This window comes from Tenebrio molitor, chromosome 8 (assembly GCF_963966145.1).
Source record: "Tenebrio molitor chromosome 8, icTenMoli1.1, whole genome shotgun sequence".
In the NCBI taxonomy this organism is placed as follows: domain Eukaryota; kingdom Metazoa; phylum Arthropoda; class Insecta; order Coleoptera; family Tenebrionidae; genus Tenebrio; species Tenebrio molitor.
In genome coordinates this window covers 17,080,924-17,153,012 of record NC_091053.1, presented here as the reverse complement: position 1 = coordinate 17,153,012, position 72,089 = coordinate 17,080,924, and the positions used below count along the sequence as shown (strand labels likewise).

The window sequence follows — 72,089 nt, the reverse complement described above, 5'->3', positions numbered from 1 at the left end:
CAAATCATATTCAACATTCAATTATAAAAGAAAATTTAGAAAAACAATTTTATTTAAGAATTAAATCTATTTTAAAATCAAAATTAAACGGTAATAATTTAATTAAAGCAGTTAATACATATGCTGTTCCATTATTGACCTATTCTTTCGGTGTTATAAAATGGTCCAAAACTAATTTACAGAACATAAACATTAAAACTAGAGTTCTTTTTACCAAATTTAGTAAACACCATCCTAAATCAGCTATTGAAAGATTTAATTTACCACCCGAAAACGGTGGTAGAGGTTTTTCAAATCTAGAAATACTGCTACATAATCAAATTACTTCACTAAAAAATTATTTCCTCAATAGAGCTCGTGATAACACCTTTTTTAATGCTTTGGTTTCAGCCGATAAAGGCTACACACCTTTAAATTTAAGTGATAACATAATTTTAGATATTGTTAAGCCAAATATACCTGACACTATAGCAAATATAAAACAGAAGTCTTTACATGGGAGATACTTTAAAGAACTGGAACAACCAGAAGTTAATATTCAGGCCTCTCATGCATGGCTTAAAAAATCAAATATTCACCCTGAGACGGAAGGTTTTATATTTGCAATACAAGATCGTGTTATAAATACAAGAAATTATAAAAACACATATGCGGTTTACAATCGATAATTGATAAATGTAGGATTTGCGGAACTGAAGGGGAAACAATTGAACACATAATTTCTTCTTGCACCGTTTTGGCTCAAAGCGAATATAAAAAACGTCACGATATATTCGCTAAAATTATACACATGAATTTAGCTGTTAAATTCAATTTATTAAAAAATACACAACCACATTATAGTTATACACCAGAAAGTTGTTTGGAAAATGATAGTTACAAGTTATATTTTGATAGAACAGTTTTAACTGACATTCATATTGTAACGGTCCGAATAGGTTCGATAAATTAAGAATTTTAATGTTAAAATAATTTCAACGAAATATTTTAAATACCGTTCATTTGCGACATAAATGCTGGCCAGTTGTAAATTTTATTGAAGCCGTGTCGGCACCACATTCCTCAAGTGAAATCTGCCAACCTTTCTTTGAAAATGCAGGTACACGTCCTGTCCGAACACAACACAAAGATAACAGTTTTTATGGGAAAAGAAACATTGCAAAATTTACTCGTTCGACAATTTGGGGAGTCCAGTTAAAATCAGGGGATAATTGAATTAATGAATTTGATGTTAGCAGGTTTCAAATTGAGAGAACAACAAAATTAATGTTCATTAGGTTAATTTACTTTTTTTAGCATTCTCAAATTTATGGCATAGTTATAATTAAAGGGCGAGAATTGCAAATTAAAAACAGAGCGCTTTATCGTAGAAAATAACTAGAATCGTTTGCACTTTTAGTTAGAAAAGTAACAAAGCAAAGTAGAAAGGGAGTCGGTAGAAAACACAGAGGACCGGGTAACGGTAAAGCCAGGTAGTCGTAGAAATCAGACGTGTGAGTGAGAGAGAGAGAGAATGAAATTTACGAAGTAATTATTAATTAGAACGGTTTTGGTGAATCAAACCAATATAGAACAATTTTTAGAAGTAACAGATCAACGGAATTTAGTTGCATGACATGACAATTACGTAACAACGTTTTAAGCCCAATTTAGGTTTCAAAATAAGGTTAATTTGTTTCATTTTAATTATGTTTGATTCATTTTAATTATGTTTGATTCATTTTAATTCTGTTTGTCTCATTTTAATTATGTTTATTTCATTTTAATTATGTTTGATTCTTGATGTTGATTTTTGATATTGTATAGAGTCGGTAATTCAGTGTTCCTGTTAATTCTGTCGTTCCATTTTTTAGATTGTGTTTGTTTCTTGATGTTGATGTTTATTATTGTATAGAGTCAGTAATTTAGTGTTCTTTTTCAGAGTTCTAATTCACCAACAAATTATGTACATTCGGTCTGGTCCTAACAAAAGTTTTAATTTAAACATTTAAAATAATGGTGGAAAAACGGTAACTGTAATTTCAAAAGTTCTAGAGATTTCGAAAAGGCGTCGCGATCGGCGTAAAGTAGAACCGAGCTGATTGGTCACTTTGGTCAAGTAGGGGTTGCGAAAGTGGGGTGCGCCAGAAATGATAAAACCGATTGCGGGACGGGAAACAAGGCTTTTTTGACTCACTCGGGGTTTGATCTCCAAAGTAGCCGGGGGTACGTTCAGTACTTCCAGCAGCCATTTTGTGACCACGTTCTTTACATTCACAAGGTAAATTATTTCTATAATTCTGGTACATTATTGGTAGTCGTGATTTAATTAGTCAACCAGCATTTAGTTCTTTATCGTTCTAAAGTAAAGATTATATTATTTTCGTGAGTATCTGATGACCACGTAACTCTTTAGAATCTTGTATTAAGTAATTTCTTTATCGCGAAGTATGTGATCTTCTTGCATTTACCGATTGGGGAACCGTGCTTTCATCAAGGGGAACTAGTATAAATTCATTATAAAACATTTTAATTTATTATGTATGTTTTGGAGTCTCGAGATCGGGAAGCTACCGCCAGTGTCCATCGCACTCAATTAGCTGTGGTCCGGCGTAAGAGCACAAAATTCAGCCGCGTCACCCCCAAGGGGGCCAGCGACCAAACTAGGCCAGCTGACACGTGAAGAGAGGTACCCTTTGGCCCTGTTAGAACCTTTTTTCCCTTTTATTTTCGACCACCGGAGTAGACCGGGGTGATCTATGAGATTCCAGGGCATCGCGTCGGGTTCAATTTAATTGGGGTAAATTGAAATCTAAATCGGATCACATAGTTCGCATCTCAAACTTCCATAATGTTGTTCGCGCCAGAAACTTCTGTATTTGCCCAGCGTAGTCATTTATTCATGAGTCAGGTCTCAATTCGAGGGCCGCGAATCAAATCTCATTAGGTCAAATTTCCACCAACTTCTGTTATCAAATTCATTTATTTATTTCTATAATTTGTTGGGACCAAACGCCACCACACTCGATTATTTGTTAAATAAAATTTAAGTGAAGTGTGCTCAATCGTTTTAATTCTATTTTTTGGAAAACCTCCGAAGGTACGGCCTCTCGTTAGAACCTAATTAAACAAAATAAAAATAAAACAGAACGTAGGATCCATAAATATATCTTTTCTCATTATTTTTGTTTCGTATTTTTCCGCAAAATTTCATCCGAGGGAATGCGGCAACCAACAATACACCAAATGAGGGAGAAAAAAAATTATGGAGGAAAAGTCAAGGAAGTCGAAAAATTACAATATTAAGCATAACAGACCAGACATTATAATTTTAAATAAACAACAAAAGCAAGCATATATTTTAGATATAGCTGTTCCAAATTCACATAATATAATACAGACATATAACACAAAAATTAATAAATATTTAGAGCTCTCCGTTGCTATGAGAAATCTTTGGTGTTTAGAAAAAATTTCGATTTTACCACTTGTAATTTCAGCAACGGGAATAGTACCGCAATCTCTTTTTAAAAATTTAAAAATTCTGGATTTAGATAACACATTGGTAGTTGAAATTCAAAAAGGTATATTATTATACTCTTGTCACATCGTGAGGAAGTTCCTTAACATTGACACAGAACATAATAAAACACAACAAAGTCAAAATGTGGAGGCGAGACGCCGGTAATTATGTTGATAAGCACTGCACTATTACTTGATAGTAATATCCGTAATAGTGTATGTACTCCGGCAAAATTGCCGTGCCGCCGGGTGGAGGTTGGGATACGAAAAAGTATATGAAAAATGTCCAAATTGTATTTTCCAGTAGAAAAAATCATGTGTGCAATTCGTAGAAAAAGTGTTTTTTCCGTACTTATTGCACAAATAGCTATTTTATTCAGTATTAACTGTAGGTACTCGTATATTAACTAATTTTTATTTTAAAGTATCTTCAATGCAAATTGAATGAATTCCACGTTGACAAACTCCAGCAAGTTTATTTCCAGCAGGATGGTGCAACTTTCTATTGCATTTATCGAACATTGATAATGCTACAAGAATACATATCTAGATTTGGGTCTCCTGAAAAATACAAAAGAATTTGAAAATTCATAAGAATGTCGTTTAATGCTATGCTGGACTGTTTTAAATTCGTCCTGACGATTTGAAAAGTACCTAGCATACCTTTGCGACACGCTGGAGCAAATTCCAGTCTTTTAACTTATATCCTAGAAGTTTCGTTTGCTTTTTGGATACATTTAAATGAAGCACCAAGTTTTTTTGTGTCGTCAATAAATGACGCTCACGCCAAGAAGTGTTTGCTTCAAACTTACAACGATTGTGAATGTTTTCGTCTTCTTCTCATCGCAGAAGATAAGTCAAGGTATGTCACGGTATGCTCAGATTTAGATCTGATACTTGTCGTGTTTGTCAGACAGAAATGACAGTCTATTGAGTGATCTTGTGGTTCTTGCCAAACCATTAAAAACGCAAAAGGCAGATGACGAGAACCATTTCCCATCCCACAAGAAACTTAACGCAGGTTACGAGTATGAGGGATTCAACTCTTTTCATAACCAAAATAAAAATAATAGCACTGTTTAATTAATGGAACTTTAAAATAGACTTCGCCACACACGTAAAGGAAAGTGTCAAAGAGAAAATTGAAAATATGTCGTTTAAAAATGATGGAGGCGCTAAAAATCAAAAAGAAAAATTTGCTATCCGTTCTATTTTTGGAATTCGGAAGTGGGTCGACTGTTTGTTATAGATTTTGAGAAGAGGAATAGTATTTTACAGTAGAAGTCCGTTAGGATAGCCTTTACTGCCGAGCCAGAGATTTTGTGAGACGAGCTCGCAGAGCGAGTCGAATAATACTGGCGAGGCTGTAAAGGCCCTAACAGACGTGTATTGTACAATAGTTTTTGTAATATCTCTACGATTCGTTCAAAATTATCTTTTTGAAATACATTTTTTTCAACGCCATCGAAAAAACCGAATGATTAATAAGTGTGCGGAGGACGTCGTCATGTCAACCGTTGTTTGTGAAAAAAAATTGTTTCAATGTTGTTTGTCAGATTTGTTCAACGCTTAACTTTCCGTTGAAAATAAATGAATGAAATCAATAAAAAATCGCAATCAAGATATTCCCGATGTCCGGAAGTGAGGTCATCGTTATTGCCTGCAAAATCGCGCTTGTGTTAGTGAAGCATCATCTTCGATCTTGTCTCCATTTGCTGCTGTTTGTCAGATTTGTTCAACACTTAAATTTCCGTTGAAAATAAACGACTAGAATGAATAAAAAATCGCGATCAAGATATTCCCGATGGCCGGATGGCCGCAGAGCAAGTGAAGTCATCGTTATTCCTTGCAAAATCGCGGTTGTGTTGGTGTTAAAATTCTGAAGCATCATCTTCGATCTCGTCTACATCTGCTAGTGGCAAACGGATTTCAATTAATTCAAGGTGTATCCCATAACATTAAACATTAATTATTGTACCAATTGTAAAAAAGTTGAAAAATAAAGTTTAGATCTACGTTGCTATAGTTATTTAATCATTCATAACGGCCGCTCCCGCTCATAACGGACGCCTATAACGGACTCCGGCCGTTATGAGGCTGTTTACATGGTGACAAACAGTCCGGAAAGCCACCTTTAACAACTAGATATTACAAAAACGAATTAAAGATGTGCAGTTAATGTATAACATATTAGATAAATTTAGTAGGTATAATAGTAAGAGATTAATGCCCAGTTGCATCACACTATTTAATATTACTTAAAAGGTTATTAATTTTTAACATTTTTAAAATTTCATTTTACGTTGCACCACACCTTAAAAACAATTTAATTATTATTAAATTTAAATAGCCAAATTTGGTTATTTAAATTAGTATTAAAATATAAGTTGACGTATATGACAGTATAATAAATTACGTAAATCTAATTTATCCACAATGAATTTATTATTTGATGACGTTGATATATTTGAAGATGATTTCGATAAATTAGAAATTATCGATATCGGATTTCCTCGTTTGTGCTGAGTTAGATCTGCTCATTTTCACGATATGGATGAATTTAATACATTCTATAGAAGATTTCGATTAACGAAAAAAACATGTTTAAATTTATTTAGTTCCTCCTCCTGCTTTATAATGTTCTCGTCTTTCGACAGCCGCAATTTTTCTTGTAGTTTGGACCACGTTAAGGAAAAGTCTTCGAAGAGTTTCTTGAGTCTTGAGAAGAATTCAATTTTGAATCCCCTAATGGTAAAATACCATTAGGGGATTCAAAATTGAATTCTTCTGTAATTCTCTTCCAACATTTTTCCTTTTCTTCAACCGCATCTGCATCGGTTTTATTGTTGGAAACAATATTTTTATATTTATGCACCAAGTTTAAAAGAGTGCTTTTTTCAAAAGGGGAAAAATTTGCCCCACGTTTTCGTTTTTTTGATGCTTCCATTGTTGAAATTTGAAATATACCACCCAAATTGTAAATATATGACGCAAAAAAATGTCACTAGGCACCTTTTCGAATTGAAAAATCATTTACTAAAATATTAGTTAATACTCGTTCATTTTGTGACGGTGCAATAATATAGTTATTTAGGATATATTAATATAATATAATATTAATATAATATAATATTAATATAGTTATTTAGGTATTTATTAAATTTAATACTACATTAGTTAATATTTATTAAACTGATATGTGGTGCAAACGGGCATCAGTTGATGTGAAAATCATGGCCTTCCAAACAATAATAAATCAAATTACGTTGACACTAGTCAATTGTACAAATACAGCAAATAAAACTGTGAGAATGTTACAGTTCTAGAGCTTTTTCAGGATTTAAGAAATCAATTCTCACTTTTTAAAGGATAATAGAATTAATGCGGTGTCTAGGGATTGTCTTAAAAAGTAAGAAAATCATGTTCACAGTACGGGCAATAAAAATGCTGCTTTTCTGGTAGAAAATTACACTAGAACACATTTGCTTTAAAAGTTTGTTTGAATCATTCTGAAATATTTAATACACTACATCAATCTCATACACCCTGTGGGATGTCCGGTGTAACAAATATGTCAACACAATCTGAATCGCAAAATAAAGCAATCTGCCTTCGTCCGGGGAAATCAGATGTAATAGCCTAACAAAATGACAGAAAATAATAAAATAATGGTATAGTTGTGCTAGTAATATACTCGTACAGTGGCAAACAAAAAAGTGAAACATCAAATTCAAAGTGAGGTTAGGACCATGTATTGGTTAGTTCACGCCAAACGTCACGGTAATGACTTTGATGTTTCACTTTTTTTGCTCGCAATAGTACCGAGCGATCATTTAAAAAATGAATCGAGTTTGCTTTGGAGCCTATGCTATAGTATGGGTTGCCATAGGTAACACGCCGACTCGATTTATTTTTTAATTGATCGCATCGTACATTACATAATATGTCAAATTAAAAAAAAATAGTTTATTTACCATAAGTTCTATGGTGCGATGCAAAAAACCTCAAACTAGGTTGTAAACAAAAAAATCGTATGGTTTATAGTATAGTACTGGCTGACCCGACAAACGTTGTTTTGTCCCCTACCGCCACCTACCGAGTCACGAATTACGACCCTTTGTGCTATAAAAAAACCTTCAAGGCTTAAATTCGCAATAAATAATATTGAGGGTCATTTATCGGGATAAAAACTATCCTATCTCTCAAGTTGGAGCAAACAATACACATTTACAAAATATCATTAAAATCGGTTGAGCGGTTTCGGAGATTAGCGTGAACGAACATCGATCTAAAATTTGGAATAAATTAACCAGCAAAGAGTATACCTGCCTATGGGTAAGGGCGAAAATTTTCTGTTGTGATAGAAACTGAGCCTTGTCAAAAAAGTCGCATTGTTATAGAAAAAATTAAATAATTAAAATTAAAATTCTCATGATTACAAAAAAATAGAGACTAGTTAATCACACAAAATGACTCATTTGGTAAAACGGGGGGAAAAAATGTTGAATCAATTTTGCGAATTTTGCAAAATATTTAGAGAAAATTGGTGAGTTCTTTCACTGGTTAAAATGAACACACGTATTTATGATACACCCTGTACCTATATAACTCATTTCTTAATTTGCCCAATGATACTAAGCCTTCGAATATATGTGGATGAAGTTGCTTCCATAATTTCCTTCACATTATCCATTACCTCGGTAGCTATAATATAATATACATGCTTTGTTTGGTTTTCCGCCACCGGTTTTTCTTTCAATACTTCCGTTTTGTCTGAATAATTTAAAATTTTTGTTTACAAATTGGTAAATATCACCATAATAATAGTTCGGTGCTCAGGCGGGAAGATGTTCCCGAGGTTATGCTTAACAGACAACAAATTATACAGGTTATTCACCGTAAAGTTCGCGCGAAAATTTAATGTTATGCAAGTGCCCTTCGACAAAAATTTTGTTTTTGAAAAAGAAAGAAGAGGTAGCGGAATGTATGATCAGTGAATTTTTGTTAATAATAATAATTTATTAAATATAAACCAGAGATGATGTCCATTTTATTTGCTAATTTATGAAGGTCGGAATTTTTAATTTCTATCGTCGTATCGTCCGTATACAGAGTGATCAACAACAAAACAAATCAAGAGTGGCACCTTATCTTTTGTTTTATAGAAACTGTCTGTTTTTTATTGACTCAGAGCCGTAATTATACTTGCTGCGCGTTTTATTGGTTGCCTACCTCTCGAAAAACTAAAAATTAATTATATATTTGCTGATAATAATTACCCACTGCTTTATCTTCAATCTTCAAAACTCATTTTACCACTCATTTTGGGATAATTGTTGCTTACAATTACAGGAAAAGTTCGTAAACTTTGCCGAAATCGAAAACTTTTTTTCAAGGTTAACATCAACACTGTTGCTTTAAAACTGACGTTTCTTTGACATTATCAGATAATAATAATAAAATGCACAATATATTTATTTCCAACCTCTAAAATTCGTGGGGTATGATTTATTATAAAGTAGAATATCAGTCATCATATTTCTCATTTGAGACCACAACGCCCATGCATTGAAGGCTTATTTGTATAAAATTCCGCTACGGCGTGACCGATAATTTGCAACGCTTGCTCTGATTTGTTTTCTTTTTGATCACTTTGTATAACGCATTGTTGCATGACTTTTACGACATTTTGATTTTGTAGGAATTTTTAATCTGAACTGCTTGCCTTTAGGATTTTAATTCCAAAATCAATTGTGATTTTATTTGATTTAATTTGGTAATTTATTTGATATTATAATTGTAAACAAGAAAAATTGTAATGAAAAATCAATATGTACTATAGTCTCTTGGGGAGTTAATTAAAAAAATTTCCATTATATTTTTCGATGTTTACTAATTTCGTGGTTAAATTTAAGAAGATTGTGATACACAAATAAACAACTTTTTCCAAATAAATGTTCTTTACTTCCGTCTGATTGTAGGAACATATAAGACTGAGGTGGGTGTTACAAAAAAAATAATTCGTTCTCACTTTGCTGTGTGGGCTACGCCTATAACAAACGGCGGATTCAAATATTTAAAATTAATCGGTTTAACAAAAGTACTTAAGTACTTATATAAATAAAATAAAAAACTGGAAAACGGCCAAGTTGTCTAAGCTAAACTCAAACTAAAACTAAAAATATGTATATCTATACATAATACATACATACAGAAGTGAAAATAAAACAGGAGTTTGTCTTTTGTTTCAATATTTTAACAAGTTTCTCAACTTTTTCAGTTACTTAGGCATTACAGAAAACAGTTTAACGGTTTTTAACATTTTTGTCTGTCTGTTTGCTTCCACTTGATTAAAAAACAAACAAATCACTTTCCTTCAAACAAAGTTTGCTATAAAGGAAAAATTCCTGATTGTGCTCTGCAATTTATTTCATCACGATGTGACGTCAGGAAGCTGCGTTGTAACAACAAATCCGTGTCTAAGCGACAAGATGTGACCTTACGTTTAACCGTAAGAAAGACACTTCTTTCTTTATTATTCGTAATATGTATTTATATCTTTAAATAAAACATTTTTTAACAACAAAATTTCCACTTGTGACTACCGTTGCCACAAAAGGAATTTTTTCTTTCCATCACATTTGACAACAGTTTGTGCATTAAACGTGTGTTGCGTGCTTTGTAGGAGAAAAATAATAATTGGTAATAAATACAAAGAAAATCATAATTTATATTATTTGTTGGGCTGAAAATCCAGTAACAACAGAATTCGTCTATTGGAAAGTACCGGATCAATATGTCGAAAATCATTGTGATCGTTTTTCACAAGAGTATCCACCAGATCCTTTTGTTGACGAATTTGGTATCCCTGATGTGGGTTTATTGTTAACAGCAGTGCGTGTGCGTCATTACCGCCTGTAATAAAAATACCAGTCACATTTAGATTTTTGACTGACTAAAAAAGAGAAATTATTTGATATAATTCTACATATCGGCATAGTTTATTACACAGATAAATGAGTAAACCTAAAGCATTGACACTAATCGCGCTTATCACTATCTAAAATTGGTCATACTCGTATGTTTACATGTTGCGGACAAATTCGAGAACTACTTGACCTATTTTCAAAATTATTTCAGTATTAAATAACCTCATTCTTCAGGAGTAATGTTGGCTAGAACATACAAAATATGTTCCTCTGAAGAAATCAAGCATTTGTTAGTTTGTAGGGTAGTGCTTACATGCTCAGCTTGGAAGCTCAACTAAAAATCACTTGACGGTTTTCAGATAGTACCTAAAGCTTGTTTTCTTTTAAAATTGCCTGAAGTAGAAAATCTACTAACTAACCACCGCTATATGAATATTCAAACAATTAACTAATTAATATGCTTGACAGCACATTCAATTACATATATAAATTATAATAACAATAAGAAGTACTGGCAATAAATGGTGCTAAAGTAAAAAACAATTAAAAAATATATTGTGCGAGATTCAGTTTTCATTTTCTGCCGAATTAATTGATTTATTGGTTTTTAAGCGAAAATGGCTTTAAAACAAACCAAAGTTCCCTCGGCATTGCGTATAGAACTTGAACAAGCTTTAAAAGTAAATTATGAATGGAATTAATTAAATTTAAATGAAACAGTAAACCACAAATATGTTGTTTCGTATTAGTATTGTAAACATAATTTTCAATATTATACATATACAGGCACCCCGTATTTATTATTGCACTGGTCGAAAGCTTTTTTGACAAGCTTTTGAACAATATAAGGTTTGTATAGTCGAATCTGAAAATCTAGGGTGCTATCCTAAAATCCCTAAATTTGGTGCAATTTTTCCGTTAAAAAGATAATACAAAAATGTAGTAGGCCTAACAAAAGATAATCACACAATATGGTCACTCCATAAAGATGAATCAACCAACAAAACAGTGTTTAACAATTAAACATTTCATTATTTTAGTGATTTTAAGATAGCACCCTAGATAGTGCAGGGGTCTTTTCGAAAATTCGTACCATCCAAATCGTTGCACATAAATTAAAATAATTGACACTGTTTGATTTCTGAATGTTTGCCGCATCTGTTAAGTGTTTACTCAATAACGTGCTTAGTCGCATATGCCTACTGCAATTTTTTAAATATAACAAACTAAAAATGTCAAAAACTCATTTTTTTCAAATAGCGGCCTGCATTTATTATTGCACTGGTCGAAAGCTGTTTTGACAAGCTTTCCAACTGTATAGGGTTTGTATAGCCGAATGTGAAAATCTAGGGTGCTATCTTAAAAACACTAATAATCACTAAAATAATGAAATGTTTAATTGTTAAACACTGTTTTGTTGGTTGATTCATCTTTATGGAGTGACCATAGTGTTTTGTTAGGCCTACTAGATTTTTGTATTGTCTTTTTAACGGAAAAATTGCACCAAATTTAGCGATTTTAGGATAGCACCCTAGATTTTCAGATTCGACTATACAAACCTTATATTGTTCAAAAGCTTGTCAAAAAAGCTTTCGACCAGTGCAATAATAAATACGAGGTGCCATTTGAAAAAAATTAGTTTTTAACATTTTTAATTCGTTATGTTTAAAAAATCGCAGTAGGCATATGCGACTAAGCAGGTTGTTGAGTAAACACTTAGCAGATGCGGCAAACATTCAGAAATCAAACAGCGTCAATTCTTTTAATTTATGTGCAACGATTTGGAAGGTACGAATTTTCGAAAAGACCCCTACAATTCGAAATTCTGGTAAAAAAAGCGCCACTGATTAAAAACGACAGCAGATAAGTAAAAACGACTTGTATAAATTTGATTCATAATTTAGCATAGAGTTCAAAAATAAAATCAAACTGGGTAGTTTCCATTTAAAAAAACATAACTTTAGTGTTTTTATAATATTGGGACACTCTGTATATATATCGCAATATTTTCCGAATATGCAATAGAAGCGTAGCTATCATCTAGAATAAAGAAAAAGTTGATATCTTTAATAACAAACAAGTTATGGAGCTTTTTCGCAACTCTGAGACACCTGTATAATCCTGCACAATAGTGAATTTAGAAACTTTGGAAATCCAAAAAATTATTTTAAATCCTCTACGGTAACATTGCAAGGTAATGATGTATGAATATATCTTTGTTTACATTGTATTATCATTAATAATAATAATAAAAATAATTGATTTTTTTGTCGGAAACATTTTTTCCATATTTTTTTCACGTGCATTTAAGCATCCTCAATAAGGTAGTAAGTAGTTTGTACGCCACTTTTGGGACACCCTGTATGTATGAATATACAGGTGTATAAAAAATGGCCCATACTATTTATCTCACGGGAGGTTACTTTTAATACCAAACAAGAAATTGTAATTTCAATTTGGTAACCATAATAATAATGGTAACAACAATAATGATACCAATTCACAAATGAAATTAATGACAATCCTTGTTACTTTCTGACTTCACTAAAGTTCGAAAATTCACTCCAGCTCAGTTGCGATGTTGCAATAGCTTCAAAATTTATGAACAGCAAAGTTTTTGCATTTTTAAAAATGAAACCAATAATCAAAATGGTAAAATTATTGCTGGAAAATTTATTTTATTTGTTGAATTATGTATTTCTTCATTACAAAATTTCTAAGTTTGACTGTTAATACCGCCATGGGCTGAAGGTTTACAGTAAATTGGTACTAGAGTTTTTTGCTTGTAGTTCAACATAGAAACATGTGATGTAAATATTACGCGCCATTTTTATACACCGTGTATATATATACAGGTGTATCCGAATTCGACCGACAAACTTTCAGGATTCCTACGATTAAAAATAAGCATAAGACTTTTAATGCATATCGGGTCAAAAACGTTTAGTTTGCGAGATAATCAACAAAAACGTAAAAACAATTACGATCTGAATTCCTTGGATTTTATAGGGTTATCTGTGCATTGAACAGGGGGGCGAAATTTTGGCAACTTTTGTAAATTATTGTACATAGCTCCTTTTTATTTTTGTACGTTTCATCAAAAAATTTCACCCGATTCCTTTCGTTGCTAGTAGAACTTTTTAGTCGATTATCTCGCAAACTAAGCATTTTTGACCCCATATGTATTAAGAGTTTTATGCTTATTTTTGATCATAGAATCTACGCTGAAAGTTTGTCGGTCGAATTCGGATACACCCTGTATACAGGCTAATTCACGTAGCCCGTTCATTAGAAACTTTTTGATTTCCCAAAATCATATTAATATGAAAATTGGTAGTTGACTATAACCGACTACTCCAAGTTCAAATGAAATATTTTCAAAAGGGCGGCACTTCCGGAAATACCGGAAATCGATGCCATCTTTGTTTTTTTAAATAGAAAGGCCCCATTTTGACTTCACATTTCGATTCTACGTTAACTTTTGAGTTTAGTACGTCTTTTTGTCAATACTTATCTGTCATCGTTTTTGACCTGTCATATTTTTTCCAGAAAAGTGAGGTTGCAGGGCTTCATTAAAAAATGTATAATTCCTGAACCATCAGAAATAAATAATTTATTTTTACTTCACTGACTTGCCAAAGATTTGGCCGCTTTTTTGCGCTATCAAGGACATTTTTTTAATGTTTCATACGCCTACTGCAATTTTTTAAAATTGATAATCAAAAAATGTCGAAAACTTTATTTTTTTAAATGGCAACTACCATTTCTGATACTAGATGTAAATGTAAAATTAAATTTTAAGGCCACTTTTATTAACATTATGTATGCCTATTTGCAGCCGTTTAGGCGTAATTTCGATTTTTTGAATAAAAGATTATTTTTTATAATCAATTGTTTTATTTGAATTTTTATTCAAAAATAGCATTGCAATAAATATTAGATAACAACAAAACAATAAAAAATAAGCAAATTAACAAAAAAATATTTTAATGTAAATGAATTCATTGAAAATATTTTTTGTTAATTTGCTTATTTTTTATTTCGCTGTTATTTACTGTTCATTGCATGTGATTTTTGAATAAAAATTCAAATAAAACAATTGTTTGATAAAAAAAAACAATATTTTACTCAAAAAATCGAAATTACGCCAAAACGGCTGGGAATAGGTATACACAATGTTAATAAAAGTAGGCTTAGAATTAAATTTTACGTTTATATCTAGTGTCACAAATGGTGGTTGCCATTTAAAAAAATGAAGTTTTTGACATTTTTTGATTAGCAATTTTGAAAAATTTCAGTAGGCGTATGAAACATTAAAAAAATTTCACTATTGGCGGAAAAGATCGGGGAGGTCTTTAGGAATTCAACTAAAAAAAATCTATAATTTATTTCAGATGGTTCAAGAGTTATAAATTTGTTAATGAAGCCCTGCAACCTCGCTTTTTGCAAAAAAGATGACATAGGTCAAAAACGATGACAGATAAGTGTTGACAAAAAGACGTTCTAAACTCAAATTTAACGTAGAATCGAAATGTGAAGTCAAAATGAGGCCTTTCCATTAAAAAAATAAAGATGGCGTCGATTTCCGGTATTTCCGGAAGTGCCACCATTTTGAAAATATTTCATTTGAACTTGGAGTAATCGATTATAGTCAACTACCAATTTTCATATTAATATGATTTGGGGAAATAAGAAAGTTTCTATTTCTAATGAACGGGCTACGTGAATCAGCCTGTATATACTTTGCACTCCAAAATTTGCGGAACAATTCAATGGGGCAATGTCAATTCGTGTTAGAAAATAATGAGAAAAATAATAAATAAATTATGTATTTTTAGATTTGAAAAACTTAAAACGCGATACTTATCTTCTAGTTTCACATTCTGAGGAGATAATTTAGATTTAGTATATTTGATAATAAAATTATGCTTTTAATTGACTTAAATATCTGACCTCACTTGCCGTCGTATTACTACGCCACAACACCAAATTCCAAATCAATAATAAAGTTATAAATAAAACTGTAAAGATTTTATTTACTGGCGCTTTCGGTGCAAGTTGTATGGTGGTACTTTAAGGATTACATATGTCGTAGGTTTAACATGTTCCTACGCAAACGGCAATTTACTTAATTCAAAATTTATAAAAAACGCAATAACGAAAGATAAATAAAGAACTTGTAGGAGTAAGTAATATACCAAGGGCGAAGCTCCAAACTAACGTTTATTTCAATTAATTTGAAACAGTTTGTTGTTCTGAATTAGTTGATTGATTCACTTGTTCCATTCATAATTTTCAAAGATATGTAATCAACATGTACATTCCTAAAAGAATTTTTTTTCAAGATGAATACATTGTAGAAGATTTGTAACTAAGAGATATTTAATTGATTTAACTTCCACTCTCTTATAGCTATTAAGACAACAAGAGTTTTATACAGGGTGTTTGAAAATTGCTAGTACAAAAAAAAACCGTGGCATCTGGAAGCCCTAAGAAATCCAAGAAACCAATTTTTAATTTTTTAAAACAAAAGGGATAAAGTAACCCTATTCCTGCATAGTCTACGCCTCAGGCGGGGCAATATTTTTTAAACCTTGGTAACCAAGCGTGATAATGAAGGACTATACAACAATATGAAAAATTTATATTTTTTTGCAAGATCTTGGCAACCACAGATTGACAGTTTAAGAACATCAAATTTTTTATTTCGTTATTGCTAAACAACAAGTGTCCTTTTAAAATACCTTAACTCAGTGGCGCACTAACAATTTTAACCCAATTTTTAATAATTTTTATCTCGAAAACTAGAGGATTTTTATTAGAATTTTTTTTTGCCGATGACTTCAACTCACCATCACCAATTACCAGTTTTTTTTTGTACTAGCAATTTTCAAACAGCCTGTAGACGATTTAAAAATCGAGATCGTAGTTTAAATCAGAGCGACCGCAGGAAGCGAGGATTTAATAGATCGAGATTTTTAAACTATAAAACACGCGTTGTCTTCAAGATTTTTTCTAACACTAACATCTTATCAGAAATTTTAATAAATTCAGAAATTATTCGAGGCGCGTCACAATACACAAAATGCGGAGGTTGCCGGGGAACTATGGTAATAATATCAACAAATTTGGAAAAAAACAATTTTCATCGTTGAAATGTGCCAAAACGTTCCAGAAGAAATAAGAAAAAAGGGGCAATTTGTTACCAATGAAGTCTAAAAGTCCATACGAAAAGGTGTATGTTTCGTTTCAAGGCCGCAACAATAAAATCACGCATCACGGAGGTAACGGAAGATGTCACTTTGGCTTTTCTTGATATGGGGTAAGTGTGTAGAACTTCATTAAAAGTTAATTCACACTACGGCAAGAATCATTTGAAGAAAATGTAAAGATTGCCAGTTTTCGATGGCCGGGCACTTGCATTGGATGAAACAGCAGAAGTTAAAGAAGAAGATGTTAGGAACAAGAGCACGAAGCAAATGTGGCAGTTCCAATTCAATAATTGTACTTTTCACTTTTGTGATAATTACTGTAAAAATGATGAATAAAATGTTACTTGAATAATATGTGTGAGCGTATTTTATGACTATAAGATACGTTGCTATTGACGACGTGTCTTATAGAGAAAAGCGTATTTTATGGGAAACATAAGGTGTGAGCTCAAATGCACTATGGAAACAGTATAAGATATTAGTGTTAGAAAAAAGAGCATTAGATTAGTACTTCAATTAACAAAGCTTTTAAAATAGAAATCATCTTCCTTTGCATTGCGGATTATAAGTGGATATAAGCTAAAGTTATAAACTGAAGATCTTAATTAACATCAAATATAAATTTAACATCATTAGGTGTTTACTGAGACCTTGTTTACTACATCATAGTTTACTTTTTTTAATGATACAGTAATTGTTTATTTTGCATTTCTCAAATTGTTGTGACTCTTCTACTCTTCATATAATTAATACAAATTAAATTTACCTACGGTTGAATTAGAGTTCTGTTCTGCAATTCGTTCTCCATGAAACATTATTATCATTATAATGAAGCAATGGATAAAATGAGAACCGCTGTGCTCTCTTCTTATCTGTAAAGCTCTCGAGAGAATTAATCACGATTTGCCACAACAAAGTTGTTGCGGTTGTGACTCCTTCCTGACAAATCATAAATAATAAATTCCTTTGTAAATACGGACCAGATACGTCTAAGTTATAAATAATACTCAAAATACTGTGAGTATTTCGTTAAATCGGTCACACATAGTGGAACAAATAATATACACAAGGAATAATAAAAAAACACAATCCATGGAGGTTTGAAATAAGAAGAAAAAGAGAAGTTAATTAAATAAAATATAAAGCTGAACTTTCCCAAGTGGAAGCTCGAAACAAACAAACCAGATAACAGGAAATAATGTGTTTAATAAAGAACAGATTCAGATTTAATAAGTGGATTTATACGAAAGAAACAGCAATAAAATTTATCAAGGATGTTTGTTTTTTTTTTATTTGGCGTTGAAGAGTCGATTGTGAATGAACCACTCGTCTTAAAAACACTGATTTTTCAAATTGAAGATTAAAAACACAAACAACGGCAAAAGTGAGGTTAGATTTTAACAGCTAATGAACCTTTGGTATTATTTCCCACTGTGCGGGGCTTGGGATGCGATGAATTCACCAATTTGACAATGAGAGATATCGAAGATTTGGGCTCTGCTATCGTAGTACAAGTTCAGGATACCTACTAAAAATTACAAATCGCAATCATTCACTATTTTGGGAAAGTTTTACGCGAAAATTTGCAGAAAGTACATCGGATAGATTGGATAGCATTGTAGACTTTACTAATATTATCGAAACTTTAAGTACCAATAACAAGGGAAGTAGAAATTATTAGTGCCTTAAAATTGGAAGATTGTAACTACAGGAAAAGAAAAATAGGTAAATGAGTTCATTTTTTGTGATCCGCTTGAAGATAAAATAGTATACATATATCATTCAAAGTAGAAGCTCTTTTTGTGCTTAGCCCAGTTGTCGACCTCAACTGCGTTTCGGTCTTCAATCTCTGCGCTCAGCACAAAAAGAGACACTTCTACTCTTAATGATATAACATACTATTTTTTGTGTCCGCTCCTCAAATTCGCCTGTAATTTGCAATCAATAATGTCTTGTTGGACTAGTTGAAAAGTTTGAAAATTTACACCCAACACATTTCAAAAAACATGGATTTAATCGAATTTGCAATTTAATTTGTGAAAAAATAATAATTTTGGACAAAATACGTGGTTTGTTGGTTCCCCACAAAAGACCACGAATGTTCTTTGAGTTTCCTTCCTTTTCGTTTTTAGTTTGAACTCTTGGAACATTGCCGCGCATGAGCTAACATGCCTTTGCTCGCTCACGAATCTAGCCACGCCATCTGAGCACAAGTAAATAATGTGGTCATGCTCTTGTTCGCTTTAGCTCGACGAGTTGGTCTGGACGCACCTTTACATTCTCTGAAAATACTACGAGTATTTTATACTGTTAAGTCATAAACTGTAGGTTACTTTTCAACATTTACAATCCCTCCGCCACCCGGCGGCACGGCAATTTTGCCGGAGTACATACACTATTACGGATATTACTATCAAGTAATAGTGCAGTGCTTAATCAACATAATTACCGGCGTCTCGCCTCCACATTTTGGCTTTGTTGTGTATTATGTTATGTGTCATTTCCTCACGATATGACATGAGTATAATAATATACATTTTTTAATTTCAACTACCAATGTGTTCCCTAAATCCAGAATTTTTAAATTTTTAAAAGAGATTGCGGTACTATTCCCGTTGCTGAAATTATAAGTGGTAAAATAGAAATTTTTTCTAAACTCCAAAGATTTCACATAGCAACGGAGAGCTCTAAATATTTATTAATTTTTGTGTTATATGTCTGTGTTATATTATGTGAATTTGGAACAGCTATATCTAAAAGATATGCTTGCTTTTGTTGTTTATTTAAAATAATAATGTCTGGTCTGTTATGCTTAATATGAATGTCAGTTGAAACTGTTCGATCAAAATATAATTTGTAATTGTCATTTTCCAAACAACTTTCTGGTGTATAACTATAATGTGGTTGTGTATTCTTTAATAAATTGAATTTAACAGCTAAATTCATGTGTATAATTTTAGCGAATATGTCATGACGTTTCTTATATTCGCTTTGAGCCAAAACGGTGCAAGAAGAAATTATTATTTATTATGAAGTCTATTAGTTCCTAATCAAAAACAAATAGAATTTTTCTCAATTTTGGATCTCTGGCAGACACTAAATATTTTCATTTCTCATTGATCTCATTTTTGAGCCTCATAATCATAATCGACTGCGTTAAAAAGTTGTATTATTGTTTCCTGCTGTAACGATCGTTGAACTGCCAGTTTGTCTGCAACCTCAAAAGCTCGTTTATATTCTTTTCACAGATATAGAAACTTTTTACTTTTGCGAATCCTTATTCTCATATACTCGTAATGTTAACCAATAGTTATTTACATTAGAGTACGGGATGTGAATTTTCCGGCACGACAACTGGTTTCGGGCACGATGGCGCAGCCGAGTGCCTGATTAGTTGGAGGGCCGGAAAATACGTCCCGTACGACATTTGTATTAGACTTTTCGGCTGACCAAAATATTAAATCTTTTAAAAATCAAGACTAATTTTATTGTAGAATTTGACATCGTCAATAAAGAATCGAATGCTGTGGAATCAATTCCTTGACGACCGTGACCGCTCATTTGTTTTTTTCCTAACAAATTATTTGCCGGCTAAATTTTCACGGTCGTGCTTCAAAATTTGATTTTGGTGTATTAATCGAGTGAAAAAAATGTCTAGTATATAATATAGAGTGAGTTAAATGTGACACCAGAGGCAGTACAACTAGTGCTTTAATCTACTTGAATTTTTAGCAGTTGCTTCCAATGTAACCATCCAACATTGAGAATTCTATCATCAGTACCGTAAGAGAAGCACCAGTACAACATATTGACATTCAACCCAGAAGTAATAAAGCTGGCAGTTACCAAATTGTTTCTGCATTGTTCTCTAAAGTGGAGAATTGTAACAATAATGTTTACAACTGTAATTTTACTAAATAAATTATGTTAATAATGTTGCAAATTATTAAAATGTCTTGTACTTAACCACTACTTCCTGGTGAAAACGAATCATCTTTCTTCAGGTGAATACAAGATTTTGGGGTTAGAATCTTTTGTATATTTTTATTTTCCAGTTACACTTTAGCACTAACAGCTAGTACTGGATAAAGTAGGTACACAAAATCATATATCAACTTCTGTGGTTTAGTTTTATTGCGCAATTTTGGAGATATTTATGAAATACCTGACAATTGTCAAACTTTTTGACATATACAGCTGCCAACCCAATAGGTTGTATTTTCCGTGTTACGATTATTTTCTTTTTCGATCGATATAAATTAAACAAACACATTTATCGGAAAAATTATACAGGGAAATGTGTTTTTTTACACTAAATTAAAGTAACGTATGGACACTTTAATTTTAAAGTAACTGTGAAAAGAATAAATCAACGGTGTCCGCACATTTTTCTCGTACTCCACTAGATTTTTCCCACATTCCACTAGAAATTTTTGACATTGTACGGGAAATCGCACCTCCCTTGACCTAAAGTGTAAGGTAACGCTATATTTCCCAGATTGGGAGGCCGAAAATGTATTTTATCTCACGATTTCGTTTCTTTCCAAACGGAACAACGAACACATAAACTGTGACGACTTAATAATATAATAAATTTTTCAGGAATGTATAAAATCGTTCATTTACAGATATTTTATTCAGTATAGCAAAATTTAATTATATTTTTGGAAATATTACTTTGTGTGATGAGAATATAAAGGAGCAGTTAATTACATTGATCTAATTTGTGGCCGCATTAGCTGTGTTGTGTATCAGGTGTCCATTTAAATTTCCGGTCAAAATTGGCGTTGAAGAATCGATTGTGAACGCACCACTCGTGTAAAAACACAAACAACGGTAAGATTTAAACAGCTGATCCGTGATCCGTAATCCGTAGAGTGTTCACAATCGACTCTTCAACGGCAACTTTGACCGGAAATTTAAATGAACACCTGATACATATCAAATAAAAAGAAATTTTAGTTTAATTTATTTCTAATATAAATACTTAATCCTTTTCGAAGAGCTTACAAATATGTAATGCAGGATTTGTATGTTAATTATCGCGTACTTAACACTGTTTAAAATCTACAATAATTGGTGCAATCATTAATTGTTTCCGTTTGATATCTTTGATATTTTATAACAAAACGTTATGAATTCTTCAAAACGCAATTTATAATAAGGGTAATTATTACTGTTCTCAGAAGTAATATTACTAATCCTGGTTTGGCGGCGATAGCGAGCAGACGTGGAAAAAGTTCAGCGATAACAAACGTAAACAACGACGAGTGAGTGAGAGGTGATAAGCAGAAGACAGCGGGGAAGAAAGAGAAGGCATGCCGAAATCGCCAAAAGCAAGAAAAGAAAGCAGCAAGAGAGAAAGAGAAGAGGGTAAGATGTCGGAAGAAGGCCTGAACCCATTCAGAAAGAGTTCCAGAACCGAAAGATCCCCAAGTAGAGGCGAAGAAAGAAATCAAAACAAAGAAATAGAGAAGAAAATAGAAACCGTGCTTAGAGAGATAAAAGAGGATATGGCGGGAATAGTAGAGGAGAGCAAAGTACGAAGAAAGGAATTAGAGCCAGTGAGAGCAAGAAAGAGAGGACATGCCGAAATCGTCAGAAGTAAGGAAAGAAAGCAGCAAGAGAGACATAGAAGAGGGTAGGACGTCGAAAGAAGGCAAGAACCCACTCAGAAATAGTTCCAGAACGAGAAGATCACCAAATAGAAGCCACCAAGTAGAAAATCAAAGCAAGGAAATGAAAATAACCATGATTAGAGAGATAATAGAGGAGATCAAAACACTAAGAAAGGAATTAGCAGCAGTGAGAGAGGATAATGGGGAGCTAAGGAAAGAATTAGCGATAGTGAGAGAGAAGATTGGGTGAAAAGGATGAAAATGATAGAGGAAAAGATGGAACAAAGAGAAAAGCAGAAGAGGAAGAATAATGTTATAATATAACTGGAATAGGGGCAATAAGTGGAAATATAGAGAGGGGGGTGAAAGAATGGTTAGAAAGGGAGATAGGAGTGAAAGTAAATGTAAAGGAAGCATTTAAAATAAATAAAGATAAGATCATGCTGGCAAAAATAGAAAGTTGGGAGCAGAAGAAAAACATAATGCTAAATAAGAGTAAGTTAAAGGCAAAAAAAAAATGTGAGGATGTATATAGATGATGATTTGACAAAAGTAGTAAGGGAAACACAAAAGAAGTTAAGAGAGTTGGCCAGAGAAGAGAGAGACAGGAGGAAAAAGGGTGAAAATAGGATACAGGAAATGCAGATAAACGGGGAGTGGTTTAGATGGGATGAGAGAGAGGAGAAACTGAAGAAAATTTTCTAGAAGAAGACGACCCGGCGAGAAAATGTACAAGGAGAAGGTGAATAAAAAGGTAGAGGGACAAAGACACAGATAAGTAAGAGAGAAGAGAGAGAATAAGAGAATCGAAGTACAATAGGGAGGGGAGAGAGTGTGTGTGAGAGAGAAAAATGATGGCGATATGCAGAGGTGGGGACGAGGAGAGAGAGAACAGGAATGGGACGGAAGGAGAAGAGAAAGAGAAGGTGCAGGAAGTGACGCAGAAGATCGAATACTTGCGGCGAAATGAGAGAGAGGGAGAGAAGGGAACGGGGAGAAATATGGAGCGAAGACGGCAGGAAGATGGATGAAAGAGAAATGGAAGAGGAGAGAAAGAATAGAGAACAAGAGGCGTAGGGGAGAATAATAAATTGTTATTTTTATGTTTATGTTTGTAATCAGGAATACAAAAGCCCGGAGGGCAAAATAAAGGATTTTGTTGTTTGTACTAATCACTGTAAAACAAATATTACTAGATAACTTGAAAAATTAAAAAATAAAAATTGTAGAAATGTTACTATTGCAATTTCGGACAGTTGTTAGAATTGTTTCCAATATCGTAGTATGCTGTGGAAATGTGTCATCTACACTGTATATGGTGTACCTAAACCATTTAAAAACTTAATGTGATTAATTATTATGAGTTGCCTAAAAACAGGAAAGCAGATTCCGTCGGTTGAATAAATGATCACAAAGTGGTTAAATTGAAATAAATCAAATCAGCCTTGTAAAGTTAAATTGGTACCAATCTTCTTTTATCTTTTCTTTGACTTTAAACAGGAAAGTGTGATGAAAAGCTCCACAGAACAGGCACAGAACTTCTGAAGCAACAGTATCGCGTTTTTAATCTTCCCAGAAATCGTTTCAGGTGAAACGCACATGAGAACTTTCGCATTTGTTGGTTTCATTTGAATTTTAATTTATAACGTTGGTGACATTTCTCGAGATGTTAAAAATCCTGTGGCTTATTTTGTCGTTATTGTCATTACAACAGTTTGTTCAGTACTTCTAAAATTTTCGAAAAAAAACCCCAAAATATTATGCTGTTATAGAAGAATTTAAGTGTTTATGACTATGAGTCACTGTTTTACGAACAAGTTTAACGTATCGTAGTAGAAGCAGTAGAAGCAGCATTCCCGACCTTTCAATTTTAAATATTTTTTATACCTAACTGAATTGAGATGATGTTAATTCATTATGTTCTAGTGCTTATCGAAAACAATAAATAACTGGGCCAAAAAAATAACCATTTTAGAATAAGTTGTAATCAAAAGTTGAGTAGGCTATATTATTGCAGCCCATTTCCAAAGTTAACGGGGCAATTTTAAATTTCGTATTATTTGAAAATGAAAGTATGGATCCATGATGGCTTTGCTTCCAATAATTTGTCAGTGACGTTTACGAAAAAGTTAAAATACGGCAATTAAAATGTATTCGAACAATGAGAAAACAGACATGAATGTAATAAAAATGCTTCTGCCGTTGCACGTTTATGCAGACAAGACATTTTCGCAAAAACTCTTCGTTTTTTCACAATTTCATTTAACAAAGCCACAACAAAGCGAATGACGTTTATGTCAAAATTTACGAAACTGCACGGCTAACCATGTTTTATGTTTTTTAAATCAAAAAACACATAAATTGACCAATAAGAATCATAGCCAGATTCAATTTTTATAATTTCTCATCACATTTGGCACGTAAAAAAGTTAAGGTTAGAATTTGGTTGTCAAGTCCACAATTATTGTTGTAGGTTCTAAAAAATACAATGTCATTAAGACAATTCAAATGTCAGAAATTTTTACTGTGTAAATTAGATCGTCTTTACAACCTATTTGATTGGTAACTAAAAAGATGCAATGATAATGTAATTTAAAAGTAAAACATTTTAACAATGAAATAAAAAATTGTTGAAAAATTATAATATATACTCGTACATCCCTGGAATAAAGTATAATTTCCTCCCTTGGGTGATTTCGCCGGAAAATTGAAACTGTGAAAGGAAATATTGATATTTATGCATTAAGGGAGATATGAACATGATTTTTCCCTGAGGTTGACGTGGTTATAAACCGAGGGCTTTTGGCCCGAGGTTTATAAGTCAACCGAGGGGAAAAACATGAATAGGTATCTCCCGTGGTGCATAAAATAGGCTTTGATTCTTCATACAGTGTGATTGAAAAAGAATGAGGACAATTTGAATTTGGCGCCTAGTGAATAATTTGTCATGTTGGTAACAAGTATTGACAGCAAAAATAAAGCTTGATATGATCATGGGCGTATCTACTGGCGAATTGCAAGTTGGTGACAATTGACAAACGAAATTAAAACAATGTGTTTGACCCTGGTTTGACGGAAACCTATGGATAAATCTTGACAGCGATGCTCTTCTGAAGCAAAACTGCCACACACAAAACATGAAACGCACTATAATTTATGGCGCCAAATTCAACTTGTCCTCATCCTTTTCCAATCACACTGGATGACGAAAAGACACAATATCGTGTTACTAAAAAATAATAGCTATTTATGTAACCAGTTAGGAAATGCGTTATTTTGTGTAACGAGTGGAATATTTGCGGGACGAGCGCAGCGAGATCCCGCAAAATCACACGAGTTACACAAAATTGCATTTCCTAATGTGTTACATACAAGATTTTTTCTAATTTTGACAAAAAAAAGTTTCTTCAAACGTTAAACGAAGTAATGAATTTCATTAATAATAAATTATTATTGTGTTAAAATATCAAGTAGGTAAGTAGGCACGGTTATTTTGCTTAAAAACAAAAAATATGACAGTGTCAAATTGATGATACAATAAATTTTTCCTAACCAGTTAGGAAAGATTTTACTTTTCGTAACCAGTTACGAAAAGTGTGACGTTTCCCAACGTCAGTTAATTTTGAAAAGTGTCACTTTATATGTCAAAATTAGAAAAATACATTTTCCTTCTTCTCATACAAATAATATTTTCTTTATTGAAATTGAGTAAGTATAAAAAATTAAATTCACAAATTAGAATTAGTATATTAAAGAACGAGTTTTATAAGGCTTGATTTGGCGCACGAGTCCCAAGTGTAGAAGGAGAGTTTTCTATAGGACGAGTGCGCCAATGCCCTTATAAAACGAGTTTTTTTATGTTATTTTTGCACCCTTGTTTTAATTTTTAAATAAAAAAATTAAATTTTCAAATTCTATTATTCTATTAATTGGTAATTCAAGGTAACGGATGCAACTACATCTGCAACAGATGTTAAATATTAAATATTGATAAAAATTTCATTAAAGTACAGTGTACTTTTATAAAGCCATAAACGACTCCTACTGACTGACGTTTATAGACGTATTATAAACGCAAATTCTAAAAAGACATTTTTTGTCTCGTTCTCTTTACTCCAATACAGAAGTTTCTGAAATTTGATGCTTTTTAAATCGACTGACTCAACGCAAACATGAAAATAACTGAAAAATCCGGTTATTTTATTTTGGTACCTTCTTTCTACGTAACAAAAAAGAGTTTGACTCTTAATAGAACTGAAATGATTTTTTGAAAGTTAGAAACTTAGCTCAAATAAAATTTGCTGTTGTATAGTTAAACAATACATACGGCTTTTATTTTGTTTTTATAAAATCTTATAGGTAATTTATTTTACTTCCATTGAAAATGTAGTCAAATAAAAAAATTGCGCTCTAACTCTAACACGCCAAATAATGAAACTTACAGTCGGAATAATTCCAAAATTAGTTAATTTCCATGAAAAATGATATGAGATTTACCCAAACAAATGGTAACATTTTTAATTAAATGCACCGCATTATAAATAACTTGTGAGAGTAGCTTTAATCAGATTAGCTGTCGTTAATAGTTTGTCACACTTGAGTTACCGAATGCCTCATGTATTTTGTTATCGCTTGCTATTACTACGGTTATGTATTAATTAAATACTAATTGAACAGGAAGCAACGTAGGAAGTACGAGAAAAAAGTTAATTGAACGTCCACAAGCAATAAGATAGACTTTCCGGAATTTGGCGAAGTCTGGTAAATAAACAATAATTTATTTCGACAAAAAAATACAATATACTCGTACATCATTAGTTGGCAATTATGGAAGACAGTATTTTTTATTAGCATAATAGGTATGTAATAGGTAACAAGTCAACGTTGAGTCCCAAAGAGGTGTGGCCTACAGGTGCACTGTAAAGCGGATAAACGTGTTACTCTGAATAAGGGAGCTTCGTGGCCGCGTGAGATGCGCGTCCGGTTTAAATTCCGGAGGTTCGGCGTTCAAATCCCTGGTCGGACTGTAATTAGAAGAGGTTTTTTTCAGAGGTTTTTCTCTCTAGTCATGTGGACTCGTACACAAAAAAAAACAAATGTTTGTGCTACAGTGACCACATCTTCTGAAAGCACTCGACTTTGACAGTGTCCCACCCGCAGGAGACTTCGCTTAACGAGGGTCTCTACCGAGGGTCGGACCGAGGTTATATGGGCGACAATAACGGTCTTTACTCCAAAAAGCCCTTAAGTCATAACTCATAACACAGTCCAGTGGTTTTTTTATAATTTTGAATAATTATAATATGTATGATTAAATACATTTCGGTGCAAGGGGAGTGGGGTGAAAAAAAAATCTGCTAACTAATTACTTAACTTGAACTATAAATGATAAATGAAGCATAAAACTTTTCTCAATAGCGTTGGTAAACAAATCATCTCTGTAGTTTGAATTCCATAAAAAAATTAAAAAATTGATTAAAAAAATAATAAACATATACAAATAAAAATAATGGTTTAATTAATTACACTGAACCTCTCATTGTTGACATTTTTTTCTTATGTCTTCGATTTGCTACGTAAGAGATTCACGCAAATAAAAACTTTCCAATGCGGAACTAAATCCTAGTGCTTCTTTAATACGGACTCCGGGGAGGTGTAAATACTCCCTCCGGAGTTCAGGAACCGGAGCTGCCACAAACATTCTACATTACGAGATTGAAAGAAAATATGTCTTGTGTTACATCTATTAGTCACGTCCATATAATAATTTTAAAATGTTTAAGAGACTATTTATACGATTTCATGAAAACTACTAGTTCATTAGATTGCCATCACTTAATTGGTAAAATTCAAAACGGCGGATAAATTATTAACAGTTTTGAATAAATTTTTTACTTGTTAGAGTGTGACTCCTCGTAAGAAAGAAGTAAAAGGTAAATTTTGGAATGATTCTGAAATAAACGAGGAAAAGGTATAAGGAAAGCTGCAGACATTTTCAGCATCTCCAAGACTTGTTCTTGAAGTTGAAAAACATATTTTTAAATATTTTTACCAGAAATGTCAAGGATATCCCTGTCCCGAGGCTAACAATCCAAGGAAAAGAAAATTGCGAGAGAATTAAAAGTGGAATAATCTCAGGCTTCATACGGTTGCCTGGAAGAAAACCCGAACACATTACAACATTTCTTGTAAAGCAATTTCTGTCGAATGAACGTACGTCGACTGTTCAAAGTTTCAACTGTGCAAATTCCAGACATGCTAAAGAATTAAGCAAAATTTTTTATTTTTTGGCCTTCCTGCCAGATGCAATAAAAGGTAACACAATTGAGAAAAAAATTATAATAATCTTAATAAATTATAACAATAGCAATAAATTATTGGAATAATTCTGAAACAAATTACAGAATGTAAACATTAAAACAAGAGTTCTTTTTACCAAATTAAGTAAACATCAACCCAAACCTGCGACTGAAAGATTTAATTTACCACGCGAAAACGGTGGTAGGGGTTTTTCAAATCTAGAAATACTGCAACACGATCAAATTGCTTCACGAAAAAATTATTCCCTGAATAGACCTTTTTTAATGCTTTGGTTTCAGCCGATAAAGGTTACACACCTTTAAATTTAAGTGATAATATAATTTCAGATATTGTTGAGCCAAATATACCTGACACTATAACAAATATAAAACAGAAGTCTTTACGTGGGAGATATTTTAAAGAACTGGAACAACCAGAAATTAATATTCAGGCTTCTCATGCATGGCTTAAGAAATCAAATATTCACCCTTAGACGGAGGGTTTTATATTTGCAATACAAGATCGTGTTATAAATACAAGAAATTATAAAAAACACATGCGATTTACAATCGATAATTGATAAATATAGGATTTGCGGATCTGAAGGGAAAACAATTGAACAAATCATTTCTTCTTGCACCGTTTTGGCTCAAAGCGAATATAAGAAACGTCACGATATATTCGCTAAAATTATACACATGAATTTAGCTATTAAATTCAATTTATTAAAGGATACACAACCACATTACATTTATAAACCAGAAAGTTGTTTAGAAAATGACAATTACAAATTATATTTTGATCGCACAGTTTTAACTGACATTCACATTCAGCATAACAGACCAGACATTATTATTTTAAATAAACAACAAAAGCAAGCATATCTTTTAGATATAGCTGTTCCAAATTCCCATAATATAACACAGACATATAACACAAAAATTAATAAATATTTAGAGCTCTCAGTTGCTATGAGAAATCTTTGGAGTTTAGAAAAAAAAATCGATTTTACCACTTATAATTTCAGCAACGGGAATAGTACCGCAATCTCTTTTTAAAAATTTAAAAATTTCAGGTTTAGGTAACACATTGGTAGTTGAAATTCAAAAAGGTATATTATTATACTCAATCAAAATGTGGAGGGGTGACGCCGGTAATTATGTTGATTAGCACTGCACTATTACTTGATAGTAATATCCGTAATAGTGTATGTACTCCGGCAAAATTGCCGTGCCGCCGGGTGGTGGAGGGTTAGTGTATTGTGATGATAATGAAAAATAACACGGTGATTCCACTATTATGAAAACTCTGTCGTCATTCGGTCAGTGTAGTTAAGCAGTCTCACACGCGATAAGTGTTTGAATGGGTGACTGTCGGGGGAAACCCAGCATTCCGTTGTAACTTCAATACTTCACAGCTTTATTACTTGATTTCAGTATTGCCTGTAATCTGTAATGTCGAATGAAGAAACTTTGACGTGCAGGTTGCGTAAGAAGGCGACGCATAGCAAAAATAAATTGTAATGTAAAAAAAAGCTTTCGAGGAAACATGAAGCTCTATAAAACACTTCGAATCAGAACCGAATTTTGTAGTTACATAGAACAGGCAAAAAATTGTCTACAAAAGCATTCCAGAGTACTGAACAGCTCCACCTTGTTTTTACAAATAAACTTTTCATTAAAGCTCAAAGCACACCTTGAATATTTCATGACATTTAATGAACAGGGGAACAAATTCCGTTGAATTTGGACAACTTTTTACAAAACTTTCAGGGCACATGCGCTACAAATTCGTTAAAATTGTGGAGTAAGTTCTGTTTATTAGTATCCGAAACGCTTTCGAAGCGAAAACAGTGCTCGTGAAAAGTCTGCCACCTGTTGCTCGCAAAAACTTTTTCGAGGTAAATCATTACAAATATTTTTCTCAAACTAAATTACATAAAGAGAGAGTTGTCGCACAGTAGATCTTCGTTCCGCCCCAAATTAGTTCTAAAAGTTTTGAAGCACGAACCAGAAATTAAGTTGAGTGAATTAGATGTTCGGAGTGAAATTGCCGTTTCGATTTTCTTAATTTGATTAGTGTCATTTTCTTCTTGCAAATTTACTGATTAAACCGGTTTTATTTGTTTTTAACATTTCGTGAACTTTGTAGGTCGTGATGAACGCAAAGTTTATCCCCAGGGAACGAAGTATGTTTGGAAATGGCTGAGTTAGAGTGTACTCTCGGAGTAAAATCATGTCATGAAACTCCAGTTTAAGCCAAAGTGACACTAACTTTGTTTTGATATTACATTACATAATAAAAAAGTCGCTTTACTGTGATTTACTTATGGAACAGAATTCGCTTAATGTTTTACGTCTTAAAAAACCTAGGTACAACAAATTGATTGTGAAATTTACCAACTAGTACATCTATATACAAGTGTCCCCAAAAAAAAAGACGAGTCCATAACTCCGTTATTTATCGGAAGATTTTAATTATCTGTACACCAAATTAAATGGTTGTTAATAGGCTACAAAATGGCCTAATAAATTCAAGTATAGCCCCATGCGCTTCAAGGGTAAACTGTCAAAATATTTTTTTTCAAATGAGATTACATATTTTTTTTAGTAATTCTGATAAAGATTTTTATTCTGAAAACAACAATGTATCACAAGTATACACTTAAATACCAAAAATTCACACAAAAAAATGTAAAAAACGCCACTATCGTCTATGTTCCATTTTGCGCTAAACATTGGCGGCATATCTGCGCAATCCCACATGTTATTATTTGTCATTTGTTTTTCCAGCTACCTTAATTTGGTTATTACTTATTATTATTACATTGTAACGCAATGCATTTTGATAGCTTTTCGCTTGGTGCTCGTCATTTGTTTCAAAAGTTAGTGTTATTTTTTTTATGTGAAGTTACACTTGTGATACATTGTTGTTTTCAGAATTAAAATCTCTATCAGAATTACTAAAAAAAAGTATGTAATCCCATTTGAAAAAAAAACATTTTAACAGTTTAGTCTTGAAGTCCTTGGAGCTATACGTGAATTTATTAAGCCGTTTTGTAGTCTATTAACAACCATTTAATTTGGTGTATAGATAATTAAAATCGTCCGATAAATAAGGGAGCTATGGACTCGTCTTTTTTTTTTGGGGACAAGTGAAGGAAAAGCTTTGTACCCCTTTTTAAGCAAACTGTGCGCACGGAGGAGTGTGAAATTTGGCATGGTTAAAGGTTATATGGAGGAGAAGTGCAGAAAGATAAAAATTTATGTATAATATACAGGGTGTCGCCAAAACAAAGACGTGTCCATAGCTGCCTTATTTATAAGAGGATTTTAATTATCTGTATACCAAATTAAATGGTTGTGAATAAGCTACAAAATGGCGTACTAAATTCACGTAAAACCCAAAGTGCTTCAAGGTTAAACTGTCAAAATATTTTTTTCAAATACGGACACATACTTTTTTTTAGTAATTCTGATAGAGATTTTTATTCTGAAAACAATAATGTATGACATGTGTTACCTCATATAAGAAAAAAATTTAAAAAAAATAACACCACCTTTTGAAACAAATGACGAGCACCAAGCGAGAGGCTATCAAAATTCATTACGTTACAAAGTAATAAATTACCTAAATTAAGTTAATTGGAAAAACAAATGACAAATATGTAATAACATTTTTTGAGATTGCACGTACAGTGCGTAGTTTAAACAGCAACGATAGTAGCGTTTTTTAACTTTTTTTTGTATTTTGGGTAGGTAAGTGTACACTTGTGATACACTGTTCTTTTTAGAATAAAAATCTCTATCAGAAGTGTCAAAAAAATGATGTGTTCGCATTTGAAAAAAAATATTTTGACAGTTTAGCCCTGAAGCCCTTGGACCTATATGTGAATTTATTAGGGCCTTTAGTAGCCTATTTAGAGCCATTTAATTTGGTGTATAAATAATTAAAATCCTCAGATAAATAAAGGAGTTATGGACTCATCTTCTTTTTCGGGGACACCTGTGTGTTACAAATATCAAAACATTCATTGTTTACGTTCATCCAGTGTAAAAAATTAGCGGAGTGAATTTGGAGCGAATGCGGAGTGGATGATTTGTAATTAATTTAATCCCCCCGCAGTGAAATCCACTCCAAGAGGGAGTTTATTTACATTCTTCATAAAAACACTCTTTGGAGTGAAATATAAAATTCTTTGACTATCAGTGGTTTGCCACCACATAAGTTAGTATTGAAAGTTAATTGCACGTTTTACTGATCAGAAACTTAAATGCAAAGGAAGCATTATTAGTCTATGGAACAAGAAAACGCATCAAGTTTATGCATCGCAATATGCTATTGATTCCGAAGATTTAACTGGAACCGAACGCAATAAGAGAATTTTGATTCCACGTATAAAAAAAATAAAACAAACATTCGAAACAATTGCAATTTTATTGAGGCAGCCAGTTTTCAATTGTACGTCGCAGCAAGTAGAGTTCGCTCATTCAATGATTTGAGATTTTATACTTCCGAATAAAACTGCCAAGGGCGTTTAGCAAATGATGAAATTTTATTTTAAGTTCAATGGACAACATTTTATTTTTTAACCGCCCGGTTTTTTTATTTCAATAAAAAATATAGGTATAAAAAATACGAAACACGTGTTTCATTTTCCATTTTTTGTATTAACTTTTTTTTTCAATTTTATATAATTTGAAAAAGATAGGCAAATCAAGTGTGTAGCCTTGGCGAAACCTGGCCAGTATAGCAATAAAAACCTGAGGAAATGTCAAAAAACGCGTTTTTGTTTTTTAAATATGGCATAGCCAAACTACGAGTATATCTCATTTTTCCTATCGCTCGTATTTTTCAAATAACTCGAAACGTTCAAATTTAAAAATTTAATGAAAACGGTCGAATTTCGACCGCGCTGGGCGACCTCTAGTTGAAGATAAATCGTTTGCAAATAATCAATATTTCACAAAATTTAGAGACAGATCAAAGACGAAACATTAATTGAAATCAACCAATCGACACCATTTTAGCGGAAATAATATTTTAAATTAAAATCTGAAAATTTTCTACCAATTAGCGTTTCGACGAGAATTAAACTGCCAAAGCGAAAGCAACCAAGCACATTGTGAAGGAACTCGAACGGGTAAACACAATAACAATGTAGAAAGATTGTTGCTCCTTCCTGTGACATTCTAACTGATAAATCTTCACATAAGCGTTAACTGAATGGGTTCTTTTTCCAAAATGAGGAGATGAAGAGAAAGAAAGCAAAATATGTTTTTAAAGAATTTGTTTGACAAAACTTCAACACCACAAAACATGTTCCTGTTCATTGGCTGGCACAAAGAATATAAGTCAGAAATATAAAAAATAGACAGAGTGTTATTGAACTCCGCGATGAAAATTTAACCACTAATAAAGCTTGTCAAAATAAGCAAAAATTTTATTTATCATTTGTTCCGGAAAATTTGGCGTCGAAGTTGGCGTTGAAGAGTCGATTGTGAATGAACCACTTGTCTTAAAAACACTAATTTTTCAAATTCTAAATTAAAAACAAGAATAACGCAAAAAGTTAGGTTAAACAACTGATCAGAGTTGTAATCCGGTGGTGCGTTCACATTCGACTCTTCAACGTCAACTTCGACGCCAAATGTAAAAAAACAGCCGTTATACACGGTGTCTCAAAACTGGCGAATCAGATTTAAAGGACATATTCCTTAGTCGTAATGGAGGTGAAAAACGTTAAGAAAAATATCCAGGGTGCAATAACTTCTTAGTTATGAATTTTTCAAATTGAGAAAAAGTGTTCGAGCAGTTTTCACCAGAAAACTGAGTTCTTTCCTTCAGTTACTAAGTAACGTGTAAGACGCATGTATAATAAAAATTATGTTGCTAAGCAATTTAAAGTGTTCGTTGAATTTACCTGAAATTGAACAGCGATCTTCTGATTGGTCAACTTTAATTGATCTAAGTTTGATCCGCGAGTTCTGGGACACCTATACCGGGTGATTCAGATTGATATTCGCGCCCCTACATCTTTTTTGTTTTAACAAAAAAGTATAGCAAACCATATATATTTGTAAATCGCTTGTGAAACTAGAATAAATGATGTTGTCAATTCTTCTCTACGATGACATATGTCAAAGTTAAGATAGTCAACTTTTTTTTTAAATAGTACACTATACATTTCTCAGCCTACTCTTGTAAAGCTTTTTTGTCTACATTTGAATGTGTAAAAAAAGTTGACACATACATCAGAAAAAAATCGAGAAAAATAATAAAATATGATTTTATTTATTCGAAAGCGTTATTTTCTAAAAAGAGCTAGTTAGCCAAACATTTGTAAATTCGCATTATCTTGGTTCCCTGCATGTCACTATTTACAAGACAACCACGTAGCCAAAAAATAAAATTATTTGACCTTGTTTGTTTCAAGCCTCGGGTGCGCCTCGGCCAGAAAACTGAGACTCCGACGAAATACCAAATCCATACTGAATTTACTATGCTAAATTCGCGTTATGTTGGTTCCCTGCATCTCACTATTTTAAGAATTACATAGCCAAAAGATAAAATTATTTGATCCTATTGCAAGTAGTAACTTTTTTTACACGTTCAAATGTAAAAAAAAAGCCTTACAAGAATAGACTAAGAAATGTATAATGTGCTATTAAGACAACAAGAGTTTTATAGACGATTTAAAAATCGAAATCGTAGTTTAAATCAGAGCGACCGCAGGGAGCGAGGATTTAATATAGTATAATTCAGAATAAGTGGCATCGCAGTAGGCGTTGATTCTCTAAAGTGAGCTTTATGTTATGTCAAAAAATTTAGTAAACATGTGAAACCGTCATTACTTTATTCTGAGGTTATGCGTTACATAATTTTGACATGGTTTTCACCCACAACAGGGATAACCCCCAGACAAATAATACACTTTTCATAAATGAAACAAGGAAATTCCAAATACTATAACAAGAAAATAAACACAAAACGATTCCAATGATAATATCAAGGCCAAATTAAAAGAGAAGGTTTACCAACAGCATCGAAACTAGGGTATTATTATTAGCAAGGGTCTTGCTGCCAACGTAAATTTGAATTTCCAACGCCTACCGCGATGCCACTTATTCTGAATTATAATATAGATCGAGATTTTTAAACTATAAAACACGCGTTGTCTTCAAGATTTTTTCTAACACTAGCATCTTATCAGAAATTTTAATAAATTCAGAAATTATTCGAAGCGCGTCACAATACACAAAATGCGGAGGTTGCCGTGGGTACTATGGTAATAATATCAACAAATTTGGAAAAAATCAATTTTCATCGTTGAAATGTGCCAAAACGTTCCAGAAGAAATAAGAAAAAAGGGGCAATTTGTTACCAATGAAGTCTAAAAGTGCATACGAAAAGGTGTATGTTTCGTTTCAAGGCCGGAACAATAAAAAAAAGCATCACGGAGGTAACGGAAGATGTCATTTTGGCTTTTCTTGATATGGGGTAAGTGTGTAGAACTTCATTAAAAGTTAATTCACACTACGGCAAGAATCATTTGAAGAAAATGTAAAGATTGCCAGTTTTCGATGGCCGGGCACGTGCATTGGATGAAACAGCAGAAGTTAAAGAAGAAGATGTTAGGAACAAGAGCACGAAGCTAATGTGGCAGTTCAATTCAATAATTGTACTTTTCACTTTTGTGATAATTACTGTAAAAATGATGAATAAAATGTTACTTGAATAATATGTGTGAGCGTATTTTATGACTCTATAAGATACGTTGCTATTGACGACGTGTCTTATAGAGAAAAGCGTATTTTATGGGAAACATAAGGTGTGAGCTCAAATGCACCATGGAAACAGTATAAGATATTAGTGTTAGAAAAAGCCTTTTTTTGAGTGATTGACAACCAGATTAAGATCCGCGATTTGTGGAATCATCCTCCATATCATGAAACTTAAATAACAAATGAAATTTTGTTGTTTCAGTCAACTAAGATCAACTGTTATGATTTCCTGCAAGTGATGTCCAGAAGTGAACACATTCCTAGAATTGAAGAAGACAATATGGACGCAGCAGTATTCAATAATATAAAAGAATCCCAACTAGTCGAGTTTATAAGAGAATCTAACAACACGTATAACCTCACCGAAAACGATTTACAAGTTCTTCAAAATCTCCTCTCTATCCTAAAACATAAACGTAACACCAGCAATATTGTAGAGTTAGACGAAAGAGACGAAGACTGTGGCGGCAGACTGAGAAACTTTGCTGAAACCTATGCCAGTCATTATCATTCGTATTTCGCTATATTTGTATGTGTGTTTGGAACGATCGCCAATGTCTTGAACATTATCGTCTTAACGAGGAAAGACATGGCGTGTGCTCCGATTAATCGTATTTTAACAGCACTAGCTGTAGCTGATATATTGCTCATGGTGGAATACATTCCTTACGTTTATTACCATTATATGGCCTTGCCGAAAAGTTTGGACTTTCCCTATCAAGGGGCCATTTATATGCTGTTCCATGTTCACATCACCCAGATTCTTCACACCACCTCTATATGTCTTAATCTCACGCTGGCTGTGTGGAGGTACTTGGCTTTAAGGTTAGTTCTTACTTTAACATGTTTAGTAATACTTAATAATGTGTAAATAATGTATTAATAAATGAAAATGTATGAATAAGACAGTGCTTTCGAGGAATTATCGTTACTTGATTGAAAAATCTGTAGTGATAGATAAATCTGGCCTCTAAGTCGTCCTTCAAATAAAATACATAATTGAAATTAAATTAAAAGTCAACTAAATCATTCCCTGTCAGAATAATTGGAATAAATAGCTATTTTCAATACAAGTGAGCAAAGTAGTGCATTTAATAACGAGGAAGGAAATTGGGCGTCCGAGCCGTAGGCACTATTTTTTAATGAAAATAAATCAAAATGACAAAAACATGACAAGAGTAAAAAATGACGTTATATTAACGTAAACTGTATTATACCTATCATTATCTAGCTGCATCATTATTTTTCATAATTGTTAAAATCACTGAAACAATAAGAGGCAACTCACGAAAACAGTTTTTCACAACAAAAGACGTTATGTTGTTAGGCGTTGCGTGCTTGTGATTGGTTTAGTGATTTTAGTTTAATCAGGGATACCAACACACAATGCATTTAGCATGAATTTTCCCAGAAGTTTACCCCAAGCAATTTCACGTTTTTTGTCAATTGAAATCTAAATAACAGATTACAAATTTAAATAAATCAAAAATAAGACAAGCTTTAGTTACTAATATTCAGAAAGTATTTTAAAAACATATTTGGCGCCCTCTATCGACAAACTTGCAAAACATTACACTTTGCTCATTAGTGAGAAAATATCATTTCCTCACTAGTGATTCAATTGCCATCTTTGCTAACTATTTTCAGTGAGCAAAAACCACTAAAATCCAATGATCATGGAAAAAAGAATATGTTCCGTAGTCGCAGAGAAAGAGATTAATGTATTTTAGTGACTCCAAAACTCCAATGTGGATTGTTACTTTCAATCATTAGAAAGAATGTTATCCCAAAGATGTTGCCAACGGATTTAGAATTTTTTTATTGTAAAGTTATGTAAGGAAAATACAATAACATTGATTTTCATCCAACGAATTCCATTTCAATTCTTATAAATCAGACAATGGACCTGTACATTTAAAAATCGATAACTTACATTCGTTTTAATTATTTTTGAGGTAGAGAAACGTGTGTTGAAAATTCATTGTCAGACGACATTGTGAGACAACAAAGATTTTCCAAATTAAAAACACAGCCAAAGGCGTAATCATATCCTTTTGTCTTCCTTTTCTTATTCGCGTTGAGGGTGTTGTATTTTGTTTGCTTATTTGATTAACTTTTTAGTTGTAAGCACTACATGACGTCAATATTCATATCGTAGCGAACACGAACCAAGTAAATGTAGTCCAGTAAAATTAATATTTTGCTTGCATTCATTCAAACAAAATTGTATTAAGCTAGCGCGAACCGACAAATCTATAAGTCACGCGAAATTTAAATATTTCGCGGTGCGCTATTGAACGCCTCTTACATCTAAACTGTAACAGCTTCACTACAAATTTTTTGTAGGAACTTGTGTGCTCTACAAAAATGATCCAGCTGAACCTGGTGCAGTTTTCTAATTAAAATCCAAAAAAGTAATTTTCAAATCTTCCACAATTTTATAGATTGTTTAAACAGTTGCCTGAGAGTATTTTTGTACTTCAGAATTAATGCAACAGTTTAGAGCTGTTGGATTCTCTCATGGGCTGTGACCTTGGAAACATCTGCGCGAAGACGGAGCGATAAACTACTTGGGTACTGTCGTGTATAAAGTATTTTTTATGCTTAGAATTGGAATGCACGAGCGTAGCTACTTCCCACTTGTAAGAAAAAGTAGTGCTTTACATACACGTTGCATAAATAACTACTGTTGTCAATAATAATGTTGATCGGTTATTCAAAATCTATTTTTGAAACTTTACAATCGGAAAGCAAACCGCTCCTCCTCATGCAACGTTAAATTTTAGCTTAAGTTAACCTACATCAACGACCTATAAATGACCTTTTACTGTATTGTATTTATTAATCATTAGAAATGGCGGAACGTTGCATGTCAATGATTCGTAAATTTCAGTTTAATCAATTGTTCTGACAGAATTGTTACCTGTTACCTTTATTTCCAACAATATTGGTGTATCAGGTAGCTTCTTCCGCTTCCTTGTTGTGGCATTCATTTTCTCTCACTAATTCACGCTCGATTGTTCATCAAGTGTTTCCAACGAATGCTTTTATGATGGAACTAACTTTTGCCAGTGACTTGGTTCACATAATTTTCAACATTGTAGTTATTAGCGAACTCTTAATTAATACTATTTAACTTGCTTTCAAAGGTCATATTATCCAAGTCGCATCTCGTCACAACTTTAAGAATTTCACTAAAAACATCTAACCAGACTGACTTTACTACCACGCCCGCCTAACATCTTCTAATAGACAAAAAATCTAAATTAAATTTTATTTAAACTGCAAAGTCTAATATCTCAAAAACTTTCCAGGGTAATCAATTTTTTTTTCTGCAGAAAGATACTAAAAAAGATGTATTCTTTCATAATCCGCCATTAAAGACATAGGGTGTTATTTAAAATTTTTAATTGGAGGTGGCTGCGGACGGATAGAGGCAGAATCCTGACATAAGTACTACGCCCAGTTAGTATACAGGCTGTTTGATGAAAAACGCCTCAACCCATAACTTGGTTATTTATTACCCAATTTCAATGAACAAAAAAATCAAAGATATGGTTTTACAAGCGCTACAAAACAGCCATAAAATGGTTCTTTTTTGGCGTTATCTTTAATAGCCAACGATAGTCAACTTTTTTTTTAAATAGACACATGTAGTTTTTTAGGCTTGGTCTGGTAAGGTTTTTTTTTCTGGATCTAATGATGTATTGAAAGTTATCATTTGGTTCATAGCTAACTGAAAAAAAAACAACATTTTTTTGTGGTTCAGCTTAATATAAAATTTTTAAGAGTGCCGTGAAAAACAATCGGAATACAAAGTACGATAAATGTCATCTAAACGTCAGCTTAGAAGTTTTCATCTGCTTTTTTAAACTTTTTTTATTTAAGTATAAAATAACATTGTCATTCATGCAGGATAGCAGTCATTTGACTATTATTTTATGTTCGAGTATAATAAAAATCGTAATTAGTCAAAAACAAAAAGTTAATAGAAAAAATTATTATTATTATTATTTATGTTTTCCAAGAAAATAATAATAAAACTCTTCAAGATTGCACCTGAAAATTTTCAAACTCACACTTGACATTTGTTGCTATTTGTATTCCAATTGTTTTTCACGGCACACTTGAAAATTTCATAATAAACTGAACCACAATTAAAAATTGTTTTATTTTTTTTTTCAGTCGGCTATGGACCAAACGATAACTTTTAATACATCGTTAGATTCAGAACAAAAAACTTTATCAGACTGAGCCTAGAAAACTACATGTGTCCATTAAAAAAAAAAGTTGACTATCGTAAGCTACTGAAAATAACGCCAAAAATAATTATTTTATGGCTGCTTCGTAGCGCATGAAAAACTATATCTTCGGTTTTTTTGTTCATTGAAATCGGATAATAAATAAAAAAGTTATGGGTTGAGGCGTTTTTTATCAAACAGCCTGTATACAGGCTGTCCCAGAACTGCCTCCCCATGAAAACAGGCATGCGCTGACAGCAAAAGAGACAAGATGAAACCCCTGTAACGCACAATTGCGGACATCCTACCTTGATGGTGCTCAACTTTGATTAGTCAAGTTTAGGGTGTCTTTTCTCGATTATCGCTTGAGATAGAGGACTTTTTTCCTTTTAAATTTAGATTATCACATTTACCCAAATACTCCCTCTTTCTCTGGGGAGGCAGTTCTGTATATATACAGGTGTCTCAGCTAAGACTTTCGAGAATAATATCTAAGTTAAAAAATGGAATTTTAACACCATGTTTCCTTTATTGAAAATTATATTGAACGAAAAGATTAGATTTTGTTGTTAAAAATTTAATCTAAATTTTGAAGGTATTTGAGCAGCTTTGAAACAATTGATGAAAAGTTGCCAAGCAACATTTTGTACACCCCTTAAAATCTATCAAAAGTGGGCTCGCTTTATTAGAAAAGTCAAATTGTGTAAATTTATTGAAAATACTCTAAAAATAGACTACAATGGCAGACATTTCAATATTGTTGAAAAAGGAAACAATGTTTGTTGAGAGAGTCGTAAGAAATTCAATGACAGAGTTCGTTTTCTAGTAGGCTTTACAAAATGTAAGGTTAAGAGAGTCGTCAATTTATTTGAAGACACAGGAAGCGTACTGAACTAAATTACCTTGCTAAAATATCCAGATCGTGTTTTAATCCTTTATGGAAGAATTAAAGCATCCAGTATAATAAATTACGTCCAAATGTTGTGTTTAACCTCTTGTAAGTGTTTGTTAGAAAGATGAACATCAAATATCTCACCTGCGTTTGTGTGACGCGTAGCGAAGTGGGGTAACCAAAATTCGGTGATAGTGCGCGTTTGTTTCATACAGGGTTATTTTAAATGATTGTAGTCGAAGTAGGCCATGCCCATGTTATTATGTTTTTGCCGCTTTCATGTGAACTGTCAATTGTGTCGCTGTCACTGTCATTTTTTAGGTGAAAAGTGCGGTGATGAGGATTTTATTTATTTTTGTTAAATTAACGATTGAATCCAGAAATATTGAGTTGTTCTACAATCAATTTTAAAAATATTGAGTTGTTTTGCACCCAATTTAACATATCATTTTGATGATTTTTTTATGTGGAGCGGCAACCATAAATTTTACATTCAGTTTTCACGCCTACTTCGACTACAATCATTTAGAATAACCCTGTATAATCTGTTTCAAAATCAAAAATCCACCACCTGTTGAATTATGTTAGCAGAAAAAAAGAAATCCCTAGAAAAAGTTTAATTTTTTTGGGTTGGAACAACCTCCCGCCAAAATTTGAATTTGAACTGTTGAGTTTATTTACGAAACACAAAATAATTATTATGTACAAAAAGGTTTTAGCTACCATATCATACTTTTTGAGTGAAATAATAAAATGAGAATAAAAACACGATGAACAACTACCGAAACGACTGTCCAACAGTTTTCTCTCATAACCCCACTTTCTTCTGACACTTGCAGACACTAAAAACAAAAGTCGGCGACGTTGTCGGTTGCATTTTCGAGGTAGAATGCACTGTTGGTGGATTTTTTATTTTGAAACAGATTATACGTGTCTACGTTTTTGCATCTGAGGCCACGTTTAACACAGTTTTTTTCTTTTTTCTTGCAAACCAGACGTCTTTCTGCATTTTTTATTGACGATAAATTGTTTCATATAAATCTTAAGTAATTCAACATTTTAAATGCCATGCCAATGTCAACATCATCTGATAATTCTCTTGACGAAAATGATAGTTTTTTTGAATTTAAATATCCTCAAGACTCAAGATTTCGTTTACGAACTATCCACTGGAAAATTAGTGACAAAGATTTAACCGACGCAGGTCCTTCGAACGTTAATATAAATTTTGACCAAAAATTCGAAAATGTCAAGAAATGTCACAATACAATTTCTGAAGATAAATTTGTTTTTCAATGTGAAGACTGCAACAGGAACTTTAAAAATGAAAAGCGTCTTAAAATTCATAGAACAAGAATCCACCGACTAATGGGCCAATTTTTTGTGTGAATCATTTTCCTCAAAAATTGATAAAACGAGAAGGAAAAATAAAACAATCAATCAAACTCCATCTACTTCCATGGATTATGAGAAACAATCCGGATCAGAAGATAGTCAACCTGATGGATCTCAACGATTACGTTGTACTCTATGTCCTGGAAAATCATTTAAAGATAACAAACGATTGAAAATTCACGTAGATGATATAATTGAAATTTTTTAATAAACAATTGTCAAAACGTTGTCATGTTGGTATGAGCCAAACAGTGATTTTCATTAGCATACGATTAGTCACACTGAGTGTCAACATTTTTTAAATATAGCTGAGGCTGCGCTCTGACGAGCGAGAGTTTATTTCAAATTCGAAAAAGATTTCTGCTGATTTCTCATTAAATTTGTTTTGAAAATGAATTCGCGGAAGAAAGGTCCGGGAGGTGAAGTGAACATAATCTTATAATCTGTTTCAAAATCAAAAATCCACCAACAGTGCATTCTACCTCGAAAATACAACCGACAACGTAGCCGAATTTTGTTTTTAGTGTGTCTGCAAGTGTCAGAAAAAAGTGGGGTTATGAGAGAAATCTGTTGGACAGTCGTTTTGGTCGTAGTTCATCATGTTTTTTATTCTCATTTTATTATTTCATTCAAAAAGTATGATATGGTAGCTAAAACCTTTTGCGTTTCGTAAATAAACTCAACAGTTTAATGTCAAATTTTGGTGGGAGGTTGAGCCAACCCAAAAAAATTAAACTTTTTCTAGGGATTTCTTTTTTTCTGCCAACATAAGTCAACAGGTGGTGGATTTTTGATTTTGAAACAGATTATAACTATGATATGGTGTCAAATTGTTATACAGCTGGTCCATATGCGCACATTTTAGGGTGGTACAGAGTGGTTTTTTACTTGATTTTGACATTGACAATTATTTATTAAAAAAATTTCACTATAAGTATCATGTCGATAATAATCTATCAACTTCTACTTCTTCTTCAACCGATTCAATAACAAAATTGCTAATTCATTTGAAACTTCAGTTACCAACTATTAGAAGATTACCAAAAGCTTGTAGACATTTAGCTGCAGATAAATTAAGTTCCATTATTAATAATTGTCTTTCGACCAAATTAATATCATCCTTTGAGAATTTTTTGCTTTTTTCGTATAGAGCTTTCAATGTAGCAGAGAAATCTGATAAGTCGTTGAATAAGCATATAAAAGAAAAAATCTTTCTAATTTTGAAGTACCTCAAATACGAACTGGTTTTAAGAAACGTACAAATTTATCATTAGCTAAGAAAGTAGAAGCAAAAGTAGCCGATTTTGATATCAGAGGAGCTGTTAAATTATTGTCCTCGGATGACTCATTAGCTTCATTCAACGAAGATGTTGCTGAAGAACTTTAAAAAAACATCCTTCACCATCTCGCGAACTTTTTTTCCCAGACCCTCTCAAACCAGGAGACATTAGTTTAATAGTCAATGAGCAAAACGTTCGAGAAGCTATCAATTCATTTCCTGCCGGTTCTTCACCAAGTTTAGATGGCATGAGACCACAATACTTGAAAGATATTATATCTTTGTCAGCGGGTGAAGCAGGTCAAAAGGCACTAAGAGCTTTAACCAAACTGTGCAATTTTTTATTATCTGGGCAACTTCCTTCAGAAATCTGCCATATATTGTATGGTGCGTCTTTATGTGCCCTTAACAAGAAAGATGGAGGACTGTTTGCGAAGATTGACCTCAAAGCTAGCCTGTTTTCAAAGTCGTAATATTGTAAATTCGTATTTATCTCCACACCAACTTGGAGTGGCAACTAAACTAAGATGCGAAGCAGCAATTCATACCACATGAACCTTTGTTAATAACGATCAAAACCGTGGCAAAGTTCTTCTTAAATTAGATTTCAAAAACACCTTTAACTCAGTCGAACGGGATTGTATTCTGAAAGAAGTCCAATGTCATACCCCACTTCTGTACCCTGCTATAGAAATCCTTCAACTTTATTTTTCGGTAATCATTTCATTTCTCTTCTGTTGGAGCCCAGCAAGGAGATCTCTGCCGTTCCATGATTTTAAGTCTTGCCATTCAACCAATTATTTTATCTTTGGATTCTCAACTGAATATATGGTATTTAGCTAATGGAACCTTAGCTGATTACCCAGAAGTAGTTTTATCCGACTTTAAGAAAGTTATCAATTTATCTCAGGAAATTGGCCTGGAATTAAACTTTAACAAATGTGAGATCTTTTGCTGTTCTGGAGACACAGATTTAAAAGTCATACAGGAATTTCAAAATTTAGCACCAGGCATTAAAATCTGTGACCGAGAAAGTTTATCTCTTTTAGGCTCTCCAATCTTTGTCCAAGGTTTCAAAAACACTGTCAAAAAAACTATAATTACAGTTGAAAATCTTTTAAACCAAGCTGAACTCCTTAACAGACACGTGGCTTATACTTTAATCAAAAACTGTCTTTTCATACCAAAATTTAATTTTTTATTAAGAACAACTCCATTTTGGAAATTTTCTAATTATGTTAATTCAATTGATTCTTCTTTAAAGTCTTGTTTAGAGAGAATACTTAATTTACGTTTAACTGATTTACAATGGCGTCAGTCCACTTTACCGATTAGATTTGGTGGTCTGGGAATTCGTCGCATTTCCGATATTTGCCTCCCTGCTTTCCTATCTTCAATTAATGGGGATAAAAAACTTATTTCTTTATTATTAAATTCAAAGGATAATGAGCTTAATATTCACCATTATACTGAAGCTTTAGCAGCCTGGGGTGTAGAAAATGAGAACGAAATACAGCAATTCCACAATTTCAGAGGAATTGGGATAATCGACTATCCCACCTCCACCCGGCGGCACGGCAATTTTGCCGGAGTACATACACTATTACGGATAATACTATCAAGTAATAGTGCAGTGCTTATCAACATAATTACCGGCGTCTCGCCTCCGCATTTTGACTTTGTTGTGAATTATGTTCTGTGTCAATGTTAAGGAATTTCCTCACGATATGACATGAGTATAATAATATACCTTTTTGAATTTCAACCACTAATGTTTTCTCTAAGTCCAAAATTTTTAAATTTTTAAAAAGAGATTGTGGTACTATTCCTGTTGCTGAAATTATAAATGGTAAAATCGAAATTTTTTCTAAACACCAAAGATTTCTCATAGCAACGGAGAGTTCTAAATATTTATTAATTTTTGTATTATATGTCTGTGTTATATTGTGTGAATTTGGAACAGCTATATCTAAAAGATATGCTTGCTTTTGTTGTTTATTTAAAATAATAATGTCTGGTCTGTTATGCTGAATATGAATGTCGGTTAAAACTGTACGATCAAAATATAATTTGTAATTGTCATTTTCTAAACAACTTTCTGGTTTATAAATGTAATGTGGTTGTGTATCCTTTAATAAATTGAATTTAACTGCTAAATTCATGTGTATAATTTTTGCGAATATATCATGACGTTTTTTATATTCGCTTTGAGCCAAAACGGTGCAAGAAGAAATGATGTGTTCAATGGTTTCCCCTTCAGTTCCGCAAATCCTACATTTATCGATGATCGATTGTAAACCGCATATGTGTTTTTTATAATTTCTTGTATTTATAACACGATCTTGTATTGCAAATATAAAACCCTCAGTCTCAGGATGAATATTTGATTTTTTAAGCCATGCATGAGATGCTTGAATATTAATTTCTGGCTGTTCTAGCTCTTTAAAATATCTCCCATGTAAAGACTTTTGTTTTATATTTGCTATAGTGTCAGGTATATTTGGCTCAACAATATCTGAAATTACATTATCACTTAAATTTAAAGGTGTGTAACCTTTATCCGCTGAAACCAAAGCATTAAAAAAAGTGTTATCACGAGCTCTATTGAGAAAATAATTTTTTAGTGAAGCAATTTGATTGTGTTGTAGAATTTCTAGATTTGAAAAACCCCTACCACCATTTTCGCGTGGTAAATTAAATCTTTCAATAGCAGATTTGGGGTGATGTTTACAAAATTTTGTAAAGAGAACTCTAGTTTGAATATTTATATTCTGTAAATTAGTTTTGGACCATTTTATAACACCAAAAGAATAGGTCAACAATGGAACAGCATATGTATTAACTGCTTTAATTAAGTTATTACCGTTTAATTTTGATTTTAAAATAGATTTAATTCTTAAATAAAATTGTTTTTCTAAATTTTCTTTTATAATTGAATGTTGAATATGATTTGATTGATTAATATCTAAATATTTATAAAATTCTCCTTTATTTAAATTTTTAATGATTTCTCCTTCTTTAGTTATATATTCTAAATTTTCGTAATGACCACGACATATTGATTGCGTTTTACACTTATCAATACCAAAACTCATGCCAATATCATTTGAGAAATTTTCAGTTATTGTTAGTAAAGATAAAATGTGATTCTTTTTAGATGCATACAGTTTTATGTCATCCATATAAAGAAGGTGATTTAATTTGGATAGTGTGGTATTATTAACTCTAATATTGAAACCATATCCAGTGCTATTTAATAGATTTGTCAAAGGATTGATGGCTAGACAAAACCATAAAGGACTTAAAGAATCTCCTTGATAAATTCCCCGTTTAATTTGAATAGGCTCGGATTTTAATTTAGTATTGTTTATTGATAAATTTAAAGTAGTTTTCCAAAATGTCATAACATGGGATAAAAAGTTAATCAAATCCAAATTAATTTTATAAATTTTAAGAATTTTAATTAACCATGAATGTGGTACTGAATCATAGGCTTTTTTGTAGTCTATGAATGCGGTACAAATATTTCTATTATTTTTTCTAGCTTGTTCCATTATTACCGTATCTATTATGAGTTGTTCTTTACAACTAAAACACTCCTTAACACAACCTTTTTGTTCTTCATTAAGTATATTTAATTTTTGACAATGGTCGTAAATTATTACTTTAATGCAAGATGTCATAATTTTATAAATTGTAGGCAGACATGTGATTGGCCTATATTTTGATGGATTTTTAGTATCGGAATCTTTTGGTTTCAGATATGTTATACCATGGGCCAAAAACTCTGGAAATGTGTTAGGTTCCCTAATAAATCCGTTAAAGTGATCAAGTAAGCATTTATGAATACAAGTAAATTTTTTTAACCAAAAGTTATGAATTTGGTCACCTCCAGGGGATTTCCAATTATGTGAACTATTAATATTTTTAACTAAAATTTCAAGGCTAATTTGAATATGATGTGGATTATTACAATCTGGTATCTCATTTTCTAAATTAGGAATCCATTCTGCCTGATTATTAAATTGAACTTCATTTGACCATATGTTTGACCAGAATTCTTTAATTTCATTTATATTTGGTAGACCATTATTATTTTGAGTTTTATTATCTGCTAAATTTTTGTAAAACAACTTCTCATTATTTCTAAATAGTTTATTTTCAAATTTCCGTTGTTTATTATTTTTATATCTTTTTAATCGTTTAGAATAAATATTCAATTTTTGTAATAAAGTGTCTTTAATTTCTATTAATGTTTCATTATATTCGTTATATTTTAAACAATGTATTCTGTTTTTATTTAAAATCGATTTAATACAGTTATTTAGATGATTAGAATTTATACCTTTTAAATATTGAGTTATTCTACCTAAATCTCGTCTGATATTGTTAATGCGTTTATTTAGTCTTCGTTCCCATTTTGGTAATTCTTTAGCTTTTATATTATTTGTCTGGTCAATTTCTTTTGAACCATTTAATCTGATAATTGTTAAAGCTCCACTATATATGATACTGTGTAATTTTCTAAAACTTGTCGTGTTATTTACAAATTTAGGTAAAATGAATTGATTTAAAATTTCAATCATTGCAAAGAATTTTTTGGAGCTTTGTTGTTTAGGTAATAGTGGTCTATTAAATGGTTCTATATGTTCAAATTCGTTCAGAGTTCTATTAAATTCATCTTCAATTTGTTCTTTAAAATTTTGATGGTAGTAAAAATTTTGATTAATAACATGTATATCATTATAACTCAAGTCTAAATTATTTATGTCGTTTTGTATCGTGTTGTTTGGTGTTGAATTACTTTGATAACAGAAAGAGTCATTATGATTTGGTAAACTTTGTAAACTTTGCGGTTCAACAGAATTTTCAACTAAATTATTAGAAATTTCATTATTGTCAGAAACTGACAATTCTAACTTTATATCATTTTTGATCTTTTCTAAAATTGCCGAAGGGATATAGTTTTTCTTCATAATGGCTCTCCTCTGGTCAGCTAAATTTTGAATAGTAACAGGAAACTGGGGGTACTTGCTTTGGAATGCTTTAAATAAATCAAGCCTGTAAGTACTCACAACATCCTGTAGTTTCGTGATCCGAAAATATTCCCGTATAATGAAAATATTCATTTCCATAGTCCATTTTTTGCGTTTTCTAACTAGTGTAGCACCATTGGATTGCAGTGAAGCATTTGCAACAACATTTGGCGCGTTTTTATTAGAGAGCGAATTTATTGACATTTAGACAGTTGTCACGGCACTCTTTTTTTTAATAATATTAATATCAAACGAATAATTGCCAATGACTTAATCTTTAATTCACCTAGAGACTTGGCTCGTTTTAAGGCTTTGCAATGCACAGAATCAGGATCTTGGTTACATGCAATACCTTCTCCTAATATTGGTACTCTTTTAGATAACACTTCCTTCCAAGTTTGTATTGGTTTAAGAGTGGATTGTAATCTTTGTACACCTCATATTTGCAAATGCAATGCAAAAGTTGACGAAATTGGCACCCACGGTCTAAGTTGTTGCAAAAGCAGTGGTAGATTTTCAAGACACACTGAAATTAATTCTATTATCAACCGGTCTTTGACTTCTATTCATGTTAATTCAACTTTAGAACCAAACGAACTATCTCGTGATGACGGAAAACGCCCAGATAGGATGAATTTAGTACCGTGGATTAAAGGTGAACCTTTGGTTTGGGACGTTACTGTTGTAGATACACTTGCAGACAGTTACGTATTGAAATCATCTGAAGTCTCAGGTTTTGCCGCTGAAATGGCTTGCAAACGCAAACATAGCAAATATAGTTCAATCATTTCGTCAAACTACGTGTTTAAAGGTTTAGCATTTGAAACCTTAGGCCCTTGGTGCAAAGAAGCCATTTTTACGAAAAAGCATTACAAATTGATTTAAAATTTGGAACAAATTAGTCATCAAAGTGTATCCTACCCGCCTGTGGGTAATGGCGAAAATTTTCTGTTGTGATAGAAACGGAGCCTTGTCAAAAAGTTAATTGTTATACAGGGTTATTCTAAATGATTGTAGTCGAAGTAGGCGTGAAAACTCAATGTAAAATTTATGGTTGCCGCTCCACATAAAAAAACATCAAAATTATGTGAATAAGTGAGTACACACGGGAGTTAAATTGGGTGCAAAACAACTCAATATTTCTGGATTCAATCGTTAATTTAACAAAAATAAATAAAAACCTCATCATCGCACTTTTCACCTAAAAAATGACAGTGACAGCGACAAAACTGACAGTTCACATGAAAGCGGCAAAAATGTAATAACATGGGCATGGCCTACTTCGACTACAATCATTTAGAATAACCCTGTAGAAAAAATTTAAATCAAAATTTTCATGGTTACAAAAAATTGAGCGTAGTTAATCACACAAAACGACTCGTTTGGTAAAAAATGGGGGGGGCAAAAAATCTTTTGGGAGTTTTGCAAAATGTTATAGAGAAAAGTTTCATAAATTGGTGACTTCTTTCACGGGTTAACACGTATTTCAGATACACCTTGTATATACAGGGTGGATTAAAAATGGCCCACAATTCTACAGGACTCTTGATTGATATATGTTCTTTTAGAGACACTTTATATTAAACAATGACATATCTAAGTGTATAAAATGTGTAACATTAAATTATGATAGCAGCCTACTGCAATTTAAAATACATATTTCCAATTGCTTTTAGCCCACCCGTCTTTATTGTCTTACCTGATCTTGTTACGGATGAGTTTTGTCCCATTAGCCCTCTAACTTACTTTATATACTGCGCCAAAAAATTGTCGCAACACTAAACGTATTTTTGCATTACTTAAAAATGGCAGAAGTAATTGAAGCAAAAGTCATATACAGGGTGTCCCAGAACTGGCGTACATCCCGTTAACTGCAAATGTAAATATTTATTTTGAAATGGATTCTGCAAGAAAAATTGTTTACATCCTTTTGTTTTTAAGTTAAAACGACTTTAATATAACGAATCATCGTAGACAAATATGAATTCAATCCATACGTTTCCTAGGAGACAATAGCTCACGGTAGATTTATCTGTAATCTTTCTGTTGTGGTTGGCTAACTTAAAATTGCTGTAGTTAAAAAACTACAACGTTAAACAAAAAAATTCTAGTGAAATCTTTCTCAGCAGAAAGAGCGGAGCACGTGGTTAACGGGATGTACGCCTGTTCTGGGACAGCCTGTACATACAGGCATTAGGCTAAAATTCTTAAGAATAATGTATAGTACCTCCTGTTGCAAGGAACGCCTCAACTTCGAAAACACCCTGTATTATAACTTATTATTATGTTAATATTATGTCAATATTAAGTTATCATCATCATAAAACAATAGTTATTTATTTAACGAGTTCGTGTGTAATTTGGGCTTTTTTTGGCATGAGTGGGCCAGTTTAAAACTCGAGTGAAACGAAAGTTTTAAAGGTCCACGAGTGCCAAAAAAGCGCAAATTACACAAGAACGAGTTGAATACAACGTTTTTTTGTTCGACGAGCCCCCCCAAAGGCTCCAAATGGCTGAAAATCTTTAAAATTAGCTTGACGTTTCGTTTTGACAAGTTGTCAAATTCATCAAAATCCGTTCACACAGGAGAAAATTCTCAAATTCTGACAGCGTCGAACAAAAAACAATATTTTCGAAATTCGATGTATTGTGACAATTTTTTGGCGCAGTGTATTTTATTCAACTATCGTTTGAACACCGTTTATAGATTTTATGTTTCATCCACATCTCCTTTTATCGATGTATCTTCTGACCTACAAAGAGTATACTTGCGAAAATAATCGCTCCTGAAATTACAGTTAGATTCTGTGTACATTTCCTGCTCTTTGTCTTTTAACATGTTTGATTGCAGTAAAGGATTTTTTGTTTTATACTTACGCAGTTCTGTGACCCGCCGAAGAGTTTTTCGTTATATTTTATTTGCACTGCTTTCCACTGACCAGTTCGTTTGCGGTGAATGTCTTTGATAAAAAAATCCTATAAATTATCTCTTCATGCAACTGGTGATACAGTAAAGCCGGCTGTTTTAATTTCAATTTTTAATCAACACCTACATCAAATACAATAATGTATGCACCTTAACACTATTTTATTCTTGTTGTTTTTTAAAAACTAAATTTTCTATGAATTTCTTCAGCTTTATATGTGGTGTTCATTTAAATTTCCCGTCAAAGTTCGCGTTGAAGAGTCGATTGTGAACGCACCACGGATGACTGGTCACGGATCAGCTGTTTAAATCTAACCTCACTTCTTGCGTTGTTTGTGTTTTTACTCTGCAGCAAGCTCTGCGCACTGACGAATGGTGTGTTCACAATCGATTCTTCAACGCCAACTTTGACGGGAAATTTAAATGAACACGCGATATAATTAAGATTTGTGCACCTGCCTTTTTAGCTAATTGTCAGTCTAATTCTATCATTTGTAATTAACTAATTTAACAAAAAAAAACAGATTTTCTGGCTTAAGTACTGCTGGATGTTTTTTTTTTAATCTTTAGATCACCGATGTAAATCACAAGATTCAAATGATTAACGAACAATAATGAAAGTATAAATAAAAATTTCTCGATAATTGTTGTCAGAAAAAGGAGCTTTTGTTCAGGTGGTTATAAAAGCATCATAAAGTCAATTAACTAATTAACGAAAATTATTATTATATGGAGCTTTCAAATCAATTTGTGGTCAAGTGGCCTGATGATTGCTTTTGTTTCCGTTAACGTATGGCGTGGCCTCATCAATAATTATTGTCAACGAACAATGAATGAGGTTTTTTTTTGCTAAAATTGATTCCGCTTACTACGCTTTTAAAGCTTTTCGTAACCAATCGTTTTAACGGGAATTTCTATTTCAAACCGCTTTACATTCGTCCATTTTTGTAGCCAGAAGTGGATCCGGATTAGAGGGCTTACTTTGAATTCTAAGTATTAATATACTTACCCATTAACTCGTGTTCTGTCAAAACTGCAATAATTAATGATAATATTATACTGTACGAATGAATTACACACAAAGTGATCAAAAAGAAAACAAATCAGAGCAGGCATTGCATTACGTAGCAGCGTTCTACGTAAATAAGCGTTCAATGCATGGGCGTAGACAATACCTCATGCATTTTAGACATTGAAATTATAATAGTGCATTTTATTATTATTATTATCTGAAAATAGAGAAAATGTATAAAATAAATCAGAGCAATATTTTACGTTCGTAACAAATGGATAATTTACCAGCTTTATTTTCAAATGCGACGCCACTGGTAAGCAAATTTTTAGCTGAAATGTCAAAGAAATCTCAATTTTAAAGCAACAATGCGCTGTGTTAACCTTGAAAAACGACTGTGTATAGCAAAGCCAAAACAGACGTTTCGATAAAACAAAAGATGAGGTAGCACTCTTGATTTGTTTTCTTGTTAATCCTCTTGTACATATTTTCAAATCTAACTTGCAAAGCTCCTTAAAGCTTATTCAAATATATTTACAATTGATGTCTAAAATAAAACATAAAAATATGAAAAGATTCATTATTTTTGCAATTAGTAAAAGACTTTAAGAAATAATTTCCTCTGTAATGTTTGTTTGAATTTGATCAAATGAGCAAACAGTAGCAATAAAATGGGGAGAATAACGAAAAGGCAAAATTAGATAGACCTGGTTACGGCTTTATCTGAATTTTTTTTAATTTAAAATATCTTTTTTCTGATGGTCTGGAAATGAGTTGCCAACACAAATTACTTCACAGCAAAAATAATTATAACGTATTCACTACAAGTTATTGATTTTTCAGCGTCATAGGTCAACTATATTTTGCATTTTATTAAAGCTGCAAAATTAATTACAACTACTAATTAAACTGGATGAAAAGTTATTGTTAAATAGCCGTTGAAGATTAATTGATTTATTTCGATTAATTACCTTTTCGATTCAACGAAATTCTACTGGCTGCATCTATACCTAGGTAGACCAAGTTAAAACAAGAATATTCACGTGCATTTTTAGAACAATGGGTCATATGCATAAACTATTAGCAAATGCTTTTACTTGTATTAGTGAGAGATAGAAATACATGGACTCTATTAGATAGAAAAAGACAAATATATAGCATAAGCAAATGCTTATTCTTATGCATACTACCCAATGTGTTTTTGTATTTTCATCCAAGATACAGTATCGCCTTTTTTTTTCTTATACTGAACCCTGGAATTGACATCCTCATTATTACAACATCAAAGAACACATGACAGAAATCCGTCGACAAAACACAAAACAACTACATATTACAGTATGTTGAGTTTCTCGCTGGCAAAAACAAATGCAGTTATAATGGAAACGAGTTCAATATTTAGCAATTTTTTTAAGTAAACATGAAATATTTTAATTTATCTAAATAAAATCGAAGATCGATGACTAAAGAATTGTCCAGTATTGTGAAATGTATTGAACTGTGCAGATGTGTCGAAACCGTTGAAAAAATATTGTCCTGCCTAATTTGTTTTAGAGGTGAAAAACTATGGCAGAGTTCACTGACTTTGATGTTCTGGTAGAAATTTTGAAGGAACTTCTCTAAGTCATATTAACATTATTAAATATAATTATTATTTTTGCGCGATTGTACTCTATTTGGTTGTTTACCACGTCTGTTTCCAAGATGGTAAGCTTTGTTTACTCGTTGCTAACGATAAACTCGATGGTAAGTAATTTTTGGTGTTCTAGAACGGTAAGTAAAGTTTATTCAAAATTAATCGATTATTATAATAATTTTTATGTAGACAGAAGTTGAAGACAAGATGTGGGGGCACTTTCTGGAAACTCATAAAGCTCTTGTAGTCGGCTTTCCTTGGCGCTGCAATGAAATAGCATTAGCAAACTTGCCGCGACATTGGCATTGTCAAAATTTTCATACCCCGCATTTTCCTTGTCTTATTGATTAGGTACACATTGAGGTTGTTGGTTTCGAAAATTCTTCATTTATGTAGACAGAAGTTGAAGACAAGATGTTAGCACTTTCTGGAAACTCACACGGCTCTTGTAGTCGGCTTTCCTCGCTGCTGCAACGAAATAGCATTAGCAAACTTGCCGCGACATTGGCATTGTCAAAATTTTCATACCTCGCATATTCCTTGTCTTCTTGATTACACATTGAGATCGTTGGTTTCGAAAATTCTTCATTTATGTAGACGGAAGTTGAAGACACGATGTTAGCACTTTCTGGAAACACACGGCTCTTGTAGTCGGCCTACCTTGCCACTGCAATGAAACAATTTTAGTAACAGACTTGCCGCGACATTAGAATTGTCAAAATGTTCATACCCCGGATTTTCCTTGTCTTCTTGATTACATATTGAGTTCGCTGGTTCCGAAAATTCTTGATTTATGTAGACAGAAGTTGAAGACAAGATGTTAGCACTTTCTGGAAACTCACACGGCTCTTGTGGTCGGCATTCCTTGCCGCTGCAATGAAATAATATTAGCGAACTTGCCGCGACATTAGAATTATCAAAATTTTCATACCCCAAATTTTCCTTGTCTTCTTAATTACACGTTGAGGTCGTTAGTTTCAAAAATTCTTTATTTGTGACGCACCCCACATTCAAAGTTTCTTCTACAACATCCACTTCGTTTTCGGAATCACTAATATCACTCATTTTACTGCTTGTTTTTAAACACAACTGGCGATATTTGCGCACAAAAACTGCAATGGCGGTAGTTGTTTGCAGATTGCCTTAGAAACGCGATACAAAAATCGACATTGTGGCAACACGATGTGAAGGGTATAAACACGTATCGCATTGGGCCTATTCTAGATGTGAATGTTTTGTAATAAATATTCAATCGCGCAAAAAATCTCATAAGCATGACGAACGTTAATGACAATGTACGGATCTCAGACAATATTGGAGTCGTCGCAAGCTCCTCCTCCAAACAATTGTCTTCGATCCGTACATTGTCATTACCGTTCTTTATACTTAATATACTATTACGCAACAAGTGCAACATAGATAAAATTATCGCATTCATGAAACAAGGCCGACGGCCTAGGTTGTGTAATCAGTAATCACATAAGTGCCATAATAATATTGTATCCCGCTTGTTAAGTACAACATTTTATCAACGACCAGTCAGAATGTTTCAAAACCGATACGTTTTCATTTGGATAAAGATTCTAGTCGAAATTAGGTCAGTCGACAAAGGTTTTTATGATGGAAATAATCAAGGACAAGCTGGAACAAAGAAAAGGGTTTTATTGAGCAAATAATTTGGGACAAGCAGGAATTAATTTTATTCTTTTTGTTTGGACTTCTAAAATGGCAGACTAATTTTACATTAACTAAATGACATTTTAATTAATATTCATCAATATTTCGGTTTGACCTAATTTAGAGCAAAACCACAAGTTACCTGAAAAAAGGGTATTTGCTTTGAAAATCGATCGGTTGCAGATTTACAGCTATCAAAGGAACAACATTTACCACTGGAAAAAATCGTCACACATTCTATTTGCTATATAAAGGATAAAAAAAACAACATTTGTGTAAGCCCTGATCAACTGTACCAGATTCTTGTAAATCTTGTAAAACAGGATTTATCGTAGACAGTCCTTTTTTATTACTACATATATCTGTTCGGCGACTCTACTATAGTTTCGCGTCCAGCTTCAAAAAAAGTGACTTTTTTCAGATGTTTATTCCAATATGGTGACCAATTGGTTGTTCTATTTTTTTTTATACAAACCTACCCAGAAACACTTCCTATAATTATTTACGAAATCAGCGAAAAAAAAAACACTTTGAAAATTATTTCTATTTACGACTTGCTGCTTGTACTGTTGTAAATTTAGGTGACAATGGGAATTGTCAATTTTATGGCAAAGCTGTAAATAAGAGGCTCAAAACGGTCGGCTAGTAGTGAATGATCCTTTTGTTGGCAAATTATACCATTTGGGTTTGCGTTTATTGCGAATTATTTTGCTAACCAAGTCAAAATTTGTAATTGTGCCACCAGGGTTTGATCCACTAGCAGGTACAGATTTATTTAGTGCAAAAACTTTATCGGTAAATTAACAGTTAATATCAGAAAACTAACAAAACTGTTACGGCCTTATTTATTAACAAAAAAAAAAATTAAAAAATTCTCAAATATACCTTATCAATAATTAGTTAGGTTATAAAATTTCGACAATTTTATTTAATTAGAAGTCGTAATTTCTCGCGTGCTCATATACGACGCCCGACCCAGTATCTGTTCGACGACTCGACTATAGTTTCTCATATGTTCACCTCAAAATAGGCGTTGAAGAGTCGATTGTGAACGCATCACGGATTACAGGTCAGATCATGGATCAGCTGTTTAAAGGGCCCACCTGCCCCCCCCCCCTTTGCTACGCCCTTGGTGAAATTTAAAAAAAAAACGATATAGACTGCATACTCTGATGCCTGTATTTACTATTTATGTAACCCTTTAATTAACAAAAGAAAATTGTTTGAGTTCATCACATCATTCATGAAAACACCTTTTTTCAGGTGATTTCTCCAATATCACTGCCAACTGCTATTGTAGTTCTCATCTCTGAAAAATCGGAATCAAATATAAATTGGCTCATTCACTTTTCTTTATTCTTTTCCCATTATCAACTTTAGCTGTCTGAAATGAGTAGAATAAGGGGGATATATCTCACGGTTCTAAATAAATAATTGAAGCTTTTTCTAAATTACTATTACTTACAACAACGTAATAGGATGACAAAAAATATACAAAATACCACTTTCATTTTAGAACTGCAACGAATGCCACAATCAATGAAGCAGAAGCTCTTTAGATGTATTCATCTCTCATTGACATCATTTCATGAACTGAAAATAACACAAATTATCGATTGCGTTGAAGATCAGCACTGCTGACTTCCATAGCTATCGCTGAACTGCCGATTTTTTTTTGAACATCATTTGTATTCTCTTCGCAGAAGCAGTAACTTTTTATTTTCCTGGAATACTTTTTTTCATAAAGTACAGAGCATGTATTTTATCCCACCGTTCGGTTTTTTTTCAAATAGAATGCTGAACACACAAAACTTACGACAATACTTAATGATGTGTTTACACAAAACGTAACGATTTATTTCGTAGTTCGTGTTTTGCCCCACTTTTATTTTAAAGAAATATAGATAACGTCTTTAAAATACCTTCCACTTAGTTACACATGTATTATGTACAGAATGATCAACAAGAAAACAAATCAAGGGTGCTACTTCATCTTTTGTTTTATCGAAACGTCTCTCTTAGCTTAATCGTACACATATGTATACTTGCAAGACACAGCTGTTTTATTGGTTGCCTACCTCTCGAAAAAAAACTATTATTAATTAATTATTAGTTGTACTACAGGCGCTTTGAAAGAGTTGAAGCATGATTCAGAATTATTTTGCCTAAACTAATATTGTTTTCGCTTGATGTGCAATTAATGATAATCTCTGTCCAAGTCTTTTTCAAAGGCTAGAAGTGTCACTCGGGTTACTTCTTATGAGTAAAATTATCAAAGTGAAGAATGTTTAAACGAGATGCGGCTGGGAATTAAATTTTGAAGCCAAGTCGTTATTAATCAAGAATTCACTAATAACCACAAAATTTTATATTTAACATTAATGTGCGGGTAAAAGCCACTACATAAATAAGAGCTTCCATTCTGGATATCTTTTACATTAATGTACGAAGTTTGCAAAAGTTACGACCATTATATTCTCTTGACGTAAAACATACTCCATTGTACTATTTTCCTCACCAATGGCTTAATTACAAGGAATTGGATGGTGCCTTCCTAGATAACTATTATCAAAAACATGTTGCAGAAAGTTTCGTTATAGACAGACATATTATATGTTCATCCAAAAATGATATTAATTCTATATCTGTTGGAATGGGTACCGAGTAAACTCGAAATTGTGTAATAAACTTTCATCAACATGTTTATGTAACAATCAAAAAATTATTACAAGGAAAAAACAAAATGATATTTCTTGAAGAATATTCTTTTGATCTGACCTAAATTTTTTCTATAATGCTTCTTCATTTAAATAACTCTTTCAAAGTTGAAATAACTTCCATTACCGAAAACTTATCTTATGAGAAACGTCACAAGATGAATTGACAGTCTCACCGAAAAAAGAGTACCTATTTCAAGAAAACTAAATAGTAAACAATTATTAAATAATTAGTCTTGAATCAATCAACAAAAAAAAATAATTAGTTGTCACAGAAGTGTAGCGGTGCTTGTTAAAAAAAAAGTCACAAAAAATTTGTTGTTCTCGCTCGATCTAAAAACAGTTGATTATGATTAGTAACTTTAAGACTTTTTGCATGTTTTTGCAATCTTGCTATTAATGGTGGCCAAAATATTTCATGGTATTTTATATAAAAATACATTTTTAGTTTCAACTCGCTTTTGAAAGAGTTTTGCAACATCCCATTTTGGCTGTTCTAAAACTGTTCGGTACTAAAACAAATAAGAAAAGGGTGTGTGTATTATGATACGAGTCCTATAAGAAGCATTTTGTGGCCCGCACGGGTTTAGGGCACGACGAGCTGGCGAGAAGTGCCATGAAAAAGTAAGTGCTACAAAATGCCTTATAAACGAGATATCATTGCCTACTTTTCCTATTTTGCGTTTTTTTTTATACTGCTTGGTGGCACAAATGTTACAGTGGAACATTTGAAAGTTCAGTTTGAAATTATTGTTATATCGTTTATTTAGCGTGTACTGGTCTATTACAGCACTCAAATCAGCTATTACCGCACTCTTTTGGGTGCTGTAATAGCTTTATTATAAACGCAAAATAGAAACAAAATATTTTTTAAATCATGAATTTCTCATGTGAATTTCAGTATTTTTGTGTCGATTTGATTTAGTTTTTGACGACATTTTATCGATTTCCAGATTTAACTGCGATCCGCCTTAAATTTAAGACAAATCTTTGAAAACACGAGTTCACACTCTCGCATCTAACAAACTTTTCGTTGTTTCTCTGACATGACATTTCCAACGTTCATTATGCGCTGCTTTCCATTTCCTTAGACATGAAAAAAAAATTTAACCGTTGTATTTTCGTTTGTTCCTCTAGGTTTATTATTCTAAAAATTAAATTTCAGTAAACTAGAATTTAACTGGTTTTAAAAGTAATGTTCGTTATGAAAAATTCGTGAAACAAAATTGCTATTTCTTTTTGAGGAAACCAATCTAGGTGTAATTAATGTAAAAGTCTTCAAAAGCAAAAAAAAAAAACAGGAACTCCAAACACAAAGTACTTCGCATATGGAATTTCATACACAAATAAAAGTTAATGAAAACCTTTCGATACAGTTCAAATATCAGTTTCTCTTTTGATAAGAATTGTTATCGTAATTTTGGCTTCCATGAATTTATTTAAATAAGATAATTTCAAATTTGAACACATGTCCTAGCCGTGAGACTCACAAAAATTTTAAAACACTTGTTTGCCCGGCAAGTGATGACACTTAATGTCCGTGTGAATCAAACTAAGACTCAGCTTTTGTTTTTCGTAGAAAAATTATTTCCACATAACGGTACAAAGCACGGCATTGATATTTTAATGTATCTAAACATGATCAACAATGTTCAACATTATCCAAATATTTGCCTAATGCAACTAACTACATAATGGTGAATTTAAATTGTGTATAACATTTTGCTCCAACAATAGAATATCAATAGTTTAGAATTAATTATCTTCTAATTAGAACATTATTATGGTTGCCTTACATTTTCCAAATGTAAATCTTGTTGCAGAATTAATTATTTTAGTATACAGTATACAGGCTGTCCCAAAATTCGCGGATCAGCTTAGCAATACGTTATTAACTAGTCATAAAATATCAGATAAAAGTGTTAAAAAGAATTCTGTCTTCTTTTTTGTCTAAGATATGGATCTTTTTGTTACACTAAATGTGACATTATTTGTACAAGCACCAGCAACTTTTTATGATTTTGTGCAATGAGTGAAGCATCCAAGGGTATTACAGATCAAACAAAATGTTGTTGATTTCATTACTTTTCTTGTAACAAGCTGTTCAAAAGCTCTATGTACTTACGAGAAACAGTCAAATCGGGAACCTTTCCAGTTGAAAAGAATATTTTAACGACATTCAACAAAGTAACTCCACATCTCACATAAGAACAACTCCCTTTCTTTGTCGTCTACTTCCATTTGTAAAGATGTGTGCTCCTAACATCACGTAAAATCCGCATCTAAAATTTATATTCGTAAATAAACACATTTCCCTTGGTCCCGATGGTGGCTTCTAAGATTTTCTTGACGATATTTTTGAATTTCACATAAAACGTTCACGCTTACTTTGAAATAGCTTTTTATAGGAGTAAAGACAGATTTACGTTTTGAAATAAAATGCCACTTTCGGAGCACTCTTTACAGTACGCCAATTTTCATTTCACATTTCCGAATGGATATTGGATTGTTGACGGGTTTCATATTAGAGTTTTAAGGAGCTTTATCGATTCTGGTCCCAGATTATTTAACTTTTTGCTGATTTCAAAAGGTATAACCTAGTAACCATTACCAGCCGCGACGAAACGTTGATTCAAAATTAATATTTATGTTTGAGCAGCTGAGAATGGAAGACAATAACAATAATAATCTTTCCATTTGTACTAATAAATTTGAATAAAACAACTAAATTCTCTGAAATTGAACCGCATATGTGATTTTCAAATCTGATAGAAAGATTTAATTAAAATATAAATTATATCATTTGCAGCTGACAGCATTAAAGGCAAAGTGCCAGCATGAATTTAATAAAATGGAAAATTTAAAATACATAAATGGATTTTATATTCAGCGATAAAGTGTTGTTTCTGTGTACAATTTAAAACATTCATTATTTATTATTTCACTTTCACATAAATATTTCATTTCGATTATTATTTTTGTCGTAGGCTAAATTAATAAATTGATATTTATTTTACCATGAATAACTCAAAAAATACTGTTATTTATTTTACAAATAAAATCCGTAACATTGTAGTCTTGTTCTTTGTTTTTTTTTTATAAGATGTAACGTAATTATGAAATTTCTAAAAAAGAGAATCATATTAGATATTTTATTAATTTGGAGTACTTAAAAAATACAAGCCAAAACGAAAATAGCTATTTTCAATACAAGTGAACAAAGTAGTGCATTTAATAACGAGGACAGAAGTTGGGCAACCGAGCCGTAGGCGAGGGCCCCAACCGGACAAGTATTTAAATGCACATTTGCTCATGCGTGTTGATCTGATTTTTTCCATGATCATAAAAAAGAATCGCGGAATCGAAATTTTGGGCAGCATTTTTGTATCACTTTTTGAATTTTGATTTAATTGCAGTGAGTGTAATTAAATCATCGGTGTCACCTGCTACCTACCCCTTATTATGCCGCAAATTACTATTTTTTAATGTAATAAATCAAAATGACAAAAACATGACAAGAGTAAAAAGTGAGGTTATATTAACGTAAACTGTACATACCTATCACTATCTAGTTGCATCATTATTTTTCATAATTGTTAAAATCACTGAAACAATAACTTCTACAAAATTAACCCAAGAGGGAACTCACGAAAACAGTTTTTCACAACAAAACGTGGATCAACAAAATTCCAAACAAAAGAGGTTATGTTGTTAGGCTTTGCGTGTTTGTGATTGGTTTATTGATTTTAGTTTAATCAGTGAGATCAAACCAACACATAATGCATTTAGCATGAATTTTTCCAGAATTTTACCCCAAGCAATTTCACGTTTTTTCGTCAATTGAAATCTAAATAACAGGTTACAAATTTATATAAGTCAAAAATAAGACAAGTTTTAGTTATTAATATTCAGAAAGTATTTTGAAAACAGTAAACAGATTCAAAAAAAACTTTCAGTACAACACATTTGGCGTCCTCTATCCACAAACTCTTAAAACATTCACTTTGCTCACTAGTGAGAAAATATTATTTCCTCACTAGTGATTCAATTGCCATCTTTGCTCACTATTTTCAGTGAGCAATAAAGACCACTGAAATTCAACGATTATTAACACTTTTAATTGATGGTTAGTAGAGAAACACTCACGGACACTTCACAATAAAATTTCAAAAAGTGAAAATTATTTTGTTATGAATCAGCAGACGACAGCAAGAAAATTTAGCAACGTCGTGTTTGCACTGTTTGCAGACTAGATGTACAAAAATGTTTTATTTTATTTTCTCCTCTTATGTTGTTCTTCCACTAATTCCCGTTTTGTAAAACTTCCATTATTACGGATTTAATCATTTTGGATTAATTCCTTCAAACACGCTAAACTTTGAACTGGAACTAACTCCGGATTACATCGGAAAATTTCGAAAACAATTGCATATTGACGGCCGTTCTTACTCGAGTACAAAGACTCGCAACGTGAACTCGCTCGTAATTAGTAACGAAATGTGTAGACTAAGTAGCACATTATTTCCGCACCTAATAAAATACAAACCGATCTTCAGCTGCTTGTCGCTTCTCAAAGCTTGTGAACAGATATAAAGCGCCTCATACACGCCCCGAAAATCCTCTAAGGAAAAACTGTAGACTGAACTTGAAGTGTTGTACAGAGTGTGTGAATGTGGGATCCGAGTAAGCGTTGAAACTTTGCCGACTCTTTCACCAGAAATCGAATAATGTTAGTATGACCTACGATATGCAATCCTCAGAACAAACTGGTTTTACTGGTTGCTTAGCTTGACAAAATAGTTGCTTTTCGAAAAGTATAAATCGTTTGTTTAAGTATATTTATAATACGAGTCGCCACTGGACATGACTACGTCACTGCAACATTTTTCAAACATATCTTGTTTTGTACATGAAACGGTTACATTTGCTAAAGTTCCCTTAACTCTCGACCTAATAAAATATAGATCGCAACAGCCTGCGTAAACACATTAAGTAGAACATTTTTGTTTGTGAACAAATTTAAAAAGGACACGCTTTCATTGATAATTTGTTAAATTACTGCCAGCTCTTGGTGATTCTTCAAAGAAAAATCTAAGCAATTCGTCGGGTTTCTTTCACAAATTGTACAATTGGGGAATCTTGAGCAGGATTTACCGTAGGCTGACAGAAGTGATAATGAAACAGATGTTGGGAGAAAAGAATTACATCTTTTTTTAACTCTAAAGTAGGCGCGCTTGTTAAAAAGATATAAGAAAGGGTGCGTGGGAGATTTGATTCATCCATTTTGTAAACAACAATACAATGACAAAATGTATCGTTTTATATTCCTTAAGTCTTCTTTTGATTGAAATATTTTTATAAACTTGATTTATTCTTAATTCTCAATTAAATTTGATATTTGTCACCCAATCCTGTTATTATTTCATAGCCTGGATAGAATTTAGATTTATTAGAAAATTATTTACATTAGGGTGTAGTCCTTACACAATTCCAATTAAGTACAAATTTTATTTTTCTTGAAAGTACAACTGTCGTCAGGGCTACTTGTCAGAAATACGCCTGAAGACTGCATTGTCCAACGTTTTTACAGCGTGGCGCAGAGCACTAAGAGCCACCTCACAATTTTCGCGTGTAAAAAAAAATGTAAAAATCACTGATTGTACACTATAACAGTACTTTAATTAGTTTCTTTTCCTCTGCAGATATCCTGCAAGAAAACACATCATATGTTCGGGGTTTCGTTGCACTTTAGGAATCAGCATCAGCTACGTCCTGCCGCTTATCCTGTGCATCCCGACTTACATCACCATCACCATAACAACCCAGGAAATAGTCGAGAACAAAACAAAATACATCCTTTACCACACAGACTTGAGCGAAATGTTCAAAGCCAACAACACTCTCTTGCAAATCAACTTCTGGATCTACGCCGTGCTCATCAAGCTGTTGCCTTGTTGCATCCTGACGGTGATAAGCTGTTGGTTGATCCGCACCGTGTTTAACGCGAAGAAGCGGAAACAAGTCCTGCGGAGCTACGACTGTTATCCTTTGACAGAAACCGGAACGAAGAAGCGGAAAGTTTCGAAAACTGAAAGGCGCGCCGATCGCACCACGAAGATGTTGGTCGCGGTGCTGATATTGTTTCTCATCACCGAATTTCCGCAAGGAATATTTGCGTTCTTGATTGGAATCAAGGGAAAACATCTGTTCCTAGAGTGTTATCAGTTGTACGGAGAATTGATGGACATATTGGCGCTCATCAATGGGGCCATCAATTTTATTTTGTACTGTTTTATGAACAGGATGTTCAGGACTACGTTTGGACAAGTATTCAAGAACAAAATTCTTGGGTGGACTTCCTCAACGTTAGATGTGCACACATCGTATGTATATTTTTCAACTCCACTAATCTGATTTTTTACTGCCAAAACAATAACCGAGTAAAAGCAGCAAATTTTTATTATTTATGGTTTTTAAAAAAATACATATCTATATGAAAACAACTTAATTTTTTAAAACAATTTTTCTAAAAACATTTGGATGAATATATCGTATGTTTTAAAAAAATGTATGATCAAAGGTGGCCGTGAAAAATAAAGCTTGTATTATTACAACTAGCCAGAGACTACGTTTCACATAACCTAACTTTGAATTGCAGTGCTATTCTATCGTATCTACCATGTTGGAAAAGATAACTCAATCACATAGGAATCGTTCTCAAACAAAAACTGCTTTTGATCTTCGTCCCTTATTTCTTTTTCATGTATTTTGCTTTTCACAGCCGCTCGTGTTTATGCATTTTTTGAAAGATATGGTACAAATTGCACTTATGCTGTCAATTTAAAATTATATAATTTGTTCCAGGACAATAAATTAATACGGAAGGCGACACTTGGAGGATCTTAATCCAGGCCAAAATTTTTACTCTAGTAAAAAGTCTAATTTTTTACGAACCTTGAAGGACTGTGACAAACAAGTAGAGGTAACAATATTTTTAATAACAAAACATAGTTTATCTTTACTGTTTTCAAAACTAAATATATGTAACTGTTAAAAATCAACGGTTGTTCTCTGCAACCACCAAAAGACAAAATGTTTATCAAGACTTTTATTAATGTTCACATTTTTAAACGTTCCAGTCAGACTGTATTTGCTCAATGTAGTGTTTGGATGTTTAATAAAAATCTTTTGAGTAATTGTTGTCTTCTTAAATTACCAACTTTATAAAATGCCCCAAAAATTAGAAAGGTACAGTTGAAATTGTTTCAGTAAGTTGAAGATGAATAAAAATACTGAAACCCTAATTTTTACAGTCACGGAACAGTTAGAAATTTGTATCTGCTGTTCGATTTCGTTGGAAAAGTTGTCTCTGTAACACTTAATAAAAATTGTATTGAGAAATCAATAATGAAGTGGCTTGTGTTAAAAAATGTTCGTTTGTTGACGCTGAAAAAGTTTCGTGGATAACTGTGACAACTTTGGAAAACCGAAAATTATTAAGCAATAATTTGAAAGCATTGTACTTTTGACAAATAATAAATTTTCAGTCGTTTTCAAATATTTCAATTTAATGTCAATAGTAAAAATAAATTGCTTCTAAAGTAGACAGAATAAAGAGTAATTTAGAAAGATCTTTTCTTTCCTCCGCCTATGCGGGCATAGCTTGTGAAAGATAATAAATTAAATTCCGGACAACGTCCCACGCGTTTCGAACAGATGATCCGATTAGACATCCCCAAAACGACCCTCTTAAGAATATTGCAAAATTGGGTAAATGGTAAAAGGTTTCGTGTGTCAGTAATTTATGTTTCTGATTAGGTTAGAGAGTTAATTGATAATTAAAAAAAAATGTTGTTACACAGTCTAGGACTGGTTTACAAATCTATGAGGGACGTGACGACCACCTCAATAGACCGGGACCAATGGCTTAACATAACTTCCGAATCACGAGATAGAATATAGCTTTTTTTTTCGCCCTGAGTCGGAATCGAACCCGCAACCCTCGCGTCTCTGAGCCGAAACGGCTTCCCTTAGGCTATCCAAAACTTTATGCTTATCTTATAGATTTTCAAGGTTTTTAAAATTGATGCAAATGGAATTGTACCTAGTGGTGTGTTGTGTAAGATAAATTTTTGCGCGATTGTACTCTATTTGCTTGTTTACCACGTCTGTTTCCAACGTTGCTAACGATAAACTCGACGGTAAGTAATTTTTGGTGTTCTAGAACGGTAAGTAAAATTTATTCAAAATTAATCGATTATTTTAATAATTTTTATGTAGACAGAAGTTGAAGACAAGATGTGGGGGCACTTTCTGGAAACTCATAAAGCTCTTGTAGTCGGCTTTCCTTGGCGCTGCAATGAAATAGCATTAGCAAACTTGCCGCGACATCAGTATTGTCAAAATTTTCATACCCCGCATTTTCCTTGTCTTCTTGATTACACATTGAGGTTGTTGGTTTCGAAAATTCATCATTTATGTAGACAGAACTTGAAGACAAGATGTTAGCACTTTCTGGAAACTCACACGGCTCTTGTAGTCGGCGTTCTTTGCAGCTATAATGAAATAGCATTACTTAGCGAACTTCCTGCTACATTAGCATGTGAAAATTTTCTTACCTCGAATTTTTCTTGTCTTCTTGATTACACATTGAGATTCTCTGCATTACAAAGCTTTAAAACGAGCCAAGTCTCTAGGTGAATTAAAGATTAAGTCATTGCCAATTATTCTTTTGATATTAATATTATTCCAATTCTTCTGAAATTGTGGGATTGTTGGTATCTCGTTCTCATTTTCTACACCCCAGACTGCTAAAGCTTCATCATAATGGTGAATATTAATCTCATTATCCCTTGAATTTAGTAATAAAGAAACAAGCTTTTTAACCCCATTAATTGAAGATAGGAATGCAGGAAGGCAAATATCGGAAATACGACGAATTGCCAGACCACCAAATCTAATCGGTAAAGTGGACTGACGCCATTGTAAATTAGTTAAACGTAAATTAAGTATTCTCTCTAAAGAAGACTTTAAAGAAGAATCAATTGAATTAACATAATTAGAAAATTTCCAAAATGGAGTTGTTCTTAATAAAAAATTAAATTTTGGTATGAAAAGACAGTTTTTGATTAAAGTATAAGCCACGTGTCTGTTAAGGAGTTCAGCTTTGTTTAAAAGATTTTCAACTGTAATTATAGTTTTTTCGACGGTGTTTTTGAAACCTTGGTCAAAGATTGGAGAGCCTAAAAGAGATAAACTTTCCCGGTCACAGATTTTAATGCCTGGTGCTAAATTTTGAAATTCCTTTATGACTTTTAAATCTGTGTCTCCAGAACAGCAAAAGATCTCGCATTTGTTAAAGTTTAATTCAAGGCCAATTTCCTGAGATAAATTGATAACTTTCTTAAAGTCGGATAAAACTACTTCTGGGTAATCAGCTAAGGTTCCATTAGCTAAATACCATATATTCAGTTGAGAATCCAAAGATAAAATAATTGGTTGGATCGTAAGACTAAAAATCATGGGACCGCAGGGATCTCCTTGCTGGGCTCCAACAGAAGAAGAAATTAAATGATTACCGAAAAATAAAGTTGAAGGATTTCTATAGCATTGATAAAGATAAGGGTACAGAAGTGGGGTATGACATTGGACTTCTTTTAAAATACAATCCCCTTCGACTGAGTTAAAGGCATTTTTGAAATCTAATTTAAGAAGAACTTTGCCACGGTTTTGATCGTTATTAACAAAGGTTCGTGTGGTATGAATTGCTGCTTCACATCCTAGTTTAGTTGCAACTCCGAGTTGGTGTGGAGATAAATATGAATTTACAATATTTTATTAGGGCACATAAAGACGCACCATACAATACCCGTAAATGGCAGATTTCTGAAGTAAGTTGCCCAGATAATAAAAAATTGCACAGTTTTCTTTTTGATTCACTCGCTATGAACATTTACTGTCAAGGGTTTGTCATTGGCTGAAATTCAAATTTTGCAGCGATCTGATTGGAAATGAAAAATATTTCAGAAAAATATATTAAATATTTTGTTCGATACCTCCCTAGAAAGTGGGTCTGTATCCATGGTTACCAGTGAGTGAAGGTTCCACTTTCGCTCACGCACTTTCGCTCACGCACTTTCGCTCACGCATAATTGAAATTCGATTTTATGAAAAAGAATTTGTATATTGAAAATAATTACATACTATAATGATATATAATAATACTATACGTGAATAACTAAACGTTATTCACGTGGAGTTGAACATTTCAAGGTCAAATAATTTTATTTTTTGGCTTTGTAATTATGTTTTGTAAATACATAGTGACATGTAACGTGAACGGTATTTACCTGCATGTCACTATTTGTAAAATTATTTGACCTTGAAAGGTTCAATTCAACGTGAATAACGTATACACTGCGTTTTTTAAGACTGGCCAGAGGGTTTTACATGCTAATTTTTCAACCCCCTGTTAACTTTTATTTTTGTGAAAATTACAAAACCTAGCGCTGTTTTTAGATTAAACAATAGTATTATCTAGTCATTTACTTCATTTTGTAATACCTAAATGGTTGAAATAGACAATTTACAAACAAAATGTTATTTGCAAAAAATAGTGTGAACATTAATATTTTACATTTTATAACGATAGATTCATTATTTATGTTATAACAAGTTTCTTTACTTTAATAAAAATTAAATGAAATATTCAAAATGGCCTCCAGAAGCAGTTAAGCAATCACATAATCAATTACATATCAAAATTACAAATGTCAGGTGAAATTTTAGCCTACTGAAAATTTAAAATTAGAGCAAACGGAATTCAAAAAATGTCTTTTTGCTATAACTTATTCCTTGATTCTGGTTATTAAATTGAAATTGTTTCAATACATTATCATATCCCACAACTTTACTACAAAACTGGGTTGAATATTTTCATGAGGACAAAAGTTAACAGGGGGTTGAAAAATGTTGCTTGTAAAACCCTATGGCCAGTCTTAAAAAAAACTCACTGTATAACAATTCATCACTTTACATAATTAATCACGACGGCCACCGAATATGCCCATCATCAGTACAACTTTCTGAAGGATCCACTCTTGGTCCGCCGCTTCCAGTAAAAACTTGCAAACATCGTTTCTTGAAGAAGTTGTAGCTTTTTTCGGCTGATAGTTTCTACATTTTGTTTTCAAAAAGGAGGTGAGACTGTTGAACCTGTACAATTTATTATATTAAAACAACTAATAGCTTATTAAAAAAACCTCTTACCTGGATACCTGGAGATATAAACGTTTTGAAATACAAACAGTGTACTCTTCAACATTGAATAACCGCGCTGATGCTGCTTTCGTCTTTTCCCTTGATCTCGGTCTGCCATTGTGTAAATATTTCCAATTCTTTCTGGTATCGTAATTTTGATTTCGTAGGCACCATTTGGTACTTCGCGGCACTTGCCTCTTCCAGGACGTCATCAGGAACACAGAATTCTTCGTCATCCATTTCCACAACGTGGTGTGTACAATCACTTTATTGACTTTGCAAAACTTTGTTTATTTTGTATTTTATTTTTTTCCATAGCAACAGATCTCTCCGAAAATGTGATTTATTTATTTTATTTTAATTTTATTTAAAATTTTGAATATAAAGTTACAGACTCATTTTCTAAGGAGTTATGTCTGGTATCGAACAAAATCAAATACAGCACTCGAGAGTAAGGCCGCTTTTGTTCACTTGAATTGCATCGACCACTCCGCTGCGTGTCGTGGCCGAACATGCAATTCGCGTGAACAAAAGCTTTACCTTCCTTTCTCGTAGTGTAAATAACTATTTCTGTTAGTTTTAAATTTCAAGTTGTGGATAATTTCTCCAGAGCGTGGATGCACTTTATTTGGATTCGGGAAATTCCTACTGAAAATTGCATTTTATACATTTGGACTAATCAAACTTCAGCATTTATTTGACAATCAAATCTTAACTTCACTGAAATTATTTTGAGGGGGGACCACTACACATTCTTTCGTCAGGTGGCGACACATAATTATGGTTCAGTTGTCAAAGAAACATATCTAAGTCCCCTAACCTCTAAAACAGAAATCTAAAAATTGTCAAATTGATAAGTGATAACTCGATATCTGATAGTGATAAGTATAGCTTTATTGCATTTTTTCAATCGCACGATATTTATGTACTTACCTACATAAGAGTGTCTAAACTTTTATCAGAAAAGGTCAATAAATACAGCGTGATCAACAACGACTGAGTCTGTTGAAAATGTTGAAACAATTGAAAAGTATTGGTGTTTTTTGTCTCGTAATTGGTACTGAGCGGACATTTTATCTTGAGACGGCATTAAAAACATTTTTGGTTATGCCGGTTATGTTTATGTTATTTTGTTGGTAAATTTCAAATTTGCCAAATTTCATTGTTACCTCAGTCATTCTTGATCACACCGTATAATTAAATAAGAGCTCTCTTCATGTCAGCACCCATAAGGACTCGTTTTTTTCTATTTTGCTCTATTTTCGCGAAAAAACAATAAATTCTTGATAATTATTGAATGAAAGACGCGTTGAGTCAAATATGACGTGACATTCAACAAAAGTCAAGATTGGCAATAATAGTCAAAAAATTACTAAACATGTTTGCAGCGTTGCCAAACTGACAATCAACAGGTGGTGTTTCAGTAGAAATGGCAAAGCCTATAGGTGTACCTTAATAAACATAATCAGATTTTAACGAAAAGATTTCAGAGCAGGACACAGAGTGGAAGCATGATACATTCAAAATGAGTGCACAGAAACAAACCCTGTCAAGTCTGCAGCCTGGCAGTCTTGAAATTAAAAAAAAAAAAAACGCACAACGGCGCAAATATTTCTTCACTGTTCCATCGTGCGTCGTTTCCATTGGTTTCCATTCTGTGCCTGTGCCTCCGTCC

The 72,089-nt window shown here is 32.6% G+C and overlaps 2 protein-coding genes and 1 long non-coding RNA gene across 5 annotated transcripts; 2 read left to right on the top strand and 1 right to left on the bottom strand.

Moving 5' to 3' along the window:
• Positions 1-21,960: 21,960 nt before the first annotated feature.
• On the top strand, positions 21,961-23,291 carry LOC138137085 (uncharacterized). Its single transcript, XM_069056373.1, has 2 exons — positions 21,961-22,283; positions 23,129-23,291. Exons 1-2 carry the CDS (start codon positions 21,961-21,963, stop codon positions 23,289-23,291), a joined length of 486 nt encoding a protein of 161 aa, XP_068912474.1.
• A 13,259-nt stretch (positions 23,292-36,550) lies between these two features.
• Positions 36,551-66,351, top strand: LOC138136890 (G-protein coupled receptor dmsr-1-like). Its single transcript, XM_069056210.1, has 3 exons — positions 36,551-37,169; positions 64,858-65,538; positions 66,020-66,351. The coding sequence occupies exons 1-3, from the start codon at positions 36,583-36,585 to the stop codon at positions 66,030-66,032; spliced, it is 1,281 nt and encodes a 426-aa protein (XP_068912311.1). The 5' UTR covers positions 36,551-36,582; the 3' UTR covers positions 66,033-66,351.
• LOC138136891 (uncharacterized) lies at positions 54,782-56,157 on the bottom strand. 3 transcript variants are annotated; one of them, XR_011161480.1, is made up of 5 exons: positions 55,693-56,157; positions 55,492-55,632; positions 55,290-55,428; positions 55,085-55,226; positions 54,782-55,024 (listed from the first exon to the last, which is right to left on the bottom strand). It is a non-coding gene; the product is annotated as an uncharacterized lncRNA (long non-coding RNA). The 3 variants fall into 3 exon arrangements; XR_011161481.1 differs by having other exon boundaries at positions 54,782-55,229; XR_011161479.1 differs by having other exon boundaries at positions 54,782-55,226.
• Positions 66,352-72,089: the final 5,738 nt, after the last annotated feature.

What these genes read in the sequence shown, in the direction of transcription:
- LOC138137085 (XM_069056373.1), top strand. Translation starts at nt 21,961, where the DNA reads ATGCCGAAATCGCCAAAAGCAAGAAAAGAAAGCAGCAAGAGAGAAAGA. An exon ending in CAAGAGAGACATAGAAGAGG is followed by an intron (nt 22,284 to 23,128) that starts GTAGGACGTCGA and finishes GGCGATATGCAG; the next exon opens with AGGTGGGGACGAGGAGAGAG.
- LOC138136890 (XM_069056210.1), top strand. Translation starts at nt 36,583, where the DNA reads ATGTCCAGAAGTGAACACATTCCTAGAATTGAAGAAGACAATATGGAC. An exon ending in TGGAGGTACTTGGCTTTAAG is followed by an intron (nt 37,170 to 64,857) that starts GTTAGTTCTTAC and finishes TTTCCTCTGCAG; the next exon opens with ATATCCTGCAAGAAAACACA.